The sequence below is a fragment of the Stegostoma tigrinum genome, chromosome 1 (genome assembly GCF_030684315.1).
Source record: "Stegostoma tigrinum isolate sSteTig4 chromosome 1, sSteTig4.hap1, whole genome shotgun sequence".
NCBI lineage: Eukaryota > Metazoa > Chordata > Chondrichthyes > Orectolobiformes > Stegostomatidae > Stegostoma > Stegostoma tigrinum.
In genome coordinates this window covers 100,629,253-100,690,200 of record NC_081354.1, presented here as the reverse complement: position 1 = coordinate 100,690,200, position 60,948 = coordinate 100,629,253, and the positions used below count along the sequence as shown (strand labels likewise).

The following is a 60,948-nucleotide window of genomic DNA, read 5'->3' as shown; positions in this document are numbered from 1 at the left end:
AGGGTGATGGATCAATTTTCCCTTGTTACAAATGGCCATTGCCTGACGTTTACATGGTGCGGCTGTTACGTGTCAATTAACAGCCCAAGCCTGGATATTGTTCAGGTCTAACTGTATTTGGACATGGCCTGCTTCATTATGTCACTAATGTACTTTAGGGAAGGAAACTGCTATCTTTATCTGGTCTGATTTAAATGTGACTCCAGGCCCACAGCAACATGGTTGCCTCATAACTGCCCTCTGGGCAATTAAGAATGGGCAATAAATGCTGTTTTAGCCAGCAACACCCTCATCCCAAGAATGAATAAAGAAAGAAAAAATTATGTTGGAAGTTGTGAATGGTGCAGAAGAATTCCGCAGAGGTTTATTATACTGAAGTTCTTATTATCACATGGAAGTGTATTATTGTCACTAATCTCTAAACATGCTCCTACATTTACTACTTATATCTATCCTGCTTCATTCCTGAATTGAATAGTGAATCTTCCCCTGTTGGCCTTTTTTTAGATTTTGGGTTTAAAAGGAATCCAGGACTGTATTTCCTTATTCCCTTTAAATACTTCTTCAATCCAATGAATATCAGGAAAGCTGAAACTGCCATGATTATTATTCTACTTTTTTACTCACTTTTCTCATTTATTTCTTCCCCCAATCCCTTCCACTATTAATACGCTTATTTTTCTTCTCCATTCCTGAAAATGTCTGGATTATTTCCAAACTAAAAACAGATTGGAATATTAACTTGGTCCTACTTTTTCAAAGGCTTCTTGGCTGTTATACATTTAGCTGAATAAACATTATTTTTCTGACATCAGTGTAATCAGTGAATGAAGCATTGTTTTATATGACAATGCTGGTAGGCGGCAGTGATTGTTATTCGAAGTATAAAAAGCTGATAGTGTTTAATAATGGAATTATTTCTTTGACCAGATTATATCAACCTTTTGGCAGACACCAAATAATGAAGTATAGGAACATGTTGGCTTTTAGTTGAATTAGTTTAAGTATCGTTTAATCTGCCCTTTTTCATGTATTTTGTTTTTAAGTCTGTTAAATATAGGCCTGAATGATATTTAATCAAAGATATGAGTCATACTATTGGCAAAAGTTACTATTTCATTTACAGCATTCAATATTTTAGCACCATTCACCTGATGGAAGTCTTCATTGTTGCACATTCACCTCACATCAAAATAACAGAAGTGATGTCAGGAACAATTCACATTTCTAAGCTCCTTTCATAAAACTAAATAACCCAAGGAACACCACAATAATATCTCCAAACAAAATTTGACATCAATCCACATAAGGAAATATTAGAATGGAATGCGAAATATTAGCCAAAGAGGTAGGTTTTGAAGGGGAGATAGGTAGGGTCTCAAACAGAGTTCGATAGAGAATTTAGGGGTGGAGGTTGAATAGGCCTAAGGTTTAGGGTAAAAGTTCGGCACAACATTGTGGACTGAAGAACCTGTACTGTGCTGTACTGTTCTACGTTCCATGTTAAGAGTTAAGAATGCAGAAAACTGAAGGCATGGTATAGCAATTAAAATTTAGGATGCACAAGAGGCCATGAAGTTTTCAGGACAGAATCCAGCGTTGCTGCTTAAAATCTGAATCTACTTCAATGAACCAGTTTGTTAGGTTTAAAGAAAAATAATGCATTGAAATTGATTTCCTTAATAGTTTCAGCTGTTTGTTACAAAAGTGTTGTTAATATGAAAAACAGATTGTTTCTTTGATGGATGATTTGATAATCCTATTTATATACTGCACTATCATGAATGATTTTATTACTTAATTTTTTTCAATCGATTGCTCAAGCCAGAAATTGTGGTGTTGGTAGTGTTAATAATTTATACAAATTAGTTGAACAGGTTTTTATTTACAATTGTTGTAAATATTTGATATAAGTCGATTTAACTTGTCATTGAGCAAGTACAGAAATGTCCACATAAAGTGCATTTCTAGTGGAATGAACCTTAAAAGAAGCATAACCCATATTTTGTACTGTATTCTAATTATAAAGTTGCAATCATTCAAACAAAAGATTGTGATAAATTTGAACTTATACGCACCTTAGATACACAGTTCTGCCTTTCAAATTTGTGGCTGAATCACATTGTTGGCAACCTTATTTCCTCTGCCACATGAACTAGCAACCAGAAGTTGCCGACAGAAGTGCCAATTAGAAGGTCAAATCAAATAGCTTCCATTGACTTGAACCCAATAACTGAGATTCACATCTGTTTTAAACCTGCTGCCACACTATGTAATTTTCCGTTCAAGTTAAAAGCAGAGTAAGATTTTTTTTTGCATTTAATGATGTGCACTATACAGTGCCTTGTAATGCAGGACAACTACCATGACTGAATTAGCAGCTGCTTTACAAATAGCCAGCTACATGTTCCTGTAGACATAGGGGCATAATGACAAACATCAATCATGACATTTTAAACAAAATGGTGAATAACATAACAAATGCATTATATTTATTGCATATTCATCAATCAAACAGGTTATCTGGGGACCTGTTGTATATTAATGAACTATGATGCTGTAAACTGTAGGTTATATTTTACTCGTATTACTGTCTGTTAGACCTTATCATCCTTCCTCTTCAACAAACTCCACCCTATTCTAATATAAATCAGTTGATTACATAAGTCATTCCATCATTCATTCACAAACTTGAATTCCATCTGTCAGACAATATTTCCTACCGGTCCAAATTTCCTTCTCATAAATGCCTTCATGTGTTGACAGTGTTCCCGTGAGATATATTCTTTAATGCTGTGACTGAAATATATTCTTATGGATAGGTTATTAAAATATGTAGCTTAGTATTTCTTCCAAACTCTCAAAACCTAAGTTAAATACTCAAGAATTGGGCACTGCAGTGGGTTAGACAATGCCATGTCTTTGTGACCTGTGATCAAATTCACCCTAAATGATGAAACTGTAGTCTGGTCTGACAGAAATATAGGCAGCATAAGTGGGAGTGGGTGGGAGGGATGGGTGGAATGATACTTTAAATCCCACCCCACAGGCTTTAGCCAGTTGAAGGTCAGAGCACCAATGATGGACAAATGGAAGTGGGATTCCACAGAAGAATAAGACCTTTTGTGGATGGGTGGGCTGCAAGAAGTTGAGGATTTCTTTAGCTATTCATTCATGAAACGTGGGCATCACTGCATTTGCTTTCCATGCCTAACTGTCATTAAGAATGTCCTTCTTGAACTGTTGCTCTAAGTAATCTCCTAAGGACATTTGACAGGAAATTTTAGGATTTCAACTCAGCGACGAGAGAATGCTGACATATTCAGAGTCAGCACGTTCTGGGATTTGGAGGGGAACTTGAGGGTGGAACTGTTAAATGTCACTGCTGCCCTCATTCTTGTAGATAGTAGAGGTTGTAGATTTGGGAGATGCAGTCACAAAGTTTGATATGTTGCAGATTTTCTTACAGATAGTACACATTGGAAAGACTGAGCATTGGTGAAGGGACTAACTGTTTAAGATGATGAATGGGGTACTAATCAAGTTGGCTGTTTTGCCTGAATGGTGTTGAACTTCGTTGAAGTGACATTCATTCAGGCAAGTGGAGAATATTAAATTACACTCCTGACTTTTGCCTCGTAGAGGGTGGACAATCTTTGGAGAATCATAACATCAGTCACACATCAAAGAATACCCAGTCTCCAATATGCTTTTGTAGTCACAGTAAATACCTCGGTCCAACTCCATACTTTGTTATCTTGACTGCTTGGCCTGCTGTGTTTATCCAGCTCCACACTTTGTTCTCTCAGATTCTCCACCATCTGCAGTTCCCATGATCTCTGATACGGTTAGTCCAATTTAGTTTCTGGTCAATGGTAACGTGAAGAATGTTGATAGTGGGAATTCAACAATGGTAATGTGATTGAGTGTGAAAGGGGATTGATTGGATTATCTTGTGTTGCAAATGGTCATTGACTGTCAACTTGCAAAACAAATTATTCATGCCACTTATCAGTCCAAGCCAGAAGGTTGTTGTATCTGACCACAGATTGCTTTAGTATCTGAGGAACTGCAAACGGAATTGAATATTTTGCAATGAACTGCAAACATCCCTGACCTCATGATGGAGGGCCAGATATTGATTAATGTTGCTGGGTCTATACACCACCCTGCTGTTCCAGGGCTGAGTTGATTGGCCTCTACCAATATCAATTTTTTTTCTTTATTCATTCATAAGATGAGAACATTGCTGGCTAGACAGCATTCATTGCCCAGAGACAGTTAAGAGTCAACCACATTGCTGTGTGTCTGGGGTCACATGTAGACCAGGCCAGGTAAGGATGGCAGGTTCCTTCCCTCAAAGACATTAGTGAATCTGATGGGTTTTTCCTGACAATCAACACTGGATTCATGGTCATCATTAGGTTCTTAATTCTAGATATTTATTGAATTCAAATTCCACCATCTGCCATAATGGGATTCATACCCCAGGTCCCCAGAATGTTGTCTGGGTCTCTGGATTAACATTCCAGTGATAATACGACTAGGCCATTGCCTCCCCGATTATCTACCTTTGATCAGATATGACCTCAACCTGTTGCCAGGTTTTCTCTCATTCCCTCAGAGTTTAACTTTTCTAGGAGTTCCTTGATACCACTCAGTCAAAAGCTTTCTGTATGTCAAAGTCAGTCATTCACCCATCTATTGAATTTATTGCAGTGTAAATGTATTGAAAGTACTGTTTAAAAACTGCTTCAATCACTGTGCTAATATTCAAGAATAGACTGATGGGACTGTAATTAGATGGTTTAGATTTTTCCCACTTTTCAGGCACAGGACATATCTGGGCAATTTCCCACATTGTCGAATGAATATTAGCTTTGTAGCTGTATTAGGACAAATTGGCTAAGGGCACAACTAATTCTGGAAGATAATTCTTTGACATTACTGCTGAATCTGTATTTTTTATTGTATTCAGTGCACTGAGTCATTCATGGATTTTACATGGAAAGATCAAGTTACCCAAAGACTCGTATCTGTAATGGTGGGGAGCTCCATCTAAAGATAGTCGAAAATGCTTCAGCCTTTTCCTTTGCACTAATGTTTTTGTTTTCACTAACATTGAGAAATAGAGCATTCATGGAGATTTGTCCTTCCATTGGTTATTCCAGTGGTCCACTCCCATTCATGATTGATTGTGGCAAGACTGCAGATCTGATCCATCGGTTATGAGGCTGTATAACTGTCTATAGAATTCGCTGCGCTATTTGGCAATACATGTAGTCCTGTGGTGCACTTTCACTAGCAGTTGTCCAGCACCCAATTATCCAGTCAGAGCCCAGAAACTGCATATGTCCAATCATGTCCAGTGAATAGTCCTAGATTTACAGTCATACAACACAGAAACAGAACATTCAGTCCAACTCATTTGCGTCAGACATCCCAATCTGACATCGTCCCATTTGCGAGTATTTAGTCCATATACTCATCCAGATGCTTTTTAAATGTTATAATTGTACCCACCTCCACCATTTCCTCCAGCAGCTCATTCCATACACACACACCACCCTGTGTGAAAAAGTTATCCCTCAGTTCCCTTTTAAATCTTTCCCTTCTCCCCTTAAACCTATGCCCTCTAGTGTTAGAGTCCCCCACACCAGGAAAATAAACTTGGGCTGTTCACCCTCTCATCATTTTATAAGTCTCTCTAAAGTAACTCTCACCCTCCTACATTCCAGGGAAAATTCCCAGCTTACTATCCCTCTCCCTATAACTCAAATCCTTCACCCTGGCAACATCCTTGTAAATCTTTTCTGCACCCTCTCAAGTTTTGCAACATCCTTCATATGAAGGAGGGTAACCAGAATAGTACACAATATTCTAAAAAGTGGCCTCACCAATGTCCTGGATGAGTGCAGCTCTAATACTCAAGAATATTGACACTATCCAGGCCAAAGCAGCCTGCTTATTTGACACCACATCTACAAACATTTCCCATGTCCAACTCCAGCACAGAATACAAGATGCACTGCAAAAATTCATTAAGGCACCTTAGTGATCACTGGTGTGGAAGTATCTATCATCTCAAAATACAAGGGCAGCAAACACATTGAAACATCACTATCTACAAAATCTTCTCCAAGATACATCCTCTTGACCTGGATAAATACCACTGTTCCTTTAGTGTCTACAAATCAGAATGTTGCAAACTCTCTCCCAAACAGCATTGTGGGTGGACCGACTGAAAATGGAACGTACAGTTCAAGGCAACTCACCAGACATGCACAAGAATTCCCAGAGGCATGGTTCTCCACCCATACTTCAAAACAACAAACATATAGAATTGGATCCCATATATAAACCCATACAGTTCAAAACCAGAAATTACAGTATCTACCATAACAGACTGGACAGTATAAATTCCAAGCGAAGTAGAATAACCGCTTCATCAGAGGTTCCACTGATGATGTCACATAAGTATGGTGATGAAACATCTAAACAAAAACAAGCCAGCTTGGCAAGCAAGTCAACAACCTCAACTCACCAGAACATTCTTTAGGGAAATCAGGGCTGGGCAATAAATGCTGCCCCAGCCAACCACACCCACAATTATATTAAAAATTAGTGTTTTAGCAACATAATTTCATCATGCATCAGTAACTTGTAAACAATTTGGTGAGCATCATTTTAAGACAACTCCAGATGGAAAATCTAGACTAAAATGTTTGGCTATATAACTTGGAGAACAGGGAATCTTATCAGGCTCAGAACAGTATGGGGCTACAGTGAGACAAGTAGGAGAATCTGTCGAGATGTTCTGTGAACACCATCTCAAGACAATTTTGCATGCTTTTCTCAAGCAGCATTGCAAGATTTTGCAAGGCAGTGGCAAATTCCAAATTGATATTCATTATTGTTTGTAAAATGCCTCGTTAACATCCTTAAACATCACAGGCAATGATCTTATCAAGCTCATAATACAAGTTAGCCATCAGGAAATCTCAACAGGGAGGCCAAAGTAGGTTTTTGGTGGGTTCAACTCAATTTGTTCCAAAAGATCAGGACACCAGGCAGCAAAATGGTGAGCACACATTACAGGGCACACACATCCAAATCCACACATTGGTATCAAACATCTACCAGCCTCTATGAGCCCTCCTGGCATATCTGATTCACTTACAGGATACCTGTGCATTTCAATGCTGCAGCAAGTACATCTTGCACTCAGCGTCACACATCTAGCTCATGGACTGGACGAGGTTGCATCACTGTACTTCCTGCTCACACTATTAGTGGTCACTCACTGCACCTAGCCGGATGCTAGTACCATCTTTACCACGCCTTTTTGCATGCTGCCCTCCTCAGCCAGAGATACCAAGCTCATCTTATTGCTGTTTTGCATAGACACAAAACCAAGAAGCTTGCCAAAGTGGTTAGCAGTCCTCTGTCAAGTTTGGGGGTGGGTGGCGATTGCCTTGTTCAAGGGATCTCAAAGGAATCAGGGCAGACTCCAGTCAGTCCAGGTTGTGCTCGGAGCAGTCAGTCAGAATCTTCAACTCATAAGGTGTGAGGAGTAGAATAAAAGGCAGCACACCACCTTGTCTATGTCTGCCCTATTTTGCACCTGGGATGAGGCAGGCTTTACAGAAGATGAAAACTGGTAGCATAGCAACTACTTTTGATACAGTGTATAAGTTTCCAGACGGTGAATAGTCAGCAGAGGGGCTGTGCACGGTTTGTGGTTCTGCAGAATGGGGGGGGAGCAGGGAAGATGTGGGTTGCATCCATTAGTGAGTTGTACAGCATGAGCTTGGGGGAGGCGGGCCCAGTAGCAGTTTGAGAGAAGAGGTAGCACTGACACTGTTGGGAGTGCAGAAGGTTAATCTGCTTCCTACGTTACTGGGCATTCCTTCAGATTGGCCGAGACTGTTCTAATAAGGATGACAGTTTCAGATCAGGGTGACATGGTCTGGTGTTTGCTGATTCTAGGGCAAGAGGAAACCTACTTTGCACCAACCTAACTAGCAAAATCTCCAGAACAATGCCTACAAGCAGATTATTCTCCTTGTCCGCCATGTCTAAGAAAAACGTCAGGAACCTCACTGAATCCAGACCGACGATGTTGGTCTCAGTGCACGATGGCCTCTTAAATAGGTATCAACACCAGAGACGCCAGTCAATTCCACGATACCCGGTTAGTAGCTAGTTGCTCTGGGAACAGTGCATGGCAAGGCAGGGCAAATTTTATAGGTGATTCTCACCATAAGGGCTGAAACGCCAATTAATGTGGTGAGTCTAGCAAGATACCGTGCAAAATCTCACTCTGCTTCATGGCTAAAATCAATTCACTAAATTCAGCACAACTTGCACTTCATCAAAAAAGGCTAAGATTCAGCCCTAAGTCTTGTAAATAAGTTGAATTTTATTGATGAGAAGCCTATAATTGTATGAAACTGAAGGTAGCTAAAAAAATCAATACAAAAAGTGATTTAAACGACAGCAGGCCTGAAACAAAAACAAAGTTGCTGATAAAGCTCAGCAGGTCTGGCAGCATCTGTGGAGGAGAAACTAGAGTTAACGTCTTGGGTCTGGTGACTCTTCCTTAGGCGTGAAAGCTGTGTTATGCTCAAAACTTGCAAAGTCGCCAAACAATCAATAATGTTTTAAAAAAATCATAGTATTATATTGGATATATTCTAATTTGTGATCTAATATCCAATAACCAGTCATGTTGCGTCAAATTTAGTCAGTATCATCTCAGTAGGGAACTTTTTGATAATTAAACCTCTAATATAAGACGAGAAAATTGACATGACTAAAAAGGAAATTGCAAAAAAAAAACCGGTATTTGTATTGTAGAAAAGAATACAGCACTTCAGTGTCAAGATTTATTAGGTATAGTAACTTCCAGTCAATAAAATGTCCTACAATACAATTCCAGAGCATGGACAACAAATCTAAAAGAAAACACAGTGCAGTATCAGTCAATTTGCATTCATAAGGGTGAAAATTGGTTCCACAAATATTTAGTATTTAAAGTATGAAACTTTAAACATAATAATTTACAAGGAGTTTACTTTTAACTTTACTAGCTAACTTAGCTCAAACTTCATTTTTGTAAACATTCTGTCGCAATACATTTTCTCAGTGGAAAGATGAAAATGTTTACAACCATAAAAGGAATTATTTCAGTGCAATTACTAGGACAAAATTACATGCACTAAATACAATATTCATTCATTCCAATGTTGAAAAACTGTGATAAATCAATGTCAGACCGTTTTATAAAGAAAATGCTAAATGCTTTGCCTAACAGTTCAGAATACATTTTGAGAGCCTGGAAGTGTACAGTACCCAGTTTATATTACATATTTTATTCCTCAAAGACCCCAGCACAAATTATAGTTCATACTCTAGTCATATTTGTTTCAGATTATCATAATCAGACTCCAAATTCATGTCACCCCAAACTCATTCTAATAAGAATAACTAACGGGCATTCTGCTTGACTAACAAACAGACATCCATGTACAGTGCAACAGTGCATCCATTGTTAGTTTACCAGTGCTTGATTTTACATATAGCATTTCAAGATGTGGAGGGCCTCTCACCCGTAACTCAGACTCTGTCAAATAGATAGCTTCTATTCTAACCAGGTACCAGTACCTGATGACATGCTAGTACAAAACAACGGTAGAATATAAATAACAAAATAGAAAACCATTCAACAGGTGCACAAAAAGACCTGTTATACCACCTTTCCTCTTCCATTATGTTGACTAGAAGTAAATATTGATTTGACCTTCATTATCTAATCGAGGTTTTTTAATATATAAAAGCCAATACTAATGTTTTAACTGTTCAATATCTCAGCTGAAAATTTAGTTAAGAAATTTAACTGAAAACATTTAGAACTGAATTTCAGTCTACAAGATAAAATTTCATATGAAAGGGGTCTTACAAAAATACAGAGACTTTTGGAATTTATTTGGGATTGACAGCAACTAACATGGAGACTGCTTGCTCAGCATACTCGTTCATTCACAGAGGATTTGATGTTCCAGTTCACTTCAATTTGCAGTGGGAGCCAATCGGCTTATAAAAGAAATACAGTTAAGACACATGTTTCGCAGAAATCCAGGGCAAGCGGGTTTCATGATTAAATGCTGTAATAGCATTTTCAGCTCCGAAAAGAGAGTCCTGCATAGCAAACACAATTAAGGAAGTTAGTGGTATTTTTGGAAGGAATTATTTCTTGTTATTCAGGATTTTTTAAAACTCTTAAGTTTATAATAAGCAACAAAATTCACCTGCAAGCAAAGGGCTAGAGAAGAAATGATCAGTAATAGGTTCCTGCAATTTTAACAGACATTGAACATAGAACATAACAGCACAGTCCAGGCCCTTCGGCCCTCAATGTTGTGCCGACCTGTCATACCGATCTCAACCAAAAAAGTACATTACAATGATAGACTCAAGAGATATACTTCACCACTTGATAACAAAAACAAATGCCAGCCAGAGATATTCACATACAAAGGCTGAATTTATTTAGGAAAGGATACAACAGGTATAGGGAAAATAAACAGAATCTTCCTCAACCATATTCAAAAATATAAGCCAAGTTGGCCATTTCAAAGTAACTAATGTCAACACAATATTTTCAAGATATTAACTTTCTAAAATACAAATAAAATTAAAATAAAATTCAATTATGAAATAGATACATTAATCATAAACTTCAAACAAAAGCCAAATAATCATTACTCACTGAAATGATACAAATTTATGGGAAAAAAGGAGGCCATTCTGCACTTTAAGTCCACACTGGCAAAATGAGAGTATCTGAATCATTTTCCAGTTCTTGGTTCACAGCCTTTCAGACACACCATTTCAAACACACACCTGTACATTTTAATACATATATGGGCTTTTGCCTATATCACTCTTGTACTTGAGTTCCAATGAGAACCTCTGAGAAAAAAAATTATAAATGGGATGAGGGTGTCGTTGGCTAGGCAGCATTTATTGCCCATCCCTAATTTCCCAGAGGGCAGTTAAGAGGCAACCACATTGCTGTGGATCTGGAGTCACATGCAGGCCAGACCAGACCAGGTATGGATGGCAGTTTCCGCCCTTGAAGGATATTAATGAAACAAATGGATTTTTCCTGACAATTGGCAATAGATTTTTAAGGTCATCATTAGACTCTGAATTCCAGATATTTATTGAACTCAATTACCACCACGGGCCATGGCAGGATTTGTACCCAGGTCCCCAGAACATTATCTGGGTCTCCGAATTAACAGTCCAGTGATAATACCACGAGGCCATGGCCTCCCCAATGCATGCTCTCAAACCTGCTCTCACCATTCTGCCATTAATTAAATCTGAATCCCTAGTTCTTCACCTTTCTTAATGGAATATTCTTCCTCCTATCAAACCATCTATGATCCTCGAATTTTACAGACCACAAATAAAACACCCCTTAACCTCCTCTTTACCTAAAATTCTCCCACCCTGGCAAAAAACCCCTCTACTTGCACTAATGTAATCTTTTCCTTCCTGTTAATGCAATCATCAGAACTCTGCAGTGTTCTAGCTGTTGATTGTTAAATTATTTCTTTGACATAACCTGTTCTTATACTCTGCCTTAGCTAATAAACTAGAAAATAGGTAATGCAGCACCTTGTTTAAGGAAGGAAGGGAAGGAAAGGAAATAGAAGACAGGAAACGAAGAACTATGTAAGCTGGAAGAATAATACCCCATTTTCCGCTCCGGGATCCTGCAGCCTTCTGGGCTCAATGTTGAGTTCGATAACTTTCGGGCTTGAACTCTCCCATGTACTTGCCCCTCCACCCACACACCTTATTGTCATACATTCTGCTATCAAACACAACCCATTGTTACCCACTAATAATTCCCATTAATAGCTATTCACCCTTGTAGCCAGATCATTATCCACTCTTTTCTCTACCCAACTGTTCTTCTCTCTCTTTGGGCTCTACCTCCATCTATTGTTTACTCCGTACACCCTTCCCTCACTTAATCTTCTGCATAAAAACCAAAATTTATCTAGCTACCATCAGTTCTGAAGAAGGATCACCAAAACCAAAACATTAATGCTGATTTCTCTCCACTGATGCTGCCAGGCCTGCTAAACTTTTCCTGCAATTACTCTTTGGTGACAGAAAACTACAGGCTGGCTACGCTGACTTCTATTGATGTTAAGAGTTTAGAATCCATTATGAAAGATGAGGCTGCAGAATACTTGCAAAATAGAACTGATTCAGTACAGTTTCAAAGGAAGGTCATGCCTGACAAATCTGTTAGAATTCCTTGCGGAGGTGATGAGCAAGTCAAACAAAGGATGGCAGCTGCTGACTAGTGGAATTACACAGGGGTCAGTGTTGGAACCACAACTATTCAAATTATACAATAACTACCTGAAAGACGGAACTGAGAACATTGTTGATAGGTTTGCAGATGACACAAAGATAGTTGAACAGACAGAATATTGAGGAAGCTGGAGGCTGCAGAAGCAATAGTCAGACTAGAAGAGTAGGCAAAAAAAAAGGTAGATGAATACAATGTAGAAAAGTGTAAGGTTAAGCAGTTTAGTAGGAAGAACTGAGGCGTAGACGTGTTTCTAAATGGGAAAAGAGATCTGAAGAACAAGGAACTTGGGAGTGCTGGTTCAGGACTCTCTCAAGGTTAATATGCAAGTTCAGTTTGCAATTAGGAAGGCAAATGTAATGTGAGCATTTACTTTAAGAGGGCTACAATACAAAGACAGAGATGTACTGTTGAGGGAATACAAGGCTCTCGTCAGACTGCATATGAATATACTGAGCAGCTTTGGGCCCTGTATCTGAGAAAGATATGCTGGCTTCGGACTGGGTGCAGAGGTGGTTTACAAGAACGATCCCGGAGATGATGGACATGCCATGCGGAATAGTTGAGGACCCTTGGTCTGTGTTTGATGGAGTTCAGAAGGATGGAGGAGGAGTTCATTGAAACTTATAGAATACTGAGAGGCCTGGACAGAGAGGAAGTGGAGATGATGTTTCTGCTAGTTGGAGGGACTGGACCTGAGGCCATACCATCAGAGTGATGGGACGATCCTTTAGAAACTGAGATGAGCAGGAATTCCTTCAGTGAGAGGGCAGTTAATCTGTGGAACTCATTGCTGCAGAAGCCAAATTTCTTTGTCCATTTGTGGGATGAGGGCATCACTGGCTGGCCAGCATTTCTTGCCCATCCTTAGTTGCCCTTGAAAGGGTAGTGGTGAACTGCCTTCTTGAACCGCTGCAGTCCTCCCGCTGTGGGTTATTAGGGAGGGAATTCCAGGATTTTGACCTAGCAATATATTTCCAAGTCAGGATGGTGGGTGACATGGAGGGGAACTTGGAGGTGGTGGTGTTCCCATATATCTGCTGCCCATCCTTCTAGATGGAAGTGGTTGGTGGTTTAGAAGGTGCTGTCTGAGGATCTCTGGTGAATTCTGCAGTGCATCTTGTAAACAGTACACACTGCTGTTACTGAATGTCGGTGGTGGAGGAAGTGAATGCTTGTGGATGTGGTGCCAATCAAGCGGGCTGCTTTGTCCTGGATGGTGTCAAGCTTCTCGAGTGTTGATGGGGCTGCACTCATCCAGGCAAGTGGGGAATATTCCATCACACTCCTGACTTGTACCTTGTTGATAGTGGACAGGCTTTGAGAAGTCAGGAGGAGAGTTATTCGCCGCAGTATTCCCAGCTTCTGGCCTGCTCTTGTAGCCACTCTAATTGTCGTGAATCCAGTTGAGTTTCTGGTCAATGGCAAACCCACTGAATGTCAAGGGGCGGTGGTTAGATTGTGTCTTATTAGTGATTGTCATAGCCTGGCTTTTGCATGGGGTGAATGTCACTTGCCATTTGTCAGCCCAAGCCTGGATATTGTCCAGATCTTGTTACATGTGAACATGGATTGCTTCAGTATCTGAGGAGTCACGAATGGTGCCAAACATTGTGCAATCATCGGCAAACATCCCCACTTCTGACCTTATGATGGAGGGAAGGTTATTGATGAAGCAGCTGAAGATGGTTGGGCCTAGGACACTACCCGGAGGAACTCCTACAGAGATGTCCTGGAGCTGAGATGGTTGACCTCCCACAACTACGGCCACCTTCCTACATGTCAGGTATGACTCCAACAACTAGAGCATTTGTCCCCTTATACCAACTGATTCCAGTTTTACTAGGACTCCTTGATGCCACACTGTCGAATGCAGCCTTGATATCATGGGCTGTCACTCTCACCTCACCTCTGGAATTCAGCTCTTTTGTCCATGTTTGAACCAAGGCTGTAATGATCTCAGGAGTTGAGTGGTCCTTGTGGAACCCAAACTGGGCATCACACAGCAGGTTATTGCTGAGTAGGTGCTGCTTGAAAGCACTGTTGATGACACCTTCCATCGCTTTATTGATCAGAGAGTAGACTGTTGGGGCAGTAATGACTGGGTTGGATTTGTCCTACTTTTTGTGCAAGGGACATACTTGGGCAATTGTCCACATTGTCAGGTAAATACCAGTGTTGTAACTGTACTGGAACAGCTTGGTTAGGGGAGGGGCAAATTCGGGAGCACAGATCATTGAGTGTATTTATAGATGACAGGTGCAGGAGTAGGCCATTCAGCCCTTCGAGCCAGCACCACCATTCATTATGATCATGGTTCATCATCCACAATCAGTATCCTGTTCCAGCCTTATCCCCATAGCCCTTGATTCCACTATCTGTAAGAGCTCTATCCATCTCTTTCTTGAAAATATCCAGGGACTTGGCCTCCACTGCCTCCTGGGACAGAACATTCCATATATCCACCACTCTCTGGGTCAAGTTTTTCCTCACCTCTGTTCTAAATGGCCCACCCCTTATTTTAAACTGTGTTGTCTGGTTCTGGACTCACCCATCAGCGAAGCATGCATCCTGCCTCCAGAGTGTCCAATCCTTTAATAATCTTAGACGTCTCAATCAGATCCCCTCTCATCCTTCTAAACTAAAGTGTATACAGGCCCAGTCGCTCCATATCTTTCAACATATGACAGTCCCGCCATTCCAGGAATTAACCTCGTGAATCTACGCTGCACTGCCTCAATAGCAACAATGTCCTTCCTCAAATATGGAGACCAAAACTGCACATAATACTCCAGGTGCAGTCTCACCAGAGCCCTGTACAGCTGCAGAAGGACCTCTATGCTCCTATACTCAATTCCTCTGGTTATAAAGGCCAGCATGCCACTAGCTTTCTTCACTGCCTGCTGTACCTGCATGCTGGCTTTCACTAACTGATGTACAAAAACGCCTAGATCTTGTTGTACTTCCCCTTTACCTAACTTGACTCCATTTAGATAGTAATCTGCCTTCCTGTTCTTGCCACCAAAGTGGATAACCACACATTTATCCACATTAAACTGCATCTGCCATGCATCTGTCTACTCACCTAGCCTGACCAAGTCACCCTGTATTCTCAGAACATCCTCCTCACATTTCACACTGCCACCCAGCTTTGTGTTTCAGCAAATTTGCTAATATTACTTTTAATGCCTTCGTCTGTGTCATTAACATGTATTGTAAACAGCTGCGGTCCCAGCAGCGAACCTTGGGGTACCCCACTGGTCACCGCCTGCCATTCTGAAAGGGACCCGTTTATCACTACTCTTTGCTTCCTGTCAGCCAGCCAATTTTCAATCCAAGCCAGTATTTTGCCCCCAATACCATGTGCCCTAATTTTGCTCACTAATCTCCTACGCGGGACTTTATCAAAGGCGTTCTCAAAGTCCAGGTATACTACATCCACTGGTTCTCCCTTGTCCATCTTCATGATTACATCCTCAAAAAATTCCAGAAGATTAGTCAAGCACGATTTCCCCTTCGTAAATCCATGCTGACTCTGACCTATTCTGTTACTGCTATCCAAATGAGTCGTAATTTCATCTTTTATAATTGACTCTAGCATCTTTCCCACCACTGACGTCAGGCTAACCGGTCTATAATTCCCTGTTTTCTCTCTCCCTCCTTTCTTGAAAAGTGGGACAACATTAGCCATCCTCCAATCTAAGAGCTGATCCTGAATCTATAGAACATTGGAAAATGATTACCAATGCGTCCACAATTTCTAGAGCCACCTCCTTTAGTACCCTGGGATGCAGACCATCAGGTCCAAGGGACTTCTCAGCCTTCAGACCCAATCGTCTATCCAACACCGTTTCCTGCTAATATAAATTCCCTTCAGTTCATCCACTATCCTAGGTCCTTCAGACACTATTACATCTGAGAGATTCTGCCATTTCCTTGTTCCCCATAATAAATTCACCCGTTTCTGTATTCAAGTGTCCAATTTTAGTTTTAACCATATTTTTCTTTGCAGGTGCCTAAAAAAGCTTTTACTATCGTCCTTTATATTTTTGGCCAGTTTTCCTTCGTAGCTCATCTTTTCTCCATGTATTGTCTTTTTAGTTATCTTCTGTTGCTCTTTATAAGTTTCCCAGTCCTCCGGCTTCCCACTCATCTTTGCTATGTTATACTACTTCTCTTTTATCTTTATACCGTCCTTAACTTCCCTTGTTAGCCACGGCCGCCCCTGCCTCCCCTTAGGATCTTTCTTCCTCGTTGGTATGAACTGATCCTGCACCTTCTGCATTATATCCAGAAATACCTGCCATTGTTGTTCGACTGCCATCCCTGCTAGGGTATTGTACCACTGAACTTTGGCCAGCTCCTCCCTCATAGCTCCATAGTTCCCTTTGTTCAACTGCAATATTGACACTTGCAATTCTCCCTTCTCCCTCTCAAAATGCAGATTAAAACTTATCATATTATGGTCGCTACCTCCTAATGGCTCCTTTACTTTGAGGTCTCTGATCAAATCCGGTTCGTTGCACGACACCAGATCCAGAATTGCCTCCTCTCTGGTAGGCTCCAGCACAAGCTGTTCTAAGAATTCATCTCGGAGGCACTCCACAAACTCCCTTTCCTGGGGTCCAGTACCATCCTGATTCTCCCAGTCTACCCGCATGTTGAAATCTCCCATAACAACTGTAGTGATACCTTTGCGACAGACCAATTTCAACTCCTGATTCAATGTACACCCCACATCCTGGCTACTGTTTGGAGGCCTGTAGGTAACTCCCATTAGGGCCTTTATACCCTTAGTATGGATAGAGCGGAGAAATTCTGACTCTACATCTCCTGATTCTATGACCCCCCCACGCAAGGGACTGAATATCATTCCTCACCAACAGGGCCACCCCACCCCCTGTGCCCATCAGTCTGTGCTTTCAATAGCACGTATAGCCTTGGATATTCATTTCCCAGGCCCTGTCCGCTTGTAGCCACGTCTCAGTTATCCTCACAATATCATACCTGCCAATTTCCAATTGAGCTTCAAGCTCATCCACCTTATTTCTTATGCTTCGTGCATTCATACGTAATACTTTTAATTTGTTACTCCCGTTACCCTTCTTTTCTATCCCTATTTTACTCAGCCACACTGTACGATCCCTTCTTGAGTTTTCTGCTCCGTTGATTCTGTTGTCTTTCTTAACTTCTCTTATTCTCACTTTCCTTTTAACTTCTTAAACTTCCAATTTGTCCCCTTCACCCTCCACTACTTGGTTGAAACACACCTGTGTGGCAGTGGCAAACCTGCCTGCCAGAATGCTGGTCCCCCACCTGTTAAGATGCAACCCGACCCTCCTGTACAATTTATTCTTACCCCAAAACATACCCCAGTGATCCAAGAATGTAAATCCTTGCTTCCTGCACCAGTTCCTCAGCCAGACGTTCAAGTCCATTATCTCCTTGTTCCTGCCCTCTCCAGCCCGAGGAACCGGAAGCAAACCAGAGATAACTACCGTGGAAGTCCTGCTTTTCAGCTTTCTTCCGAGGTCTCTGAAGTCCCACTGTACAATCTCTCTCCTCCTCTTCTCAACCTCATTTGTGCCGACATGCACCACCAATTCACCTTCGCCCTTGAGGATTCCCTGCACTCTGTTGGTGACATCCTGGATCCTGGCACCAGGAAGGCAACACACCATCCTCAAATCGCACCTGTTGCCGCAGAACCCCCTTTCAGTCCCTCTCACTTATGGAGTCCCCTATTACCACGGCTCTGCAAGATATCTGACTCCTCGGCTCTGCCTCTACGCCAATTTTCGACTCGCAGACCTGCCCCGCCTCTCAGGCTGGCAATGTCGTCTGTCTCGACAGTTTCTAAGAGAGTCAACCTGTTTACGAGAGTTACTTCCCCCGGGGTCTCTTGTACTTCAAGCATCTCTTCCTTCCTCATAGTCATCCCCCTTCTCTCTTCCGGTATCCTCTTCTGGCAGTATAACAGGTAGGAAGAAGGTTACCTCAGTACAATATGACCTTGATCAGATTGGCAAATGATCAGAGAGTGGCATATGGAGTTTCATTTAGATAAATGTGAGGTGCTGCATTTTGGAAAGGCAAATCAGGGCAGGACTTGTACACTTGTGGTAAAGTCCTGGGGAGTGTTCACAAACAAAGAGGCCTTGATATGCAAGTTCATAGTTCCTTAAAAATGGAGTCACAAGCAGACAGGATAGAGAAGTCAATTGGTATGCTTGCCTTTATTGGTCAGTGCATTGAGATGGGAGCTCCTGTTGTAGTTGTACACTACATTGGTTATGCCATTTTTGGAACACTGCATTCAATTCTGATCTTCCCACTAGGGAAAGACATGAAACTTGAAAGGATTCATGGAAGATTTACCAGTATGTTGCCATGGTTGGAGGGTCTGAGCTATAGGGAGAGGCTGAATAGACTGGGGCAATTTTCTCTGAAGCTTCAGAGGGTAAGAAGAGATCTTATAGAAGCTTATAACATCACGATGGGCATGCATAGGGTGAACAATCAATTTTTACCCCAGGATAGGCAAATCCAAAACTAGAGGGCATAAGTTTGAGGTGAGAGAGGGTGAAGATTTGAAGGGACCTACGGGGCAATTTACTCATGCAGACAGTGGTGCATGTATGGAATGAGCTGCCAGAAGTGATGGAGGCTGGCTATAATATTTAAAGTATACGATTAGGAAGGGTTTACAGAAATGTGGGCCAAATGCTGGCAAATGGGGCCAGATTAATTTAGAATATCTAGTAGGCACAGACAAGTCGGGCCAAAGGGTCCGTTTCTGTGCTATACGTCTCTACGACTCTAAGATTCCAAGGCAAGAGAATAGGGTTGAGAAATATATCAGCCATGATCGAAAGGTGGAGTAGACCCAATGAGCCAAATGGCCTAATTCTACTCCTATATCTTAAGGTTTATGGGATTTGTATTACTTGCTTTCCAGATCTGAACGTGCATGAGACAATTTCAAAAGTTTGCAGACTAGACAAAACGCGATGACATTATAAACTAAGAGAAGTCTGCTGTGGACCGAAGAAAAAGATGCTGGCAAGTTGATAGCATGGGAGAATAAGTGAGAGATAAAGTTCAATAACAAGAAAAGAGGTGTTATATTGTCTTACATTTTGGTGCAAAAGAGGTAAATGACTTTATTCTAAACAGCGTGTAGGAGTAGACATACCTAGGTGTATACATGCATTGGAGTCATTAAAAGGTAGCAGGGCAGTTCAAGAATGCTGTCAATAAAGCATGCAGCGTACTAGGCTTCTATTAATCCAGGGATAGAGTACAAGAGCATGGATGTTATGCTGAACTTACAAAGGATAGTTAATTAGACCTTAGCTGGATGCTAGTATACAGTTCTGGATCTCATTGGGGAAGGATCTGAAAACATTAGACAGTGCAAAAAAATGTTTATAGGAACGACTCCAGTTCAAGAAAAGCTTCAGTTATGAGTACTGGTAGGCGAGACCGGGGCTGTTTTCCTTGTAGAGAAGGCTGAGGGGAGTTCAGATGGATTTTTTTCTGAAATCATGAGGGATCTGAACAGAGCAGATAGGAAGGAGCTGTTCCTACTCTAAGGGAATTGAGGACTAGAATGAACAATTTTAAATGATTTTGCAAAAGTCAGATGAGAAAAAAACTTTTCTATACAATGAGTAGTTAGAATCTGGAGTGCCCTTCAAAGCACTGGAGGCATTTTAAGTTGAAACATTCAAGAGGGAATTAGATAATTAAAGAGGGGAAATGCAAAGGTTTCAGTGAGAAGGTAGGAAATAGCACTAAACAAAAATGCTCAGAGCTGGTACAGACCTGAACAGCTCAATACCTTTTCTGCACCATGACAATTTAATAATTGAAATGTACTATGAAAAGCAAGAACCAAGTACTGTGGCCTACAGAAAAATACTTAACAGCCAACACAATATTTCTAAAAATTCATATTTTTCTAACAGAATTGCAGTTTGGAGCATAAGATATAGGAGCAGAATTAGGCCATTTGGCCCATCGGATCCGCTCCACCATTTGATCATGACTGATATGTTTTTCAATTCCATTCTCCTGCCTTCTCTCTGTAACCCTTGATTCCCTTACTAATCAGGAACCTATCATATGTATTCAATGACTTGGCCTCCACAGTCCTCTGCGGCAATGAATTCCACAGATTCAAGACCGTCTTGCTGAAGAAATCACTCATCTCAGTTCTAAAAGATCGCCTCATCACTTGCAGGCTGTGAATTAGGGACCTAGTGGAAACATCTTCTCCACATCCACACTATACAGGTCTCTCAGTAATCTGTAAGTTTCAGTCAGATCCCCTCTCATCCTTCTAAACTCCATCAAGTACAGACTCAGAGTCCTCAACTACTCTTCATATGACCAAGTCTTCTTCCCTGGGACCATTCTCGTAAACCTCCTTTGAACCCCACTTCTAAGCCAGCATATCCTACCTTAGATAACTCAAAAAAGTGTCACAATATTCGAAATGTGGTCTGACCACAGCCTTAGCAGTACATCTCTGCTCTTGTATTCTAGCCATCTTGAAATGAATGCTGACACTGCATTTGCTTCCCCAACTGCCAATTGAAGCTGCACATTAACCTTAAGAGAATTCTGAAGTAGGACTCCCAAATAGAAACTTAGACTATTCTTCCTGCTAAAGTACATAACCTCATGCTTTCCAACATTGCATTCATCCACCACTTGTTTGCCTTTTTCTCATAATCCTTGACTCCCTTACTGATTAGAAATCTGTACATCTCAGCAGCCTTGAATATACTTAATAACCCAGCTTCTACAGGCTGTGTGCAGTAAAGAATTCCACAGATTCCACTACTATCAGAAGGAAGAAATTCCTCACCTGTGTCCTAACTGGGCAACCCCATGTTTCCGAGATTATGCCTATCGTCTAAACTCTCCCACAAGGGAAAACAACCTTTTTGCACTTACCTTGACAAGCCCACTAGAATCTTTTATATTTCAAAAAGGTTACCTCTCATTCTATTAAAGGCCCAATCTACTCAACTCCGTCCAGTAAGGATATCCTTCCAGGATCATCCTATTAAACGTTCTCAGGACTGCCACAAAAGTATTGTTTTGCTTACAGAAGAGGCACAAAACGGTTTTCAGTATTCTAGGTCGAACTAATGTCTTATACTGTTTGAGCAAAACTATTTTTATTATCCATTCCATTAAATAAGGACATCATTCCATTTGCTTTTCCTACTACTGAAAAATCTGTAAAATACAAAACATACGTACCGGCAGTAGGGATTTCTGTGTGAGGAATATCGCAGTACAAGAAATCGGTAGTAAATGAAAGGCTGCAGCAAGCTGCCAGTCCCACTTTTGAAATAGAAGGATACGAAATGATTACTTGGTACTTGTTTCAGTATTGTTAAGCATATATGCAAATAACTAGATTGATCAAATTGATAAATTACATTTGTGGCGCTCTAAGTATTTAAATAGACCTACTAAGGATATATTACCTTAAAAGCATAAAGACTGTGGCTGGCATCAGAAAAATTTCATTGCAGGCAATGAACTTCAAGATGTTCTGCTGATTGGCTGATATTTTGTCCAAGATTGACCTCAGGAAGGCCAAACTTGTTGGGCCCAGAATCTGAAAGGAAAGAAACAGAATAATGCAAGAACACAAATTGCCTGTTCAACTACTGGTGACTACAAATAGATATGTGCAAAAAGACTCATGTAACAGAAACAACTACATCCATAGGTTGTGTAAACAGAGCAAAGGCTGCTGGAAGTCTGATACGAGCAGCCACCATAAATTTGGGACAAGAACTAAACACGATGGAAGCTGAAGATCTGGAAGTAAACAGAAAATGGGAATACTCAGTAGGCCTGACAAGATTTGAGGAAATATGAACAGTCTCAATGTTTCAGATGATGAAAGAACTCAGTCTCTTAAAAAGTAACCACAATTCTCTAAGTCTGGGGTCAGATGGGGCCAAACCCCAGGATGGTAATCTTCCTTCCCACTCCAAAGAAGCCTAAAAAAAAAATGTAATGTCTTTCAATTTAAACTTTTAAAAAAAATCTTAAATATATCTGTTAATCTTCTGTTGCTTCCCTTTGTTTCAGTTAAAAATATATTCCACTCAGAAGGAAATCTAGCCCTAGAAATCCAGGGAACCAAACCTCTCACTCTAACATCAGACCCTCCAAATCACAAAACGGGAAGTTTTAGACAATTTCAAAAGAATATGATTGCAATAACTTTTTCTAGGTTCTGCCATATCAAGCAGAAACAGCAGCAGCTGCAGCAGGCCAAGGACCATGTTTCACAGTGAGATCGGAAGCAGGCAGATGTCCATGTTCCTCATGGAGAGCAACAGCAGGCCCAGTGTTTACAAAGGCTCTGCCCTCACCAGCCATTCCTAGGAAAGGGAGTAGTTTTCAACAGAAGCAGATTGGGAAACATGGTGGTCAGTGGTTAGCATCTGTCTCACAGAGGTAGGGACCCAGGTTTAATTCAAGCCTTGGGTGACTGTGTGGAGTTTGCACATTCATCCCATGTCTGCGTGGGTTTCCTCTCAGTCTAAACATGTGCAGGTTAGGTGGGTGGGCCATGCTAAATTGCCCATAGTGTCCTAGGGATGTGCAGGCTACAGGGATTAGCCATGGCAAACACAGTGTTATTAGGGTATAGGGGTGGGTCTGGGTGGGATGCTCTTCAGAGGGTTGGTGTGGACTCAATGGACCAAATGGCCTGCTTCCACACTGTAGGGATTCTATGAAAAGGGCTAAGAACAGAAATTGCATGCAATGGAAATTTAACCAGGGCAAGGCAATCAAAGGTGTGTTGAAATAGGGGAACAACGATGTTGAGAACTCCAAGATATATCACAACTAACAAGTGATATTTACCAAATATGTAGGGACAAGGGACTAACAACTACAAACACAATGAACCAGCATAAATCAACAAAAAATATAAATAGTGAAATGCACCAGTAGTCAACCCAATGTGTTCTGGCTGATGATAACAGCATTGCATGAAGTGACTTCGAGAATATTTTCCCTCATTGCACCTCACAGTGTATTCTCCTTGGCCAATAGTTCAGTACATCTGGTGAATATGGAACAAAGCTTCAACCAAATCCTAATCATTACTGCATGTGCCAGTCTTATTCTGCATGTTAGCTGCAATTACTTTGCAGAAAATGGTACAGTACTGCAACTGACGTAAGTGATAAACAGTTTGTGAAATTAGATCCCTATTATCATTGCACGGTAGGAACATCAAAAACATCACCTTAGTCAGTTAGGCCACCTTAAAAATCACAAACATGATTCACTTCAAAAGCAAGGTACAGAAATTGGGGTGCGTCAGAAGACAACAACAACAACATTACAGTTAGTCATGCATATATTTAAGGAGGTGTGGGTGCTGCAGATCAATGTTTTTTGGCAACAAAATATGCTGTTAACATAAATCATGTGCCAAGTGCAAATACAGGTATAATAGTTGTGAAAGACATCTCCCAAGCAGCCTCATCGAGACAGCATCCCTCTTCCTCCAAACAGTACAGTTTGATTGTAATCTGTTAATCTACTGAAGCCAGCATTGGCAGTGGAAGAAAAATAAATGCATTAATTAGCAACGACAATTTTAAAAAGAAAGCAAGTGAAAGCTGAAAACAAAATGTCTTACCATAATCCTAATAATAAACAGAGTCACATTCAAACATTTGCTCACAAAAAATGGGTTCCAAGGGATAATGAGGTGCTGCGGTGCAACTGTATTTCACATAAGAAGCCACCAAGATCTATGTTCACAATTTCTTCGACTCTTTTTCCTTGTCTGCTCAGTGTCACACAATAGCCAGTCGACATAAACCATGTTGGATGTTGCAACACAGCTTTTGTGAAAGGAAAACTGTGTGAAGTAACATTCACAATAGTTAGAAATGGGCCAGCTAGATGTTGTGTACTTGGATTTTCAAAAGGCGTTTGAGAAGATGCCAAAAAATTGTGGCACAAAATAAAAGGACATGGTTTGGGGTAAGATATTGTCACAGATAAAGGTTTTGTTAGCTAACAGAAAGCAAATAATTAGCATGAATTCACCTTTTTTGAGGGTGGCAAGCTGTAACTGGTCGATTACCATAGGAATCAGTGTTGGATCGTCAACAATTTACAACCTGTATCAATGATTTGACTGAGGGAAGTGAATGGAAGCTAAATTTGACAATTACACCAAGACAGGTAGAAAAGTAAATTGTTAATTGGAACTACAGCCAGGAAGGTGATAGACAGATCAAGTAAATGTGGACAAAATGAGGCAGATAGAGCATTATATTAGTCAATGTGAGCTCACTTTGGTAGAAGCCTTGTTACAGTTGTACAGGGTGCTGGTGACACCACATGGCCCTACCAGAAAAGGGGCAAAACTTGGACTTCCTTTTGGGAAATAAGGCAGAGCAAGTGACTGAAGTGTTGGTGGCAGAGCACTTCGGGACCAGTGTTCATAATCCCATTAGTTTTAAAATAGCTTTGAAAAAAATAGGTATGGTCCCCAAGTTAAAGTTCTAAATTTGGGCAAGGCCAATTTTGATAGTCTTAGACAGAAAATTTGAAAACTGAAAGAACAGATGCTGCAAATCAGGAACAAAAAGTAACTACAAAAGTTCTGCAGGTCTGGCAGCATCTGCGAAGAAAAAAATCAGAGTTAACATTTCAGGTCCACTGACCCTTCCTCAGAACTAGTTCTAGGGCCAAGTGAGTTCCATGAATATAAAGGGTGTTGGAATACATGCCATCTTTAGTCATGTATTATCCCCAATCCCATTAATCTTAGCTATTTTGCCAGAAGGTCTATAACAATTACAATTGGCACTACATTTAATCCTCAAGGGGGAAGGAGAAGTGCCAGAGGCGGTGGTGCATGTGGGCACTAATGATGTCAGGAAGAAAAGGAGGGGCATTCCACAGCGGGACTTCAGAGAACTCGGAAGAAGGCTGAAAAGCAGGACACCCAGGGTGGTTATCTCTGGTTTGCTTCCAGTTCCTCGGGCTGGAGAGGGCAGCAACAGAGAGATAACGGACTTGAACGTGTGGCTGAGGAACTGGTGCAGGAAGCAAGGATTTACATTCTTGGATCATTGGGGTATGTTTTGGGGTAAGGATAAATTGTACAAGAGGGACGGGTTGCATCTTAATAGGTGGCGGACCAGCATTCTGGCAGGCACGTTTGCCACTGCAACACAGGTGTGTTTCAACTAAGTAGTGGCTAAGTAGTAGGGGTGGGGGTGGGGTATGGGGGGTGGGGGCAAAGGGACATACTGGAAACTTAAGAATGAAGTTAAAGGCAAAGTGAGAATAAGAGAAGTTAAGAAAGACAACAGAATCAACGGAGCAGAAAACTCAAGAAGGGATCGTACAGTGTGGCCAAGTGAAAGAGGGATTGATAAGAAGGGTGAGGAGAGTAACAAATTAAAAGTATTATATATGAATACACAAAGCATAAGAAATAACTCAGATGAGCTTGAGGCTCAGTTGGAAATTGGCAAGTATGACGTTGTGGGGATAACTGAGACGTGGCTTCAAGTGGACAGGGTCTGGGAAATGAATATCCAAGGCTATACGTGCTATTGAAAAGACAGACTGATGGGCACAGGGGGTGGGGTGGCCCTGCTGGTGAGGAATGATAATCAGTCCCTTGCCAGGGGGGACACAGAATCAGGAGATGTAGAGCCAGTATGGATAGAGCTGAGAAATTCTAAGGGTATAAAGGCCCTAATGGGAAGGCCCCCAAACAGTAGCCAGGATGTAGGGTGTACATTGAGTCAGGAGTTGAAATTGGTCTGTCGCAAAGGTATCACTATAGTTGTTATGGGAGATTTCAACATGCGGGTTGACTGGGAGAATCAGGATGGTACTGGACCCCAGGAAAGGGAGTTTGTGGAGTGCCTCCGAGATGGATTCTTAGAACAGCTTGTACTGGAGCCTACCAGAGAGGAGGCAACTCTGGATCTGGTGTTGTGCAACGAACCGGATTTGATCAGAGACCTCAAAGTAAAGGAGCCATTAGGAGGTAGCGACCATAATATGATAAGTTTTAATCTGCATTTTGAGAGGGAGAAGGGAGAATTGCAAGTGTCAATATTGCAGTTGAACAAAGGGAACTATGGAGCTATGAGGGAGGAGCTGGCCAAAGTTCAGTGGTACAATACCCTAGCAGGGATGGCAGTCGAACAACAATGGCAGGTATTTCTGGATATAATGCAGAAGGTGCAGGATCAGTTCGTTCCAAAGAGGAAGAAAGATCCTAAGGGGAGGCAGGGGCGGCATTGGCTGACAAGGGAAGTTAAGGACTGTATAAAGATAAAAAAGAAGTAGTATAACATAGCAAAGATGAGCGGGAAGCTGGAGGACTGGGAAGCTTTTAAAGAGCAAAAGAAGATAACTAAAAACGCAATACGCAGAGAAAAAAAATGAGGTACAAAGGAAAATTGGCCAAAAATATAAAGGAGGATAGTAAAAGCTGTCTTAGGTATGTGCAAAGGAAAAAAATGGTTAAAACTAAAATTGAGCCCTTGAAGTCAGAAACGGGTGAATTTATTATGGGGAACAAGGAAATGGCAGAAGAGTTGAATAGGTACTTTGGATCTGTCTTCACTAGAGAAGACACAAGCAATCTCCCAGATGTGATAGTGGCTGAAGGACCTAGGGTAATGGATGAACTGAAGGGAATTTATATTAGGCCGGAAATGGTGTTGAATAAACTGTTAGGGCTGAATGCTGATAAGTCCCCGGAACCTGATGGTCTGCATCCCAGGGTACTTAAGGAGGTGGCTCTAGAAATTGTGGACGCATTGGTAATCATTTTCCAATGTTCTATAGATTCAGGATCAGCTCCTGCAGATTGGAGGGTGGTTAATGTTTCCCTCCTTTCTTGAAAAGTGGGATGAGAGAAAACAGGGAATTATAGACCGGTTAGCCTGAGGTCAGTGGTGGGAAAGATGCTAGAATCAATTATAAAAGATGAAATTACGACTCATTTAGACAACAGTAACAGGATAGGTCATAGTCAGCATGGATTTACGAAGGGGAAATCATGCTTGACTAATCTTCTGGAATTTTTTGAGGATGTATCTATGAAGATGGACAAGGGAGAACCAGTGGATGTAGTGTACCTGGACTTTGAGAAAGCCTTTGATAAAGTCTCGCAGAGGTGATTGGTGAGCAAAATTAGGGCACATGGTATCGGGGGCAAAATACTGACTTGGATTGAAAATTGGCTGGCTGACAGGAAGCAAAGAGTAGTGATAAACGGGTCCCTTTCAGAATGGCAGGTGGTGACCAGTGGGGTACCCCAAGGTTCGGTGCTGGGACTGCAGCTGTTTACATCATACGTTAATGTCACAGACGAAGGCTTTAAAAGTAATATTAGCAAATTTGCTGAGACACAAAGCTGGGTGGCAGTGTGAAATGTGAGGAGGATGTTCTGAGAATACAGGGTGACTTGGACAGACTAGGTGAGTAGACGGATGCATGGCAGATGCAGTTTAATGTGGATAAATGTGTGGTTATCCACTTTGGTGGCAAGAACAGGAAGGCAGATTACTATCTAAATGGAGTCAAGTTAGGTAAAAGGGAAGTACAACAAGATCTAGGTGTTCTTGTACATCAGTTAATGAAAGCCAGCATGCAGGTACAGCTGGTAGTGAAGAAAGCTAATGCATGCTGGCCTTCATAACCAGAGGAATTGAATATAGGAGCACAGAGGTCCTTCTGCAGCTGTACAGGGCTCTGGTGAGACCGCACCTGGAGTACTGTGTGTAGTTTTGGTCTCTATATTTGAAGAAGGACATTGTTGCTATTCAGGGAGTGCAACGTAGAATCACGAGGTCAATTCCCGGAATGGCTCGGGTATCATATGTTGAAAGATTAGAGCGACTGGGCTCGTACACACTTTAGTTTAGAAGGATGAGAGGGGATCTGATTGAGACGTCTAAGATTATTAAAGGATTGGAGTCTCTGGAGGCAGGAAGCATGTTTCCGCTGATGGGTGAGTCCAGAACCAGAGGACACAGTTCAAAAATAAGGGGTAGGCCATTTAGAAAAGAGTTGAGGAAAAACCTCTTCACCCAGAGAGTGGCGGATATTTGGAATGCTCTGCCCAAGAAGGCAGTGGAGACCAACTCTCTGGATACTTTCAAGAAAGAGATGGATAGAACTCTTACAGATAGTGGAATCAAGGGTTATGGGGATAAGGCAGGAACAGGATACTGATTGCGGATGATTAACCATGATCATAATGGATGGTGGTGCTGGTTCGAAGGGCCAAATGGCCTACGCATATTGTCTATTGACTCCTAGCCTATTTGCATGAGGTATACCCGCCTGGCATTGCATGTCTGCGCTGTCAACGGTGCACAAATGTGAAATGATGCAACTCTTCGGTTTTACACATATTGAAGGCTAATTGTCAGTTATATCGAATTATGCTTTTGGGAGCTAACAGCATTGCTCATTAAAAGCAGTATATTCTGCATGCAAAACAAGATCAAAAGCAAATTAAAACTGAAATTTGTTTCATTAAATACAATATCTATTAGAGAACTAACACTGCACAACACAAGTTTCATAATGTGATTTTCTAATTGTGAATCTCGATCTTTAATTCGTGGAAGTAGTTTTACACAAATTTACCCCTTCATCAGAAAAACTTGAATGGTATTTCAATAATGTATCTTGTCCATACTGCATATGGGAGTTTTGCTTCTCTTTTACGGGTTGGTAACTAAGATTTTCACATCAACAGTAATTACAAAGAAAAAGCTATTGTCTTTGACTGCTACACCTTGCAAAGTGCTGGGGGGGGGGGGGGGTGGCGGGTCTCTCTCCTAAATAGAAGTAAGCCTGTCAGATTTTTAGATTGGTGTCAAGGCAGGGGTGTAATGATGCCATAGAATACATCTGCATTTATTTTCATCTGATGATGAAGACTACAAAAATAACATTCAAATTCAGATTTGATCCTTGTAAATTTGAAATGCACAGTATGGTACACAGCAATAAAATGACAAACTTTGGACCATCACAATTTGCAAGCCAAAATATCTTTCAAAAACACTTATACTCACATCAAAAATTTTCTTTGTGTAGGCTGTAGCATGCAGTAGAGAAAATAAGAAAACTGGAAAAATACTCACTGAAGTAGATAGTTAAGAAAGATACTATTCACTGTAGCATCAAAACCACAAAGTAAAATGAACTTAAGTTAGAAATTATCATGAAACTGGAAGTATTCTGTGTTCCAAACCTTCACAATGAAGAAGTCAAATTTTCCACTTTATAGAACATTTTGATGCCCTTAGGGAATCCCAAAGCACTTTGGAACTAGAGAATTACATCTCCGTCTGTCTTAAAAATATTTGAGGACTCTGATTCCACCACCTTTTCAAGAAGCGTTCTTTTTAAATATTCCAAGAGAAAGAAAATTCATCTCTTTTTCTTAATGAGAGATCCCTTGTTTGTTGTCTACTGTGTAAAGATCCCTTAGGATCTTCTTTGTTTCAATCAAGTCTGTCCTTAATTTTGTAAATACCCTAAGCAATATTTTTCATATGCAATCCATCATAAATAGGTATTAGTCTGGTAAACCACCTCTAACACGTTTAAGTATTTTCTAATCAACCTGCTCAGAGATGTTATGTATCACTGGAGCAGATAGAACTTGAACTCCAGTCTTCTGGCTCAGAGATAGGGACTTTACCACTACACCACAACCAGTCCAACCTGTCTCTGCCTCCCTAACCTGTTCTTCCTCTCACCCATCCCTTCCTCCCATTTCCACAGGAAATGCTACACTTGCCCCCACACCTCCTCCCTCACCTCTATCCCAGGCCCCAAGATGACATTCCACATTAAGCAGAGGTTCACCTGCACATCTGCCAATGTGGTATACTGCATCCACTGTACCCGGTGTGGCTTCCTCTACATTGGGGAAACCAAGCGGAGGCTTGGGGATCGCTTTGCAGAACACCTCCGCTCAGTTCACAACAAACAACTGCCCCTCCCAGTCGCAAACCATTTCCACTCCCCCTCCCATTCTTTAGATGACATGTCCATCATGGGCCTCCTGCAGTGCCACAATGATGCCACCCGAAGGTTGCAGAACAGCAACTCATATTCCGCCTGGGAACCCTGCAGCCTAATGGTATCAATGTGGACTTCACCAGTTTCAAAATCACCCCTTCCCCCACCGCATCCCTAAACCAGCCCAGTTCATCCCCTCCCCCCACTGCACCACACAACCAGCCCAGCTCTTCCCCTCCACCCACTGCATCCCAAAACCAGTCCAACCTGTCTCTGCCTCTCTAACCTGTTCTTCCTCTCACCCATCCCTTCCTCCCACCCCAAGCCGCACCCCCATCTACTTACTAACCTCATCCCACCTCCTTGACCTGTCCGTCTTCCCTGGACTGACCTATCCCCTCCCTACCTATACTCTCTCCACCTATCTTCTTTTCTCTCCATCTTCGGTCCGCCTCCCCCTCTCTCCCTATTTATTCCAGAACCCTCACCCCATCCCCCTCTCTGATGAAGGGTCCAGGCCCGAAACGTCAGCTTTTGTGCTCCTGAGATGCTGCTTGGCCTGCTATGCTCTCAAAAGAAGATTATTAAATTATTTAATTGATGGCAGTCTAATTAGAAATGGTCTTGGACTGTTTATGCATTTAGTAAATATTTTTATCATGTATGACTGTTAATTTCACTATCAAGCAGTCAATGTTTAAAGGATACTGGTAACTGGATAGGAGTTGACAAAGATCAATGAGTAAAGGAGATAATGACAGCTATCTTCTAGCAGGGCTTGATTCAGAAAAGCACGACTCAACTGGAAGTGAGGTAAGCGTTGGTGTAATCGAAGTGCACTGGTAAGGGCATTTGCCAACAGGGCACGTTGGTAAAAATTGGCAGCTTCATATAATCTGTGGGAACAAAGGATCACATTTAGGTAAGTAACATTTGCATTATTTTTGAAAAGAAAGCACCCAAGATTTGTTAACTTCATATTACATTTCTTGAAGGCAGTAACTTATTATAGGCATAATTCTCCACAAAATAACAATTCTACATGCAAATAGAGAGACAGAAACTGCATGGGCAATGAGTAGCAGGTCTAAATATGGAACAGGAATCAGTGCAGGCATGACCGGCCAAAGGACCTGTTCCTGTGCTTTATCATATTGTATTATAAAAGTGATCAGCTTTTAATATAGTTTTATACATCAACAACCTTAATTCTTGTACCGTCTTACAGGAGCTGAACTTGATGTAGAGGCGATACTAGCAGAGAACAATACCACACATCATATTTTCAAAGTAAGTCTCTTTCAGGAATAATTGAACAATACTCAAGTATGGTAATATCTACAGACTCTTTACTGCCCTTAATTCAGGGATGTTGATGCCAATTGGATGGCCCGTATCACCAAACCAACTAGGATTAGAAAACTCCTCAGAAACCAATAACTGAACCATAAATGCTTGAGTCTTTGTGGCTCCAAATGCTATTACGTAGGATAATTCAGGATTTTGTTTCTTAAACCTTTGCTTTTAACTAAAAGGAAACATCCAAGCCACAAATATGATGCTTCATATTTGAAGTTATATGCTTTGAACTAATAAAATTAACACCCATAACAGAAGATCGGAGCGTGGGCCACAAAATGTCAATGGTCCGGTTTTCAGCATTCACAAGTAGACAAACTACAAATACCCATTTGTGCACAACAGACCCCTGAAAATTATGCCTGCCAACACTTTTAATCAAGGAGCTGTTTGGGATAGCACCTTATATTCTCCAGAATGTGGTGGTGTCTTGGACGATTACAGAAACACAAGTAGAAACTATATCCAAACATTATCATTGCTTCCATTATTGTAGTGTACACCTTAACAGTGAATGTTGACATGTGATTCAACTGTAGAGTACTGATTTTATTTCCATGTCTCTCAGTACTGAATTTTATGCATTATTTTATTTTAATAGTAGAACAAAACTAAGCTAATTGGTTACTTTGATAACTCAACATTGTGTTTATGTGAGATGTATCAATATTTTAATAAGTGTTACTATTATAAACATTATAATTTATTATAAATAATAAAATTAATAAGTATTAATAAAAATAAATATTTAATAAGTATATGGACTTAAGCTAGTGGCATATAGCTTCCAGTCTGTGTGCCTGAAGGGGTTAACGAGTAAGAATGTTTCAGGTGGTAATTTTTTTATAACAACCTATGATAGAATATTTGTGGAGGTTTATGGGAATTTGTTTTCATTGCCAAAGATTTTACTTGTGAACAAAATAACAGTTGTGCATTGGATCTTCAGTTTAAAAGGTCAGAGATTGATTTTTTTTTCCTTTGATGGGAGGTAGAAACACCCTTGAAAACAATTTTTGAGTTTCAGTTTGGCTTTTGGCTGGAATATGTAATATTATGAGGGCCATACATAGTGTGGACAGAAAGGAGCTTTTCCCTTTGGTGGAAAGATCAATGACTTCGGCATAGATTTAGTGTAAAGGACAGGAGATTTAGAGGGTAAATGAGGAAATGTTTTCTCCCCCCTGCCCCCATCCCACCAAAAGTGGTCAAAATCTGGAACTCACTACAAGGGTGGCAGAGACAGAAACCCTCAACATTTTAGTAGTATGTTGATGTGCACTTGCAATGGCAAGATTATGGGCAAGAGCTGGAAAAGGTGATCAGAATAGTCAGGGGCTTGTTTTTGCCTGGTGCAGACTTGATGGGTTCAAGAACCTTTTCCTGCGCTGTAGCCCTCTATGAGTCTATGAAACATATTTGCAGTTGCTGAAGCCCACGTTTGGTGGGTTACCCACATAGTAGCTGAAGACACACTTTTGCTGGAGCCTGGGTAAAGCAACATTAGCTCTACATTACATGTTATCATCAGACCTTGGTCAAGGTTCTTCAATTTGAGACCATTCTCATCGGGATATGCCAAATTTGCGGGGGGGGGGGGGGAACAAACCGGATCCAGTCAATGAATTAGTCCCAAGAAGGTTCATTTAAAGAAGGATCCAATCCCTTATGGATAGCTTTCTCCCAGCTGCAAATTAATTTATTTTTTAACCACAAAGTAGCCAAGCTTTCTTGAATTAACGAAAAAAAAGTGTTTAGTAACTACTAAACACAAGAAAAAACATGAACACAGTTAAATCCAAAAGGATAAAAGTTTAAGGACACTATATGGATCAGACTCTAAATTCAGCACACAGATATGCCTGTTATTGGATGACACCAGTAATGCAGCACTGGCAGGTGAACTGCGAAGTTCAAGATTCTAGTCTGTCATTGTAATACATGTAATGTCTGTAATGTAGTAAAATGTACAAAGGTGCTTCAGAGTAGTTTTAACAATACTTGATATCACGTCACCTAAGATGATATTAGAGTGAATAATCAAAGCCCTGCCTTGGGAGGCACGTTTTAAATTAGAGGAGAGGTGTGGGAAAGGCATTTCAAAAGCCGAGAGTTCTTGGCATCTATGGATGGGACAATGAAAATTAGTGGTGCACTAAACACGAGAATTGGCATGATGTAGAGACCTTGGAAATCTAAAGGGATGCGGGAAAGGTCACAGACAGATTTGTAAAGAAACATGAGTACTTAAAAAAAAACCCCAGGTGCTGCCGAACTAAAACGTAAGTCAGAGATTTGCTTGAGTTCGGGTTTATGGTCTTTCATGGCAGAAGGCTGATCATGAGTGCACTGTAATGGTTAGTTCTGGAGGTAATGGCCCAATAGAGGGTTTCAGGAGCAGATGAACACTTGTGTAGAGGTGGTAATGGGCAACCTTGCTCATGGACCAGATAAACAAGACCATTTCAAGCTCAAGCTAGACTGCAGTCTGATCAAATCTTTACCAATTGCCTGGGAGGATGAAATCAAGGTAGGAAACAAAATGTGTGTGGCACAGAATACAATGGTTTCGGTCTTTCAAATATTTAATGCCATGAAATTTCCCAGTACAGTTCATAGAATCCTCACCAACAAACTGTGTACTCAGCTACATAGAGATACATAGACAGGTGACCAAAAACTCCACTAAGAACTCAAGTACCCAAAAATGAAATAAGGAATGGCAACTTTCAAATTATTGTACAGGTGCAAACCTGTATACCAAATTCATTTGTTCACTTCCAGAGCCTTAATCTGTCTTGAATTGTCTTGGGCATTTTTATAGAGGTGGGTAGAGTATGGTCTTGGAAGTTCGGTTCAAGGTCAAATAGATTGTCAGGAGTCCAAAAAGATTTTAAAAAAATTACAGATCAGACTCTGAATTGTTCGCGAAGAGCAGATAAGATGATGCTGCAGCTGTTCTTAGATGATACCTGCTATGTAGCATTGGCAGGTGAACAATGGACTGAGATACATGGTTTTGAAAAGACCATCGAAAGCAATGTTTCATCAGATAAAATAAAAAAAACTGACATAATCACCGTCTAGATGCACACAAGGCAATATCAAAAGTGGGAGATGAAATTATGTGCTTAGAGGAGAAAGTATGGCTTAATTTAACAAAATCACCTCAATCCCAAAATGTACTCATGCCTGATATAAAATACATTTTGAATATGTAAACTTCTAATATCTAAGTGTTTTTCATTTTCTTTAGGGACACCTTGTTTTTCCCTTCAGTGTTAATGGTGACTCAACATGTATTAAATCATACTTACCCCATGAAAGGAAATATAAAGAGGATGGAACAGTATACTGTGAAGAGTCGAGAAAGCCACATTGCAGCCTCTAGTTTGTTAGCCGTCATAAATTGCTGCAACAGAACATAGATTCATAAATGTGAAGGTCCTTTTGACGGTCTACGATTCAATACCAAAATATTTGAGATAAATATTTACCCGAGTGGACAAAACAAACGTATTCATCCAAAATAGCATATTGGTGGTCAAGATTCACACAAAATCACTACCTTTGGAAAACAGCTCCGAATTAGTATCTAAGTAGCTCAACAATGACTAATCTCAGAATTAAGAAAATATCCACAGCTGTCAAATCAAACTTCGATTTGTGTCAAGTACCATCTGTGAATTAACTTTGGATCAAATCATATTCCTACTGAGGAATGTGGATGAAGTTATAACTTCAGATGAGCAACATACAAAAATGCTGGAGAAACTCAGCAGGTCCAGCAGCATCTGTGAAGACAGAAACAGAGTTAATGTGGTTGTGTGTTTGTTTCAGATTTTCAGCATCTTCAGTACTTTGCCTATATCTGTCTATAATTTAGCCATATTTTCATTATAACATTAAACACTGCAAATTCCAGACATATAAATGAGAAAGGTTCAACGTCACCTGTAAAAGCAATAAACGGTTAATACTTCAGGCTTATACTTAAACAGGACTGTTCCATACACTAACATATTTTTATTTAGGAGATCATGATCTACTCAGGTACCAGCCTTTTCTGTAAGGCAATAACTCACATTTACATGACACCTTTAAGGAAATTACAAAAATTTAACATGTATGCTCCTGAATTCAGAAGCTTAGGGGCTAACTTGATCATTTTTTAAAGATATTACATACATCTTCATAGTCCTACCAGACCATAGGTTGCTCCCTCATTAGGCAATGGCTGATTGGTGGTGGTTTAACCCAAGGTACACCTCGGATAAAGGAAAATCTTAAGAAAGAGAGTCCATTATGGTAACCTCTGCCAGAGCACAAATTAACCTGTGCTGTTGGCATCACTTTGCATCAAAAGAAAAGTTGTCCAGCCAAATGAGCTAACTGGCCCCAATTATTTATCTTGTCTGTACCTCTGCAGAAATTTTTTTTTGAAGAATCCAGGTGCATGAGACAAGGTCCAAAAATTAGAGCCAGGATTTCAGGAGTGAAGTTAAGAAATAATTCTACACTTAGAGTAGTCTATTCATTAAATTCTTCAGCATTTGATAAATTTTTACTAGTTAAAGGCATGAAAAGTACATGGAACAAAAGTAGATAAACAGAGTTATGTCACAGATCTGCCACAATTGAGCAGCGAAATTACTTATCCTTGTTCCTATTTTCCCAAGGCATTTTGTTGTTGATGGATTTGCAATTTCTTGCATTTTGGAAACCAAAATACATGAATGGAATCTAGTTTTGCTCCATTCCTGACACAAGTAGTTATCCGAGTAACTCAAATCAACCAACAGCACGTTACAGCTACACATTATATTTTTAAAAAAAACACCTTTGAAAGCACAGAACAATCCCTGGACAAATTAGTTCAGCCAAACAAATAGCCACATATTCACAATGATGACTCTCAAGATCTACTGAAAATTAGAAATTTCTACGTGCTTCAGTTGAACCTAGTTTGAGGTTACAAATGCAAAGCATCATAGGGAGAGGGACTAACTGGTATGCTCTTCAGAAAATTGGCATGGACTCAATGGACCAAATAACCACTTTCTGTGCCATAATGACTCTAGTACTAATTTGTCTAGTGCCACATTTTAGGATTATCAACAGACTTTGATCATTTTGCACTGCAATAGCACAACGTTAAATTGCACTCAAACAGCTAGAAGGGCAAACAGCAGAAATAGCAGAAGGACAACTGATGCGTGGGAATACTATAACCTGCACGCACCCTCCGAGCTACCCATCATCCTCAGTTGGAAATATATCACTATTCCTTGGTCAAAATCCAGGAATTCCGTCCTTAAGGGCATTGTGGGTCAACCTTCAATACATGGGCTGCAGTGTTTCCAGAAGGCAGCTCACTGCCACGTTCTCAAGGTAACTCCATACAGTCAATAAATGCTGGCCAGCTTGTGCTGCCCACGTTCCATGAGTGAATTAAAAAATACTGCTGCCTTTGTCTTTACAAATGATAGTGGCCACGGGTTCAGAGTGTGCTGTCGAAGGATTGTTAGTGAACTTCTGCACCTCATAGGCAATATACACTGCTGCTACTGAATGTTGTTATGGAGGGAGCAGATGTTTGTTGATATAGTGCCAATCAAGCAGGCTGCTTTATTGTGGATTATGTTGAGCTTCGAGTTTTGCCGGGGCTTCAGTCACCCAGACAAGTGACGGTGTCCAGCACATTCCCAATTTGTGCCTTGTAGATGGTGGACCAACTTTGCAAAGTCAGGTGGTGAGTTACTCACTGTAGTATTCATAGCCTTTAACCTGCTCTTGTAGCTACTGTATCTATATACCTGGCTAAGTTCATTTTCTGGTCAATGGTAACCCAGATGTTGATAGGAGGGGATTCAGGGATGGCAACACCATTGACTGTCAAAGAGTAGTGCTTAAATTGTTTGTTATTGGAAGTGGTCTTTGCTTGGCATTTGTGTGGCACAAATGTTACTTATGACTTGTCAACCCAAGCCTGGATACAATCCAGGTCTTGCTGCATTTGGACAAGGATTACTTCAGCATCACAGAGAAAGTCATCTAGTTCCTTAATGTAAATAGGGAGCTCAAAAGAAATTCCAATCATCAGTCCGTTGAAATAATCGTTATGTGGTGTTTCACCGAGGAAAAGAAACAGGAGGAAGACCAATAACATTTGAAAAGCTGAAAACTCAATTCGCCACAATGAAGTTCAATTCTTAATGTAAAGCTCATTCTGCATGTTTGTTGGTGTCTTCCTAAATTTCTTCTCTATATTTACTACCTATCAATTTTGGTGTCATCTGCAAATTTTTAAACTTTGATTCTTGCATCCAAATCTGTAAAAGATGAACAGTGGTCCCATTTCTGATGCATCTGAAACACCATTCTCACTTTACACCCAGCTGAACGATGATAGCAGACACATACTCAAAAATCTACCTACATTCAGAAAGGCAACATATAACTGTTTGAACCAATGAAAAAAATTGCCCAAGGAGAATTGCATTAGAATAATGAGCTAGTGAATTACCTTAATTTCAGAGTAGAAGACAATCCTGCAGAGAGTGCACCTTGCAAAACTGACAGAAAACCTCCGCTTATTTGCAAACAAGCCATATACATCTCCTGAAACCAGACAACTGATCACATTCATAACCCAGTTACAGATCCTTATCCATCCTCAATGTGGATTTTAAGGATGTGATGAAAAATACATGGAAATCAGATGTGATCTGGATTCTCATTAGTTTACAATTCCTTCACTTAGGTCAATCTGGTGTGCTTAGAAGGATTTCTGGTTTCCAAGCCACAACGTACATGTTGAGATGGGTACTTGAACATGTAAACAAAAACTCAAATTTAGATTGCATGTGGAGTTTTCATTGTTGAGTCAGAAGATTTTCTAAACAAAGTGCAATTGAGAAAGTATTAGAGTAAATGCAAGACTCACAAGAACTGCAGATCCAATAGAGAGATTTTATGCAATATGCAAAATGATGCCTGCAGCATTGTATACAGGTAGTTCAGACCTGCATTGGTTTAAATTGATTAATCCGCACAAGGGTTAGAAATATTATGAGATTACTCACTCATTAGTCTTTTGGGTGAGGAATTAGATGTAATTAGTAATGAATTGATCAAATGAAGTGCTTGAATAAATGAATTAGTTAAATAAATGTTGACTTTGGGAAAGTAATAAACTAAAAGAGATCAGAAATCAAATCTCCCAAAGGAACGAATCGCCAAAGTTTTTCTATCAATAAATTTAAATATGGGTTTAACATAATGGGAATTAGAAAAGAAGGAAATCAAATGAGGAACTGAATGAAATCAATTAACTAAAATTACTGCTTTCAGAAGGGGAGAGGAATTCACTGAACTCCTACGAATTAACATTTTAGCTGGAGTGAAAATTTAAATGAAATAAAGCATTTATTAAATGAAATGACATTTGCTGCCTTGCCTTAAGTGAATTTTGACAATAAATATATTCTGGTTCATGAATTGAAGTAAATCAAATAAACCGGAGTAATGAAACAGGCTTAAAATAAAAAAACGTCTTGTAGGAGAGCAGAAACTTGGGAATGAATTCAGAATTTAAAAAAAAACAGAAAGGGCAGAGAAGAATACTGAACTGAGTTAGAGGAGGAATGAGGGCTAGAGACACTTTGCTACCCACAACTTTCTTGTGGACAACCACAACGATAAACTGGCTCTGATGAAATTGTGGTGGCAACATCTTAATGAGGCCTCTCCACTTTTTCTGAACCACTTGTAACACCTGAACCAATGTCACAGCAATATTTCCCTCATCGCCAAAATTCATCTGATCTAACCCCCTCACCTTCTCACATCTCTTTATTTTGTTCCACGGTAATCCTCATACTTTCCCTACCCCAAGCTCAGAGTTAATGCTTTCTCATTCAATCTCTGTATTCAGCAATGTCAAACCACAGCCTCAACTCACTTTGCTCTCTCGCAATTTTGTTGCCCTCCAACTCTCCCCTGATCCCCCACATGTAGATAAAACTCTTGCTCATATTCGCAACCACTTGTCCAAATTTACAATTTATTGTTAAACTTCCAATCTTAAGATCTTGACGACTTATATTGTCATCAAGTGCTCCCGCTGGGTCTCTCCATCTTCTTTCTTTTTACTTTTTTTCAATATTTCTCCTCTTTGTTTTCTTTAAAGATTGGAGAGTGATAGGTGAAGTAGGAGGCCTCTGTCAGCAGTGGCAGCAATGCCATGGCAAGTTGAACATGGCTCTTCTGAAGCCCAGCGGTCTCCCTCAGCTAGGCCCAGGCATGTGAAGGATCAGAAACATGGACGAGAGGGACGAACAGTGCATTAGTAGCAGCTTCTACAGGAGCATCAGATGGGGAACACATGGCTTCTCTCAGCTTAGCAATCTTCTTTGGCAGATGTTTCCAACCTGGCATGGTGCTCTTGCCCTGGAATAGCAGTCTTATCCTGGGTGCGTCTAGGGTATTCCATTGTTCTGTAATCAGCTTTCCCCAAGCCCAGGAGCCATTAACTGAAGCTGTGATGAACTTTGTCTCAAGTTTATTTATGCTTATTATTATGCATGACTTCCATCAATAATATAGACACTATGGTGAGGCAGCTTATAAACTTTTGACGGCATTTTTCTTGGGAAAGTACACATGACAGTAAATTCCTATTCTATTCATTCAGTGCTGCCAATGCTGTCGATGTGACAGTATCATCAGGAACAGGTGCTCTTATAGGGATAACACTTAAGGAATCCCAGGCTGATAAAACTATTGTTTATTCCTATCCAATTTACACAACTGGACAAGCCACATATAGCTGAGTCCAGAGGTAATGAAACAGTTTACTCTTAAAATTTCAAGTAGGAGAAAACTGTATCATAACACCTTTGAAGAATACTATCATAACTTGTCTCATAACTGAGCCAACATTTTGCATTCACCCTTAAATGTCTATACGAATAGGAACAATGGAATTGGTTAACAAATAGAAGGAGAAAATCTATGATTTTTGACTTGACTGATTCAGCTACAGAAACGATTATGTCTTAGCTGCAAAACTATGAAGTCCATTTTTCCCTAAAACGGGAATGCCTAGAAGAAACAAATGGAATTTTGAGATGGGCACACAAGTTACATTTTAAAGTTCAGCAGAATAACCAGAGAATCAAGGCAAATATTAAAAAATAAAGGAACATTCTTGGTCGATGACATCTGGAATTGGAACCTGTGTGGGTGCATAGGTGCATATTGTTTCACATCTTGTTGTCCTGTTAAAACATGATCATCTTAAAGTTGCAATGAGTGAAGCATAATGCATGCTTATTACTCCATTTCTTTTTGTGCATGTTTAATACTCTTCTGGTTTATTTATTGATCATTACTCTGTACTTCATTTATTGGTTATTAGTTCACATATCTGTACCACATAACGAAATGGTAGATTTTAAATTGGGCATGGTTAAATTGGAGCAAATCAACTTGGTTTTAAACCAACATGGTGGGAAGTGGCCAATTAGCAGTGTTTGTTCAAATTAAAAATAACGAACAAGGAAGAGGGACTATGATATTACACACTCCAGAACTTTCATTATTGTTCATGGACTGAATGAATCAACAAAAGATAAACTATTACACACAGAGTGTACAATAATCTGTTAAGGAACAATGACAAGCTGCTACACAGAAACTCAAGCAATCAGCCATGTCTTCGCAAATTACATAAACAAAACTGCTTTGACACCTGCTTGATAAACTGGGTGCTTTATTGCCACAAGGACAACTAATTGCTCTGCAGAAGAATTTAAGGAGTTACTAGAGGAAATCTGTGACTTCAAATGAAATTATTTTTGAGAAGGAAGACAGCTGCAGTCTTGCAGTTACTCAGATGAAGAACACCAAAAGAATTCACCAGTAAATCACCTCAGAGACAGAAGGTGAAAAATCTGTATAAGAATCCATCACCAGAATGATTCAACAACAGAACTTCAAAGAACAACATACAAAAGGGCCTAAGCCTGGAAACTTCCAGAGACAGATCATTGTTAGCAGAAGACCTGGCCAGATTTCACCATTTATTGAGCAATAGCTAAGTTGGGTCGTAGGCTTATACTTGCTTACTTGAGGGATCTTTCATTTAGTTTCTACATGTAACAAAGGTTGAATTATTGCTTTAGTACTTAATTGTCTATGAGATTTCTTGGAAAGTAGCCAAATTAAAGGTAACTTGTGGTGATTTACCCACAACACCAGGAACATAACTTTTTAAAAAATATTCTAGATGCAATGCAGGCTAAAAATCAAATGGTCTCCATTAATACAAAATAAAACAGTAAACTACAAATGGATATAGCTTAGATTCTCTAATGAAGGGAAAGTGAGAAGATAAAACTTAGCAGATGGAAAACAGTTAGTTTGCTCAAAGATAACTACAGGAGATTTATGAAAGATCAAACAATTGACCAATTTATGGCTGAAACAATAATCAGTCACCAACTAGGAGAGTATTCTGCTGCACTCACCAAGATACCACCCTGAGGGCCATTTCGCGTTGCATCAGCCATATTTGAATAGTGCTGGAAGAAAAATAAAATTTTCATTAGACGCATCATAAACTAGGAAAAAATATACTTGGGAGACCAATCGTCCCACTGCCATCTGTAGGAAGACAGCAGTGCAAAACGATTATACTATTTTCCTAGACAACTGCTAAAGCACTCTTTTTTTCAAGAAAAAGCTGTACGTGATTATCTGATCTTGAGACATGGACTGTTTACTCTGATAGTTAAGCATTGTTTTTTAAGTAAGAATATTTAATTCAAATTACTGAATCAATGTAACGATCAAAGTAAAATGTTAATTTGGCATTTAAAATGTGAAACAAGTAACTAAAGTTAGGCATGATACATTACATTCCTGTTGCAAAATTAATGTGGCTCAATAGTATAAGTAGATCTTTCTGTTAACTGATTTTAGGGGATGAGTTGAAGGAGTACTCACATTTTCACAACTTTGTTTGAAATACAAAATTATTCATTTCCCAGGGTATTGAAACTACTGTGTTTACAATTCAAAATGAAAGCTGCTTTTTGTTTTATTCCTTAGTGGTTGACAAGCAAATTACAATGTGCCAACTGAATATTCCTGAAGGAATTCCTCTGGTCATGTACTAATCCATAGCATACAGTTTAATGGAACAAAACAGATTGCACAGTTTAACCACCGAGGGAGAAACTTATGGCACAGCATCAGGATAATGGCTTTTAATATAGTTTTGGCCAAAGATGTTTAACTATATGTTAAAAGAGGTGCAAAATATAGTGAATCATGCTTCATAAAATCCACGTCACCTGCTCCTGCCAAGTCTCTTTACACACGATGCACTGGAAACTTTGTAAACACAACTTAGTTCATATTAAAAAATTCTCCAGAAACTTCAATATAAAATTAAAATTATTTGATTTGGTATTGTGGCGACTGCATTATACTTGTTTACCTGCAGACACTTCGGCCCAACAAGTCCACAGTGATCCCACAGCATCCCACCCAGACCCATCCCACTAATCTAAACATCCCTGAACACTATGGGCAGTCTAGTGTTGCGAATCCACCCAGCCTGCGCATCTTTGGACTGTGGGAGGAAACTGAAGCACCCGGAGAAAACCCACGCAGACACGGGGAGAACATGTTTTAGGTTAAAGGGTTCCAGATTTAAAACTGTAATGAGGAGAAAATGCTTCTCTCTAAAGGTCCTGAATCTGTGGCATTCATTACCGAGTGCATTGGATGCCAGGACACTGAATAAATTTAAAAAGGAAACCAATAGATTTTTAATTATTAATGAGTTGAATTGTTATGGAGAGAAGGCAGGAATGTGGAATTGAGGCCAAGGTCAATCAGCCATGATTGTATCAAATAGCAGAGAGAGTTCAAGGGGCAGAATTGCCTAATCCTGCTCCTAGATCTTTTGTTCCAAGTCAGATATAGAACTCAGCAGGGCACAGTTCAAATCAGCATATAGTCCCAAATTAGCATTTTTCCTTGCTTCTTTCAGTATCTCTTCTTATTGCCTCATATTACTCAGCATAAACTAAGTATCACACAACTGAACTATAGAACAAGAGATAATAAAGTGTGGAGCTGGAGGAACTCAGCAGGCCAGGCAGCAGAGAAACAGGAAAGCTGATGTTTCGTGTCGAAGGGTCTCAACCCAAAATGTTAGCTTTCCTGTTCCTCTGATACTGCCTGGCCTGCTGTGTTCCTCTAGCTTCATACTTTGTTATTGCTGATTCCAGCATCTGCAGTTGTTGCTATCTCACTGAACTACAGAACAGTTAGTTTACATTGAGTGGTATTGATTACTGTTGTGTTGAGGTCCAGTCCATGCCCAGTCCTGAACTTGGAACTATACCACTATTCTTCACAGTTAGAGTCAAAATTTTGACATTCCCTTCTAAAGCATTACTGGTGTACCTCCCCGGATTGAACTGCAATATTGAAAAACAGCAACTTGCCACCACCTTCTTGAGGGAGTGGCAATAAATACTGACTCCTACTTGCCATAAACAAAAACAAAACATTACAATATTATTAAACATTTTATTTTTACCATTCTGCTCAAATAATTTTCCTTCTCAGTGAAATTTGAAAAAAAAATCAGATGCACAAATTTCACTTGAGAAATGAAGTTAAATGAAAGGTGTAATTTATTATTTCAGAAATAATAAGTCAAATCAAGCAGCTTTTCTGGCACTGCAAAATGATCTAACTCCAAGATGGCAATCAGCTGTGTAATTTTATCCAACTACTTTAGCTCATTTGAGATGTACAACAGGACATGTTCTGGAAAATTTAAAATTTCACAACCAATTATATTAATGCCATCTAAGGCATAGAACTAAGGCATTTTTATATGCACACACAACACAAAACTGACAGCCACTTAAGAAGCTGACTCTTCATCCATCACACTATGATTACAACAAAAAAAAGCTATTGTGTCCGAGATAGTCGGAACTGCAGTTGCTGGAGAATCTGAGATAACAAAGTGTAAAGCTGGATGAATACAACAGGCCAGGCAGCATCACAGGAGCAGGAAGGCTGATGTTTTGGGCCTAAACCCTTCTTCGGAAATGGGGAAGAGGATTCTGAAATAAATAGGGTGGGGGGGGGGGAAGGCAGAAAGAAAATAGATAGAGAAGATAGGTGGAGAGGAGGAGACAGGTCAAAGAGGCAGGGATGAAGCCAGTAAAGGTGAGTGTAGGTGGTGAGGTAGAGAGAAGATAGGTCAGTCCAGGGAGGACGGACAGGTCAAGGGGGTGGGATGAGGTTAGTAGGTAGGAGATGGGCTCCAGGTGGGAGGAAGGACACGTTAGGGAGGCAGGGATGAGCTGGGCTGATTCTGGGATGCGGTAGGGGGAGGAGAGATTTTGAAGCTTGTGAAGTCCACATTAATATCATTGGGCTGCAGGGTTTCCAAGCAGAATGTGAATTGCTGTTCCTGCAATCTTCAGGTAGCATAGTTGTGGCACTGCAGGAGGCCCAGGTTAGACATGTCGTCTGAGGAATGGGAGGAGTTGTTGAAATAGTTCACGGTGCAGTTGTATAGTGCGAACCGAGCATAGGTGTTCTGCCATCAGGGCTGCACTGCTGGTGCAAAAGCAGCTCAGCTATCCCCCAGCCTTCTGTCATTACCCTCTTAGCCCTGGCGACTTTTTTCTCCCCTGTTTCCAAGTGTTTATCCAATTCCTTTTTGAATGCCCAATGCATATGTGTCTCTACCAGCCAATAGATTCCACATCCGGACCGCCTGTTACATCATTAACTTTTATACCTCGTAACGTTTCAAATTCTTCTGCAATCACTTGAGCCGATTATCAGCCATGGTACAAAGGGGGAACTTTCTCTACTTACTCTGTCCATGAGTCTGGAAAAAACCTACATTCCCAACTCCTCTCATCTTCCCCAGGGTAGACAGCCCAATCCATCTTGAGGTGACAGACAGCAGACAGCCATCCAGTCCGCCCTCCGCACCCCCCTGGGGGATCACGGCCCTCCCCACTCCGCCATCCCCTGGGAGATCTCGGCCCTCCCCTTCGCCACCATCTCCTGGGGGATCTCGGCCCTCCCCTTCGCTGCCACTCCCTGGGGGTGGGAACAAAGACGGGCCTATGCCCGCCTCCACTCCGCCGCCGGGGCTCTAGAATGTTCCATACAGTGACGCGGAGTTAGCCCCAGCAACACGCCCGCTGCCGCTCCCACCTGTAAGTGACCGGGACGCAGACGGCGAGTGTCTGACGAGTGAGGACCAAGGGACCGCCACCAGTAGGATGGAGAAAATCCGGCCACCGTCACACAGACACTTCAGCTCTCACCGCCGCAAACCGGCACCGCTCAGTACTTCCAGTCTACAAGCGGATACGGTCCAAGTCCTGCGAGCCTCCCAAATCCCGCGCAGGCGCTCCCGGAGTGGGCTTGGGCGCAGCCGCAGCGACAATCTCTGCTCCCTCTTCAAAGAGAGAGTATTTGGTCTTGCTGTAGTGTGCTTCTCCAGCGCTGAGTGCCTGCGCACAGGGTGGCAAGTTTTTAAAACAGCAAAATTGCGTGGAGCTTTGTGGAAGTACAACGTTGAAATTGTCGTGGAAAAGAATGTGGTAGTTGTCTCGTAAAGGAAAAAAGACGAGTTATGTTATGACCAAGTAATGAGCGTTAGAGTGACACTGGAAGACATATTGTTGAAGAAATTCAGCAGGTTTGACAGCATCTGTGAAGAAAAAAAAATCAGAGCTAACGTTTCTGAGGAAGGGTCACCGGACCCGAAACGTTAACTCAGATTTTTATTTTTCTTAACCGCTGCTGCCAGACCTGCTGAGCTCTTCCAGTAACTTCTGTTTTTGTGTCTGTGAAGAGAGGAACAATTAACGGTTGGAGTCCTAGTCCTCCTTCAGAACTGATAGCAGCTAGCTGAGCTGATGATGGGTGTTTGTGGGAAGGAGTGACCAAGAAGGTGGAGAGGGAGCTCGGAGATAGAGAAAGGGTCGGCATGGGGATGGTTGGTAGTAAGTTGAGAGTTGACAGTAAATTGTGTCCAAAAGAAAGTGAATCATACACAGATACTGTTGGCTAATGTGCCAAATTATTTCAGGCTGTGTTTAATGATTTATTCCATGTTCTGTGAAGAAATGCTGGGACTGACTTCCCTAGAGTGTAAGAGGCTGAGGGTGACCTTAAAGAGGTTTATCATCATGAGGGGATGTAGATAGAGTGGCACGGGGGCTGAGTGGAAAGTACTGCTGCCTCACAGCACCTGAAACCTGGGTTGAATTCCACCTTCTGCGACCGTGTGGAGCTCTCACATTCTCCTGTCTGTGTAGCTTTTCTCTGGGTGCACAAGTTTTCTCCCACAGTCCAAAGATGGGTAGGCTAGATGGATTGGCCATGCTAAATTGCCCATAGTGACCAGGGATGTATAGATTTTCTGAGTTAGCCATGGGGAATGCAGGGTTATAGAGAAAGGGTGGAAGGGGATGCTCTTTGGACTGTCAGTCTGGATGCAGCGGTTAGAATGGCCCGTTTCTACACAGTAGGAATTCTATGATAATGTGAATACCCAGGGTAGGGAAGTCCAAAACTAGAAGTTTAAGATGAGAGGAGAACGATTTAAAAGGCACCTAATGGGCAACTTGTTCACTCAGATGGTGATGCCTATGTAGAATGAGCTGCCAGGGGAAGTGATAAAGACAAGTAGTTACAAAAATTAAAAGATATTTGGATAGATACATGGATAGGAAACATTTAGGGGTATATGAGCCATATGCGGGCAAATAGGACTAGTTTAGTTTAGGATACCTGGTCAGCATGGAGGAGTTGGGTTGGAGAGTCTGTTTCTGTGTTGTATGGGGACCCCAGATGGTAGTCAGCAGTAGGGACTCACCCCAATTTTGGCGAGCACGAACTGTCATGGGGAAACCCATGGCTATAGAAAGAACTTCATAGAAATGTACAGCATGGCAACAGACCCTCCAGTCCAACTAGTCCAACCCAACTAGATGTCCCAAATTAATCTATTGCGACTTGCCAGCATTTGATTCACATCTACCTAAATCCTTCCTATTCATATACCCATCCAGAAGCCTTTTAAATGTTGTAATTATACCAGCCACCATCGCTTCCTCTGGCAGCTCATTCCAGACATGCACCATCTTCTGCATGGAAAAAATTACCCTTCAGTTCCTGTTGAAATATTTTCTCTCTCAACTTATGCCCTCTAGTTTGGACTTGCCCATCCTGGGGAAAAGACCTTGGCTATTCAGCTTCTCTGTGCCTGTTCGTGAATTTATAAACCTTTATAAGGTCACCCCTCAACCAGTGACACTCCAGCGAAAATAGCCCCAGCCGATTCAGTCCCTCCCTATAGCTCAAACTCTCCAACCCTGGTGACATCCTTGTAAATCTTTTCTAAGCCCTTTCAAGCTTCACAATATTCCTCTTATAGCAGAGACACCAGAATTGTGTGCAGTATTCCAAAAGTGACCTAAGCAATGTTGTTAACAGCTGTAACACGAGCTCCCAACTCATATTCAATGCCCTGATTAATAAAGGCAAGCATTATCAAAAACCCACCTTCACTATCCTGTCAACCTGGGACTCCAATTTCAAGGAACTATGAACCAGCACTCTGAAGTCTCCTTGTTCAACAGCACTCTCCAGGACCTTACCATTAATGTACAAGTTCTGTCCTGAGAGAGAGATAATGGGAACTGCAGATGCTGGAGAATCCAAGGTAACAAAGTGTGGAGCTGGATGAACACAGCAAGCCAAGCAGCATCTTAGGAGCACAAAAGCTGATGTTTTGGGCCTAGATCCTTCATCAGAAAAGCGTTTCTTGCCCATCCCTACTTGCCCTTGAGGAGGTGGTAGTGAGTTGCCTTCTTGAACTGTTACAGTCTACCAGCTGTAGGTTGACCCACAATGCCATTAGGGAGGGATTTCCAGGATATTGACACAGCAACAGTGAAGGAACAGTGATATATTTCCAAGTCAGGATGGTGAGTGGCTTGGAGGCAAACTTGAAGGTGGTGGTGTTCCAATATATCTGCTGCTGTTGTCCTTCTGGATGGAAGTTGTCATGGGTTTGGAAGGTGCTATCTGAGGATCTTTGATGAATTTCTGCAGTGCATCTTGTAGATAGTACACACTGCTGCTATTGAGCATTGGTGGCGGAGGGAGTGGATTCTTGTTGATGTGATGCCAATCAAGCAGGCTACTTTGTCCTGGATGATGTCAAGCTTCTTGAGTGTTGTTAAGGCTGCAGTCATCCAGGCAAGTGGGGAATATTTGATCACATTCCTGTCTTGTGCCCTGTAGTTGCTGGACAAGCTCTGAGGAGTCAGGAGGTGAGTTACTTCTCACAATATTCCTAGCTTTTGACCTGCTCTTGTAGCCACTGAGTTTCAGTGGTGAATACAGTTGAGGTTTGGTCAATGATAACCCCCAAGTATGGTGATAGTGGAGTTTCATTAATGATAATACAATTGAACGTCAAGAGATGGTAGTTAGATTATCTCTTATTGGTTGTGGTCATAGTCTGGCATTTGTATGGCACGAATGTCACTTGCCACTTGTCAGCTGAAGCCTGGATATTGTCCAGAACTTGTTGCATTTGAACATGGAATGCTTCAGCAACTGAAGAATCACGAATTGTACTGAACATTGTGCAATCATCGGTGAACATCCCCACTTATGACCTTATGATGGAGGGAAGGTCATTGATGAAGCAGCTGAAGTCAAAGACACTACCCTGCAAGGTGTCCTGGAGCTGAGATGATTGACCATCGACAACCATGACTATTTTCCTAGGTGTCAGGTATGACTCTAACCACCAGACAGCTTGTCACTGATACCCAATGACACCAGTTTTGCTAGGGATCCTTGATGCCACCCTTGGTCAAATGCAGCCTTGATGTCAAGGGCTGTCATTCTCATCTCACCTCACCTCTGGAATTGACTCTTTTGTCCATGCTTGAACCAAGGCTATAATGAAATTAGGAGCTGAGTGGCCCTGGCGGAGCCCAAATTGGGCATCACTGAGCAGGTTGTTGCTGAGCAGGTGTTGCTTGATAGCTCTGTTGATGATGCCTTCCATTTTGTCCATTAAACAGTTCTCAAACAATGCCAGTATCTTCACTCTAATTCCATATACTCTTAAGGTTGTTACCAACTTGTGTGTTGGACTTTATTGAAAGCTTTCTCAACATCTAAATATACCACACTAAGTGATTCGTCCTTGCCAATGTGAGTTATATCCTCAAAAAACTCTAAGAGATTTGTTTAACATGTCTTCCATCCTATAAATCTATGTTGACTTTGCCAATCCTACCATTATTTGCTAGTGTCCTGCATATCCTATGTTAAGGATTCTTGTGTTTTCTGACAATTATTGTCAGTTCCCTATTTTCTCTTTCCAAATTTTCTTAAATAGTTGGAGTACATTTTCACCTTCCAATCTTCCAAAGCAATTCCAAAGTCTATAGAATTTTGACAGATGACTACTGATTGTCATTTCTATTGACCCTGCAGTCACCTCTCTCAACACTCGGGGATGTAGAATATCAGTTCCATGACATTTAAACAACTACAACCTTTCAATTTAACTATTTTTAATATAGTGTCATTCCTGATTTACACTAGTCCCTAGATACCCATTCTTCCTCAGATTTCAAATATTTTTTCTCTTTGAAGACAGACATGCAGCTCATGTTTAGTTTTGCTGTATTTTCTTAGTTTTCATTATAAATACTCCTGACTGTACTGCAATACTATCTGTTTGACTTATCATTTCCTATCCAGGATGGCAAAGGAAATAGAAACTAAGGAAAAATGTGTGCTTATAACAGATATCACTAGAAAATATAACTGAGAACCAAGCTGAATACAGAGGATTTAAAAAGAAGGTGATAAAGCAAAGACAAAATAGATTATGCAAAAAGGCTGGCACCTTATGTGAAAGGAAATCCCAAACTCTTATACAAACACATCAGTAGTAACACAGTGGTAAAAGGAGAAGTTGGGCTCATGAGGGAGCAAAAAAAGGATTTAAACATATCAGCAAGAGGCATGGCTGACATGTTAAATGAAAACTTTACATTAGTCCTTACCTAGGCAGATGTTGCCGAGGCCATCTGTCACTATAATACTTGAAATTGATAAGGAGGGGGCATTGGATAAGCTGTCAGTACTTAAAGTGGAGAAGGCACCAGGACCAAATGAGATGAATCTAAGGATATTGAAGGAAGTGAGAATGGAAATTGCAAGGCATTGGCAACAATCTTTCAGTCTTCCCTGGATTCAGGGGTTGTAATACAGGACTGGAAATGTGCAAACATTGCACCTATTCCAAAACAATTTGTAAAGACAGACCGGTCTGTTTAACTTCAATGGTGGGGAAACTTCTAGAAACAGTTGTTCAGTATAGAATTAATAGTCATGTGGAAAAATGTGGATTGATTTGGAAGAATCAGCAAGGATTTGTTAAGGGAAAATCATCTCTAACTTGCTTGAGCTTTTTGGAAATATACAGGTAGGAATGGTAAGAGTAAGGCTGATGATCCATAGACTTCCACAGGCATTTGATACGGTGCCACACAATTGACTTGTGAGGGAACACATAGGTCATGGAATTCAAGAGACAGTAGTAATGTTGATACAAAATTGGCTGAGGGATAGGAATCTGAGCACAATGATCAAGTTAACGAAGTGTGAAGCTGCATGAACACAGTAGGCCAAGCAGCATCTTAGGAGCACAAAAGCTGACATTTTGGCCTAGACCCTTCAGAGATCAAGTGGTAGTTTTTTGGATGTAAGATTGCTTTTAGTGAAGCTCCTCAGAGGTCATTATTGGGATCATTGACTTTTCAGGTCTATATAAATGATCTAGAAGGGATCATTTTAAAGTTTACAGCATTGTCAGCGCTGTGTGGAGGAGAGAGTAGAATTTCAAAAGAGCATTAACAAGTTGTTGAAGTAGGTGAGTAGGTGGCGAATGAAGTTCAATGTGGAGAAGTGGGAGGTGATACAATTGAATATAAGTAGCAGGGAGAGGTGGTAGAAAATAAAGGATGTGCAAGAGCAGACAGATCACGGTATATATGCACATAAGTCATTAAAGGTAGCAGGGTAGGCAGGGAGAGCCATTAATAAAGAATACAATATTCTAGGCTTCATTAACAGTGTCATAGTTTGCAAGAGTATGGAGGTTATGCTGGACTTAGATACTGTTGGACCTCATCTAGAATATTCTGTATAGTGCTGAACACTACACCATAGAAAGGTTGTAAATGCATTGGAGAGTGTAGAAGAGATTTACAAGAATGATTTCAGTAATGAGACATTTCAGCCATGAGGAAAGAGTGGAGAAGTTGGGGCTGTTTTCTTTGGAGAGGAGAGGGCTGGGGAAATTTTGATAAAAGTTTTTAAACTCCTGAGGGATTTAGACAGATTAGATAGGAAGGCACTGTTCCTGCTTAGGAAAGGATCAAAAGCCAAAAGGTCAAGCTCTGAGGTATTTTGCAAGAGAATGAAAATGAGGTGAGAAAGAACCCTTTTCACTCAATGGGTAGTTAGGTTATGGAATGCACTGCCCATATGTATGGTGGAAGCAGGTTGAATTGAGATGTTCAAGAGGGCATTGAATGATTATTAAATCAAAACAACATTCAAGATTATGGAGAAAAGGCAGGAAATTGTCACTCAGATGTCTTGCTCAGAGAGCAGATGCAAAAGCATAGGCTGAATTGCCTCCATCTATATTGTAATAATTGTGTGATTACAATTCAAAGATGCTGTATGAAGATTGAATAATTCAAAAGCCATAAAACAAGCCCTCCTAAACTATTGCATTTGGTCCCAATGGAAGAAAGAACAGTCTCATAACAAAAATTCAGGTGAATAGCAAAGGTCTATTCCCTAGGGTTGGGGAGTTCAAAGCTAGACCATATATTTTTAAGGTGAAAGGAGAAATATTTGAAAGGGACCTGAGGGGCAACATTTTCACACAGAGGGTGGTTTGTATTTAGAATAAACTGCCAGAGGAAGTTGGCGATGTAGTTGCTGTCACAACATTTAGAAGACATTTGGACAGCAACATGAATAGGAAAGGTTTAGAGGGATATGACCAAACGCAGGTACATCGGAGTAGTTTAGTTTGGGAAACTTGGTCAGCATGGACAAGTTGGACTGAAGGGTATGTTTCTATGCTGTATGACTATATGACTCAAACATTAAGCTTGCAGGAAAACTCTTTTCTTTGTATAGATAACAAATCTTTCATAGCAAGGTACAGATCACTGTGGATGCCATAACTAAACACGTGAAATTAAGAAAGCGTACTGATCTAAAGGGCAAGAAATTAACATTCATACCTAAGTAATACTGCCCCTCCCATTTTATCAAATATGTACATTCAGCAGGGGAGCAGTGAAGTTATTGGTGTGCTGAGCAATTTAAAAACGCTTCTGGAATTATTTCTGTTGAATAAAATCAAATGCTTTAAAACAACTCAATGTATAAACAAATTTACCCTTCATGATTTTATAAACCTCTATAAGGTTATCTCTCAACCTCCTATGCTCCAGTGAAAAACGTCCAAGCCTATCCAGCCTCTCCTTATAATACAAATCTTCCATCCTAGCAACATCCTAGTAAATCTTTTCTGAACACTTTCCAAATTAATAATTTCCTTCCTACAACAGGGTGACCAGAACTCAAAAATGCCCTGTACAAGCTCAACAAGATGTCCCAACTCCTATACTGAAAGGTCTGTGGAATAAAGGCAAGCATGCTAAATGCCTTCTTAACCACTCTATTTACATGTAATGCAAACTTCAAAGAATTATAGAATATAGAACATTACGGCACAGTACAGGCCCTTCGGCCCTCGATGTTGTGCCGACCTGTCATACCGATCTCAAGCCCATCTAACCTACACTATTCCATGTACGTTCATATGCTTATCCAATGATGACTTAAATGTACCTAAAGTTGGCGAATCTACTACCGTTGCAGGCAAAGCGTCCCATTCCCTTACTACTCTCTGAGTAAAGAAACTAACTCTGACATCTGTCCTATATCTTTCACCCCTCAATTTAAAGCTATGCCCCCTTGTGCTCACCGTCACCATCCTAGGAAAAAGGCTCTCCCTATCCACCCTATCTAACCCTCTGATTATTTTATATGTTTCAATTAAGTCACCTCTCAACCTCTTCTCTCTCATGAAAACAGCCTCAAGTCCCTCAGCCTTTCCTTGTAAGACCTTCCTTCCATACCAGGCAACTTCCAAGTAAATCTCCTCTGCACCCTTTCCAAAGATTCCACATCCTTCTTATAATGCGGTGACCATAACTGTACACAATACTCCAAGTGCGGCCACACCAGAGTTTTGTACAGCTTCACCATAACCTCTTTGTTCTGGAACTCGATCCCTCTATTAATAAAAGCTACAACACTGTATGCCTTCTTAACAGCCCTGTCAACCTGGGTGGCAACTTTCAAGGATCTGTGTACATGGACACCAAGATCTCTCTGCTCATCTACACTGCTAAGAATCTTACCATTAGCCCTGTACTTTGCCTTCCGGTTACTCCTACCAAAGTGCATCACCTGACACTTGTCTGCATTAAACTCCATTTGCCACCTCTCAGCCCAGCTCCGCAGCTTATCTATGTCTCCCTGCAACCTACAGCATCCTTCGTCACTATCTACAACTCCACCGACCCGAGTGTCATCTGCAAATTTACTAACCCATCCTTCTATGCCCTCATCCAGGTCATTTATAAAAATGACAAACAGCAGTGGACCCAACACCGACCCTTGTGGTACACCACTAGTAACTGGTCTCCAGGATGAACATTTCCCATCAACTACCATCAACCACCCTCTGCCTTCTTTCAGCAAGCCAATTTCCGATCCAAACTGCTTTATCTCCCACAATTCCATTCCTCCGCATTTTGTAAAATAGCCTATTGTGGGAAACCTTATCGAACGCCTTGCTGAAATCCGTATACACCACATCAACTGGTTTACTCTCATCTACCTGTTTGGTCACCTTCTCAAAGAAAATTATGTACCCAAACCCCTAGGTCTCACTGTTCTACAGCACTATCCAATGCCCTACTTTTAATTATACAAGTCCCACCTTTGTTTGTTTTACCAAAATGCAATAGCTTACATTTATCTAAATTAAACTCCATCTTCCACTCCTCAACACTTTGACCCAATTGATCAAGGTCTCTTTGTAATCCTAGATAACCTTCTTTACTGTCCACCATGCTGCCAATTTTGATGTCATCTGCAAATGTACTAACTGTGTCTTCTGCATTCTTATCTAAATCATTTACGTAAATGGCAAACAAAAGTGTTCTGAGCACCAATACCTGTAGAACACAGATGGTAATAGGCTTCCAGACCGAAAAGCAACCATCCACCACTGCTGTCTGTCTCCTTCGTATCCAATTGGCAAGCTCACCCTGAATCCTATGTGATCTAACTTTAATAATCAGTCTCCTATGTGGAACCTTGTCAAACACTTTACTAAAATCCAAGTAAAATACTGCCTACCATTTGGCCTACATCAATCTTCTTGGTTACTTTCTCAAAAAACTTAATCAAGTTTGTAAAACACAATTTTCCTTGCAGAAAACAATGCTGACTATTCTTGATCATTCCTCGCCTCTCCAAATGCCTATAAATCCTATCTTTAGGAATCACCACCTACAGCTTATCCACCACCAAAGTCAGACACAGTGGTCTATAGCTCCCAGGCATCTTCTTACATCCCTTCTTAAACAAAGGCAAAACATTAGCCATTCTCCAGTCATCTGGCACCACACCGGTACTCATAGACAACACAAATATTTCTGCAAGGGGCTCCACAATTTCCTTCCTAACTTCCCACAACATCCTAGGATGTACTGGATCAGATCCTGGAGATTTATACAACTTTATATTTTGTAAGACCTCCAGCACTTCCTCTTCTGTAAAGTGAACTGTTTTCAAAACACCAATGTTAATTTTCCTAAGTTTTCCCACCTCCATTTCTTTCTCCACAGTAAAAACTAATGCAAAATATTCATTTAGTATCTCTCCCATCTCCTGAGATTCAACACAAAGATGACCTCTTTGCTCTTTATGGGGATCATACTGTCTCTCTAATTGCTGTCTTGCTGCTTTAATGTAGAATCTCTTTGGATTATCCCGAACCTTATTCGCCAAGTCTGTCTTACATCTTCTCCGTGCTTTCCAGATCTCCCTCTTAAGAATGCCCCTATTGTGTTATGCTGTGCAAGAGAGTCATTTGAACCTAATTGTCGAGATCTCATATATCATTCATTTTTATGAACCTCAAATATTTTTTAATCCATTGTTCCCTAACCCTACTGTCCTTACCTTTCACTCGAATAGGAACTTAATGACTCTGAACTCTCGTTATCACACTTTTGACAGCCTCCCAATTACCATGTGTCTCAGCGAACAGTCTACTCCAATCGACTTTTGAAAGTTCTTGTTTCATACCATTGGAATTTACCTTACTCCAATTAAAAGCTTTCATTTTTATGGAAGGCTTCTCTTTTTCCATAACTTTCTCAAAACAAATAGAATTATGATCACTAGACCCAAAGCGTTCCCCTATTATCACTTCAATCACTTGCCCCGCCTCATTACCCAAGAGAGGTTAATTTTTGTTCCTTTTTGTCAACCTTCAAACTGAACCTAATTTTAAGATCTCCAGAACAGGGACAAAGTAACATTCATGAAGGGTAATATCTGAAACATTGAGTCTCCTTTCTTCCAGATGCTGCTGAACCTGCGTTCTTCCAGCCTCCTAATGTGTACCTTCATAAAATTGCCTTGGTTCCAGTCACAACTTGGGATAACATGAAAATTTGGCACCTACACCTGTACAAAGCAGTGCAGTTTTGATTGTGTTCCTTATTTTCTCACAATTGAATAGAAATAAATGTTACTCAAGCGCAATGTTGTCAATGTTCTATGAATCATTTTACTATATCAAGTTCATCTTGAAGAAGGGAACAGTGATTCTGATCGTTATTAATATGCTGTGAAATAAATTTTGTATCACAATAGTGTGATGATATTTTTATCCAAAAGATTAATTGAACTATCTGGATCTGGTATAACATAACCTGACTTTATGTTATTAAGCACTAATAGATTCCAAATAAGGTTGACTGACTGACGAATGTTTTCTTAAAAAGCAATGCATAAATCAACCACAGATTAATGAGTTACATATATTTGCTGGCAACAATGGTCCAGATCTTGTGGTCAATGCCAGTGCTGAATACATTGCCTATAGCTGTGAATAATCCTGTGCTCTAACTTTTGAAATCTTTCGACCAGGACTTTGATTTTTGTTACAGCAGTGGTAGGTGAGTGGATCTAACTTCATGGAACACTGACAAGTACAGGAGAAGACATTCGAGAGAGGGTGCACTCTCTCTTTATTACATTATGCTGTATTTTGGTCAGTTTTTAAAAGTCTCAAGTCTCTGAGTCAGATAGTGAATGGATGAGGAGGTGTGTGAGTGAATGGATCAATTGGGACAGAGTGTGTGAGTGAGCAGTTGGGCTGGGTTGGGAAGGAGCTGGTGCAACATAGAGTAGTGTTACATCTAAGGGGTGGACAGATTAGGGGAATATGATGGGACAATATTGAATTGGGTCAGATTAGAAAGAGAATCAGGTTGGGTAGGGAATGGTGATTGGAGGGGGTCTGTCGTGATTCCAAGTTGAGTTGCCCTGCCAAATCACTGAGATACACCAGGTCTTAACCAATGCAACATTTGCCAGGTAAGTTTCCAGTTAAGCCCTACAGATCTGGCCCAAATGTCAGGCACTGAACTCAGGCTCAGAGACATTGCAGAGGATCACAAGTGGAATTAGTCCATCAGAAGTTTAAAGTTCCCATGTAATTTCAAGGCATGTGTGAGTGCCAGGACGTCTACATGGTCCTGACCACATCTCCCAACTACTACAGTTTTACTTGATACCAGTACTGAAAGTTTTTGGCCAATGAGTTGAATATTTTCCATATCTGTGGAGGGATCTTTGGAGGGACACATATATGAACATTTGGAAAGGTACATGTCAACGATTGGAACCTCCCCATCTTCAAGCGCTTATGCTAAAGCTAACTAGAGGGCATAGGTTTAAGGTGAGAGGGGAAAGACTTCCACACAGAGGGTGGTGTTTGTATGGAACAGACTGCCAGAGAAGTGGTAGAGGTGGGCACATTTATAGCATTTAAAAGGCATTTGGATGGGCATATGAATAGGAAGAGTTTAGAAGGATGTAGGCCAAATGCTGGTAAATGGGACTACATTAATTTAGGATATCTGGTTGGCGAGGGTGATTTGGACCGAAGGGTCTGTTTCTGTGCTGTATAGCTCTATGACTAGAAGGTTCAACATCAACTCATCTGGTGCAGCAGGAATCCAATGAAGCCTAATAACATTTTCCAAGCCACAAGAGATTTTGCCAATGGCACATGTGACCTTGCTAAGTAGGGAGCCCAAAAAGTGATCAGAGTCAGTTTCCTCAGCAAAAGCCTGCCACCATCAACCCTCCGTCTGCCTTTCTTGATTCCATGGTCTACTCTTGATAGAGCTTGCATATTTTCTGCTATTAACACCTACTGTTAACACCTGTTTTACTGTCTGCTCGTATGATTAACACTCCCTTGGCCTTTAATTTGGGCACCTTCTGTTGGTTTGCTCTTCCTCCTACTCTGTCAATAGCATAAAAACTACAAGCTTTCAACAAAGCTTTAATAAATAATCTCACCATGTAATTGGTGTTCCCAATGTTTGTTTTATTCTTTTATTCAGAAATTTATGGGATAAAACTTTTGGTAGATTGTGGCTATAATAGTATCGGTATTTTTTAAGTCTCCTGGATAGATTCCAGTTTCTAAGAACCTTGTTCCGTCGTTTACAGCAAACATTTACAGGACATAATTAATTTTTCAACCAACACAATGGCATATTTCCTCAATATTAGCAAGTTCTATTTATGTTTTTCTGGCTAATGGAATCTCCACCATAACTGTATATCAATGCCATCTAAAAAGAATTCTGTAATCACAGTACAAACATGTGATTTCAAAATTCTGGTTGCCCTTCTGTAGGAAGGGTGCACAAAAGATTTACAAGGATGGTGCTGGGGCTGGAAAGTTTGTGCTATAGATAGAAGTTGAATAGGCTGGGTTTTGTTTCCCTAGAGCACCGGTTACCTTATAGAGGTTTAGAAAGTCATGAGGGGCATGGATAGGATGAATAGCCAAGATCTTTTTCCTAGGGTGGGGGAGTCCAAAACTAGAGGGCATAGGTGATAGGGGAAAGATTTCAACAGGAACTGAAGGGTAACTTTCACACAGGGGGTGGTGCATGTATGGGATGTGTTGCCAGAGTAAGTGATGAAGGTGGGTATAATGATAACATTTAAAAGGCATATGGATGGGTATATGAATAGGTAGAGTTTAGAATGATATGAGCCAAATTCTGGCAAATGGGAACAAAAGCAGAAATTGCTGAACAAAACTCAGCAGATCTGGCAGCATCTGTGAAGAGAAAATCAGAGTTAACGTTTTGGGTCTGATGACTGTTCCTCCAATCTGAGAGAGGACTCTTGCCCAAAGAAATGGGAACAGGAGGCAAAGACAGCAGGAGAAGCATTCGACGTCATGTCATGCCCAACATTTGTTCAGGTGAGGATGCGGAGGAATAAAGCATTAGAGAATGGAAGGCTAGGAGGGATGGTGAATACCTGACAGGAGGTGGGGCTGGGAGAGGGGACGGAGTCAGAGGAAAGGGAGGGAGAGGAAGGTTCAAGAGGGCCATGGGTATCTCTGAGTTGTTGCATCTTGTGGGCCTTGATGCCTGAAAGGAAAAGACAAAGTTTCCTGTTAGCATGACAAATGAGCTGGAGGATGAAGTGGAACTGTGGAATGGTGTAACCCTGAGCTAGCATGTTGCAATGTTGGAGCATGTTGGAGAGAAAGTCAAGGGTGTGCATGTGATGCTGCTTGCCACTGAGTGTAGACCTTTAGGATGTGGCAAGAGCATCTGTCTGTTGAACATTGAGCATCAAGGAGATATCTATGATATTGGGAGGATTCAACACATGAGAGATGAAACTTCAGTTGGAATCCATGTGGGGTGAGCCTGAGCCAGAGACAGTCACTGAGGATTGTGATATGGCTGTGGAAATGAGCTTTAGCAAATACTTGGTCAAACATCAGTACTGACAGTTAAGTTAAAGATGGTGGAGAAGAAGAAAGATTGGAGCGGAAATCCTGTTAGAGAGAGGAGCAGAACCTCTTCAAGGTGGGCATGCCTGGAGGAGACGCAACAGTGAGTTAAGTACTAAATAAAAACCAAAAGAACTGTGGATACAGTAAATCAGGAAGAAAAACAAGTTGCTGGAAAAGAGAAATCAGAGTTAATGTTTCAGGTCTGGTGACCCTACCTCAGGATAGTTCTGAGGAAGGGTCACCAGACCCGAAATGTTAACTCTGCTTTTTTTGTCACAGATGCTGCCAGATCTGCTGAGCTATTCGAGCAACTTCTGAATTTGTTCCTGATTTACAGCATCTACAGTTCTTTTGGTTTTTAACTGACAATTGGGACTAGATCAGATTGGCAAGTCTGGTCATTGCGGATGAGTTGGTTCAAAGGGTCTGTTTCTGTCCTGTATGATTATGACTCTATAAATATTATCTCGGTTACAATTATATGAGATTTGTTGACCCAGGATCAGAATATAATTGACCTGCTTTGTTATTGTTGTCACATGTACTGATATACAGTGGAAAGCATTATTTTGTGTGCTATACAGGCAAATCATACCTTACATAAATACGTCAGGGTAATATAACAGAATGCAGAATATAGTCTGTGATAATGGGAACTGCAGATGCTGGAGAATCCAAGATAATAAAATGTGAGGCTGGATGAACCCAGAAGCATCTCAGGAGCACAAAAGCTGACGTTTCGGGCCTAGACCCTTCATCAGAGAGGGGG

At 40.8% G+C, this 60,948-nt stretch overlaps 1 protein-coding gene across 1 annotated transcript; it reads right to left on the bottom strand.

Annotated features, from left to right (window-relative positions):
• Window positions 1-8,874: 8,874 nt before the first annotated feature.
• tmem33 (transmembrane protein 33) lies at window positions 8,875-46,293 on the bottom strand. Its single transcript, XM_048546313.2, has 8 exons — window positions 46,115-46,293; window positions 42,376-42,429; window positions 35,161-35,255; window positions 31,193-31,380; window positions 29,530-29,597; window positions 21,904-22,037; window positions 21,674-21,757; window positions 8,875-10,200 (listed from the first exon to the last, which is right to left on the bottom strand). The coding sequence occupies exons 2-8, from the start codon at window positions 42,415-42,417 to the stop codon at window positions 10,071-10,073; spliced, it is 741 nt and encodes a 246-aa protein (XP_048402270.1). The 5' UTR covers window positions 42,418-42,429; window positions 46,115-46,293; the 3' UTR covers window positions 8,875-10,070.
• Window positions 46,294-60,948: the final 14,655 nt, after the last annotated feature.

Bases quoted from the DNA above. Each gene is read 5' to 3' on its own strand.
- tmem33 (XM_048546313.2), bottom strand. From the start codon at position 42,417: ATGGCTGATGCAACGCGAAATGGCCCTCAGGGTGGTATCTTG. The intron at 29,598-31,192 runs GTATCCTTTAAA...TATCTACTTCAG, and splicing joins CAACTCCTATCCAGTTACCA to TGAGTATTTTTCCAGTTTTC. The intron at 22,038-29,529 runs GTGAGTATAAGT...CTTTCCTTTCAG, and splicing joins ACACAAAGAAAATTTTTGAT to ATTCTGGGCCCAACAAGTTT.